Raw genomic sequence first — 72,089 nt, 5'->3', positions numbered from 1 at the left:
TCTCATTGGGTTATTAATTTGGTGTGGGTGCTCACAGTATGCATTTGGATTAATGTCCATCGTAAAATAATTCTAGTCATGAGGGAGACTTTTTTCTGGTTTGACTACCCTCCTGCTTAAACATGCCTGGAATAGTAGCCTTGATGTTTTTCTTTTCTAGTGCCACTAATGCAGAGGCCTTCTTGAGAGCAATAGGTGGTAGGCTCAATGTGCGTCTCAGCTGAGCAGTCACTGTATGTTCTTGCCTTGGTGTTTCAACTTCACTCTGAGTCTTGTTCCACTATGATATTGCTGATGTGGTCTATTCTACTACACTGCTGAGGACAGATCTGACTTGTGTAATGAAAATGTCACTTTTTTCTTCACCTTCATCTTCCACCATGATCGGGTCAGATTCCCTTCTCTCACCACCTTCACCAACAGCACCTCAAGTTTTTTGGCCACTAAGGTGTACCTCCCTGCAGATTGCATGTTGTTTTCTAAAATGGGTTGTTTGGCATCCAGCACCATAGTTTGTAGCAAGCTTACCCCGTCTAACACTCGCCCTCCAATCTGAGCATATGGAAATGTTCGGCTCTTCATCGGTAACTACAAAAAAGTCCCAAACTGGGGAATTCAACTTGCTGACACTAATGCCACTGCCAATGTCAGAAGAAGCGGCAGTAGGTGGGTGTTTTGACATTTACCTCTCAGCATTGCCTACTTCTACTGAGATGGTTGTGGATGTAGGTCGCAGCTGGGGCCTTGCAAATATGGTAGCTGGCGATGGTGGTGGTAGTATCTGTGCCACATCCCTCAGAGCAGGTTGAGATGAGGTAACGTCAGTCTCCACTGGGCTGGGCTCACATCGATGATGACTGGCTTGTCGTCATCCTCCTCTTCTTCATCTATACCTCTAAGGCTTTCAGGAACCTTCCTTTTCACTAGCCTCTCCTAGAGTGTCTCAGACTAAGGTGGCATTGCAAGTGGCGTCTTGATTATTAGAAGGGGGACTTGGAGTACAAGATAGTGGAGTACCCCTCCTTTTTTTTTCAGGTGATCTGGAAGACAATAGATCTTTTGAAAGAGGGGCTTCTTCTACTTCCTCAGCATGAAGCCTGAAGTGCTCTTAGTTTGGGCGCAACTACTACTGCTCACTGCAGTTCTTGTTGTCCACTTTGCTGAGTTTTCGGAAACTTTGCGAGAGAGATAACTTTAATTCAACATCACTGCACGTTGGTGTTGCCGTGATTAGTGTAGCTGTGATTAGTGTGGCTGCCTCTGGACCAGACATGGGTTTGGGCCTAGGTTAGGGTGGGATCACTGATGCAGGAGTGCTGCTCCCAGCTTGCTGCCAGGAGGCCGGTATGTCAGGCATATATTTTTGCCAGAAAATGGTCTCGTGCAACATACCAGTGGTGGTAATCTCCTTCTTATCACTGGCCACTTTCTTGGTAGCACCTTTCTTTGGGGCCACCTTGAAGATGTTAGTTTACAATGGCACTTAGCGCCACAAGCTGAAGAGTTGTCAATGTTGTGTGGTCATGCGTCACATCATGCACAGACCTTCTGTCTGGTAGTACAGAGGGTGATGTGTGTCTCTTCTCTCGACCACCTAAAAGTAAACAAGCAAGAAGAACATTAGTGACACATGACATTGTTACAGTTGAATTAGTAGTACAAACAATATAATTTAGTGTGGTTCCTCAAGTTATAAATAATTAACAACAACACAGTGTACCCATTCACAAAACCACACCAACATAAACTTTCATGCACACTCAGGAAGGATAAGAAAGAGCAACAACCTACAGATGTATTGGTTTGCTTTATGTGCATCAAGTTGGGATGTGGCACTCATGGAGGTGCAGGTGACAATGGAATAATCCTTAGAAAATGAATGCTGTTGTGCGGCTGTACGCCTATGATAGACATAGGAGTGATGGATGTTAAGAAAATGGGTTAAAATGTAATTGCTGATGTGCTAGGGGAAGGGGAATACTATGAGAAACCCACTGGGATTTGGGAGTCACGGAGTGATGCAGATGAAAATGTAAAAACAATATATTAGTATTAGAACTGGGGGTCTCTAGTTGGCAGAGTTAGTTACCAGTGTCCACATAGGAACCCTTGCTTCTAGTCAGGGTAAGGAGGAAACACTCTTAGATAACCTCTGGTCTCCCTCTGGGTAGCATGGCACGAGCAGTCAAAGCTTATCAAAGGCAATGTGTAAATTATTTGTAACAACACTCACAGTAACACTGTGAAAATATTACAATCTGACTTCACAACAGTTTAGAAAAATAAAGGTATTTAAAACTAAACTACACAAGACCAAAACGACAAAAATTGAACATACACAATTCAAGAATATGGTTTCAAAAGAGTTCTTAAGGTTGCCTTAAAATAATCCACAGTTGTGTCACGTTTTAACCAAAAGTACCTTTAGATGCGACAACAGTTCCAAGTGAAAGCTGTAGCAGTGAAAAACAAGCGATGCATAACTCCTGAGTCCCTGGGGAGACGATGCGACAACCCCGCTCGATGTAGCGGGCGTGTTGCGGTGACTCTGGTCTGTACGGGGAGGGATGCGATACCTTGCATGGATTCCAGTGCACAGGTTTCGGTGGAAGCGGCTCGCAAAAGGTATGATGTGATGATCTTTGGGGCAGCAACGATCTCCGGTGCGGCGACGATCTGCGGCTCAGCAGCGATCTTCTCCTCTCGCGGCCCCTCTATGCGATGGCTCTGCGACGACTCTCGCAGCGGCGCGATGCGGACGCAAGCAAGCAGTGTGGCGATCTCACCAGTGACGACAGGCTCTGCGCCGATACTCTCAGCGATGGTATCTTACCGCACCAGAATGGTGTGTCCTGCAAACGAAGGATGGGACGGCTCCGGCAGCGGCAACAGTCGCGGCGACGTTTCTCGGCCTTCGTAACAGCAGGAATTTCCTCGCACTGACAGGGATGCGCTCCGCAAGTGAGCGATGCGATAAACTTTGCAGAAAGTTCCTTAAATCTTGGTTTCCAGCTTCCCAACACAGGTACAACTTCCAGAGGCTCCACCCATGGGCCAAGCACTCCAAGAAGGACAGAACTCTCTCAGCAGAGTTCAGCTGGGGGTGAAGTCCTTTTGTTCCTGGGACTTCTTAACAGGGAGCCAGCTCTTCTCAGGCCCTTGGAGATTCCTACAAGCAAGGGGACACAGCACAAAGCAAAGTCCTTCCCCTCTCCTTGGCAGCATAGCAACAGCAGGTCAGTCCAGCAGAGCAACAGCAGGACCGTCTTCTTTCTTCAGTTTCAGCTTTCTCCTTGGCAGAGGTTCCTTCTTGATTCCAGAATGATCTAATTTTCTGTAGTCTCGGGTCCTGTACTTGAACTTCTAAAAGTCTTTGTTCCCTTTGTGCAGGAGGGCTCTGAGCCCGGTCTGAACCAGTTCTGGGTGTTCCTTGAGCACTTTGTTTTCCTGGTCTCTCCTTTCCTTTCAGAGAGAGGGGCAGGGTCATCAGCCGCCCAGCAGGAGGTGGGGCCAGCATTGTGGAAGGTAGGCACAGTCCTATTCAGGCCCAGGTGCTACCCCCTCTCACCACTCTAGATGCAGATGGAGCTATTCTGCCCAGGGATGGCCCACACAGCCTCTAGGAGCCACCTAGCCCATGCCACTCACAAATCAGACAGTCAATTCACAAACAGGCCAAGGCACACAGAAAGGTCAGACAAGAGAACAGCAACTTTCCAAAAGTACTGTTTTCAAACACTGGATTTAAAAACCACCTTTCCTAAAAGATGTCTTATTAAATTCTGAGTTCAGGGATACCAGACTTGTATGTCCTACCTTGCTCCTATAGGAAGATATGCTGATAGCCACTGTAGCCAGCATTCCCCATGATAGCCTATGGGCAAGGTAGCCCAATAATAGTGAAAAATGAAAATGGCTGTCATTCACTATCAGAGCATGTCGCCTGCACTAGTACATGCTCTACCTTTCACATACACTTCACCCTGCCCAAGGGGGTAATTGGGCCTTCCATAGGGGTGACTAATGTGCACGGAAAGGGAGGGGTTAGGTCTGGTCAGAGGGGACAATGACCAGGAGGACATGGCAGTTCACAGACTGCACACAGGCACTGCGGTGGCAGGCCTGAGACACCATTTTAGGGCTACTCATGTGGGTGGCACAATCAGTGCTGCAGGCCCACTAGTAGCATTTGGATCACTAGCCCTGGCACACTCGGTGCACTTTACTAGGGACTTCTTGGTGATACAAATATGCCAAATATGGATAACCAATTACAATCACGATTTTCACTGGGAGCACTTGCACGTTGACACTGATCAACAGTGGTAAAGTGCCCAAAGCATCTATACCAGCAAAAACGAAATCCAGCACAGCGACAAAAATACAGGAGGCAGAGGCATAAAGAGAGGGGAAACCACGCCAAAGATGCCAGGTCTAACAGGTGTCCCCTCCAGCTGAAAGTGGGGAGAACTACCCACCCTCTTGGGAGTGCTCTTCACTAAGCCGGAAGAATCTGGACAGACCATCAGCGTTGGCGTGTTCGGTACCAGGGCAGTGTTCCACCGTAAAGTCCATTCCCTGTAGGGAGAAGGACCACCTCAACAGTTTTGGGTTCTCACCCCTCATTTGCATCAACCATATGAGGGGCCTGTGGTCTGTCTGAACCCGGAAGTGAATTCCAAACAAGTATGGCCTCAGCTTCTTCAGAGCCCAGACCACAGCTAAAGCTTCCCTTTCAATTGCACTCCACCTCTGTTCCCTGGGTAGTAGCCTCCTACTAATGAAAGCCACAGGTTGGTCCCAGCCCTCATCGTTGATCTGTGAGAGTACTGCTACCACACCATGCTCTGAAGCATCTGTCTGCACTATAAACTCACTGGAGAAGTCAGGTGCCTTGAGCACCGGTGCTGTACACATGGCAGTTTTCAGGGCATCAAAAGCAGTTTGACAGGCTTCGGTCCAATTCACTTTCTTGGGCTGCTTCTTCGAAGTCAGCTCTGTCAAGGGGGCAACGATGGTGCCATACCCCTTGAGAAATCGTCTGTAATACTTGGTGAGACCTAAGAAGGCTCTCACCGCTGTCTGGGTATTGGGGGGCTCCCAAGCCAGAATGGTATCAATCTTTGCCTGTAGGGGCGCACCTGGCCTCTCCCCATCTGGTGTCCCAAATACACCACAGATCCCTGCCCTATCTGGCACTTGCTGGCCTTGATAGTTAGGCCTGCCTTTTGCAGGGCTTTCAACACTTCACAGAGGTGTTGCAAGTGGTCCTCCTATGTGGAGCTGAACACAGCAATGTCATCCAGGTATGCGGCGCTGAATTCCTCCAGCCCGGTCAGTACCTGGTTAACCACTCTCTGGAATGTGGCAGGGGCATTCTTCAACCCAAAGGGCTTGACTCGAAACTGGAAGTGCCCCTCTGGCGTTGAGAATGCAGACCTCTCTTTGGCCCCCTCAATTAAGGCAATCTCCCAGTACCCAGAAGTTAAGTCAAACGTACTGAGGTACTGGGCAGCTCCCAACCGATCCACGAGCTCATCAGCTCTGGGGATGGGGTGTGCGTCAGTCTTCATGACCGCATTGAGCCCACGGTAGTCCACACAAAACCGAAGTTCAGGAGTGGCACCGGGCGCAGCAGATTTTGGCACTAAGACCACTGGGCTAGCCCAGTGGCTGCTGGAGGGCTCAATCACCCCTAGTGCCAACATCTTGGAAACCTCTTACTTGATACTGGCCCTGACCTTGTCAGCTACCCTGTAAAATGTCTTTTTCACAGGCAGACTATCTCCAGTGTCCACATCATGGACGCACCAATTGGTGACACCTGGGGTGTACCTTGCTCTTATGGGAAGATATGCTGGTAGCCACTGTAGCCAGCATTCCCCATGATAGCCTATGGGCAAGGTAGCCCAATAATAGTGATACATGAAAATGGCTGTCATTCACTACCAGAGCATGTCGCCTGCACTAGTACATGCTCTACCTTTCACATACACTCCACCCTGTCCAAGGGGGTAATTGGGCCTTCCATAGGGGTGACTAATGTGCACGGAAAGGGAGGGGTTAGGTCTGGTCAGAGGGGACACTGACCAGGAGGACATGGCAGTTCACAGACTTCACACAGGCACTGCGGTGGCAGGCCTGAGACACCATTTTAGGGCTACTCATGTGGGTGGCACAATCAGTGCTGCAGGCCCACTAGTCGCATTTGGATCACCAGCCCTGGCACACTCAATGCACTTTACTAGGGACTACTTGATGATACAAATATGCCAATCATGGATAACCAATTATAATCACAATTTCCACAGGGAGCACTTGCACGTTGACACTGATCAGCAGTGGCAAAGTGCCCAAAGCATCTATACCAGCAAAAACGAAATCCAGCACAGCGTCAAAAATACAGGAGGCAGAGGCAAATAGACAGGGGAAACCACGCCAAAGTGCCAGGTCTAACAATTAGGATATAAAACACGGTTCATACAGTACATTTAGTATGAGCATTACACTACTAGGACTCAAGCATAACACATAAAATGGCCACCGTCCACAGGGTCAAACAAGCAAAAGGCATGGAATACAGAGAACACATGCAGGCCTATGGCAAAAGCGCACTGGCTGGCTGCACAAAATGGCCACCAGCCACATGGTCAAACAAAAACAACCAGCACGGAGGCATGGCCAGAGCAAAGAACACATACAGGTCTATGGCAAAAGCACACTGGCTTCCTACACAAAAGGCTTCTAGCCACATTGCCAAACAACAACAACCATCAAGGAGGAATGGCACAACAAAGAACACATGCAGGCCTATGGCAAAAGTGCACTTGTTGGCAACACAAAATGGCAATCAGCCACATGGTCAAACAACAAGCAGGAGACATGGAAAGCAAGGAACATATTCAGGCCTATGTCAAAAGTACACTAATTGGCTACACAAAATATCTGCCAGTCACATGGTCAAACAACAACAACCAGCAAGGAGGCTTGGTCACAATAAAGAATATATGCAGCCTGTGAGAAGTTGGCCTGGCATATGCTGTCCACTAGTAATAGTGGGCACCTTGCACCAGTCCAAACAGCCCTTATTGATGATAGGTTTAAAGACAACCTTTATGGAAAGCTATCCTAGTGGTAGCTATGGAGAGCAGCCTTCAGGCTAAGTCTTGAAGGAGTGTAAAGCAGCTTGGTTTACCAGATTATAACCTCTTGAATGTCTAAATGAAAGGAGAACCACACAAGGTATATATAACATATATGTATTTATTACTAAACACTCTCTAGTAATCTCTTTATGAGATTACATAGCAAGATGCACAATTTAAATAAAATAGAACTTCAGTAAATAGCACAATATACAATGGGCCCCAAGGGGAGATCAAACCATATATTAAGAATGTGGTATAAGAACCACGACTTGACTAGACACAGTGCCTAGAGCACGTAGAATCGCTGGGACCTCAAGGAACCACCCAAGGTAGTGACAAAGGGGACCCACGGGGGATGCGTGCAATGTGGGAACACAGCCGCGATTGCCGTTAGCTTCTATGGGGAAAGTAGCGGTTGGAATTTCAAAGTTACAGGGCACTGAGGAGAGGACTTTGAGCAAACCCATTTAGACTTAAGGGGTTCAAGGGCCAACACCCACAGGAGCTCCAGAGTACTCGAGTTACCTCACCCAGGAAAGCCGGGTGCATAGGTGTCAAATGGTGTCGGGTATCGTCATTGATTTCAATGGCAATCTGCTGCAAAATGCTGCGGCAGTTAAGAAGGAAAGAGTCTTGTGTGATCCAAGCCTGGATCAATGGTGTGAAGAACCTGAAAGCAGAGGGGACAGAGTCTGGGGCACTTGCCGGTGACCTGAGGCACGATAGATGAATGCCCACCGATATCGGGTGCCTCAGGTGCGAAGAGGTGAAGCTTGACTTTCCAGCCATGAGGACCAGGAGGCGTCGACAACAACCAGGAGCTGGATTCGAGCTGTCCCATGAAGGATGTCAAGTGCCGCGGCATTGGTGCTCGTATTGAACACAACAAGCCTTGGCAACAGCAACGCATGCAGGAAGAGAAAAGATGCTTCGGTGTGGACCAGCAAGGTCCAGGGGACTCCCTAAGTGATGGAGAGTCAGGGCTCATCTTGAGCAACCAGGAGAGCCCAAGAAAAGTTAAAGTTGCCTTCTCAGGGACCCACAGGTTGACGGACCGGGATCGGGAAGGTACCTCAAGAGAAAACACAAAGGTCCGGCTCACGGAACACTCGTGGAGTGTAGGCCAGCAGTCTTCAGTGGAAATGCTTCTCAGGGTATGGGCTACAAGTAACCCAATGCACAGCCTTGAGGATCGTCAAGAAGAATATGCACTTGCAAATGTGCACCGTGTCCAGGGGTTCTGGTTCCATGGTACCCACGAGGGCTACGGGTCTCAGCTTTGCTGGGGACTTGAGTCAGTCTCTGCGAAGTCTGGGAACCCACCTCCTGTGTTGCAAATTCTTCGGAGTCTAGCAGGAGCTTCGGAGATGCAAACCAGTCAGATGCGTCTTTGGTGCCTGCCACGCAGGGGATTAACTCCTTTACTCCAAGGGAGATTCTTCAGTCATCTAGCACCTTGTGGATCGTCGAAGTTCCAGGATTCAGTATCAGAGTTTCATCCAGGTAAATCTAAAGTCTTGTATTCAGGGGTTCCTACTTTATACCCAAGGAAGGGGTGGGACAAACTCTGGGGGACTCACATATGGGAGGGTTTGGAAAGGTGGGTGGCTACACCCATTTCCTTTGTCCAGTTTTGCACCAGAGCTCGGGCTGCTAGCCCCTGCAACAGGTTTGAACTGGGTTACGCACAGGGAAATTAAATGTGCCCCCAGTGCAGACTTTAAAGCACTCTTGGAGTGCCCACACCCAGCCCCAATACACTAAATCCTGTCTGGGAGGTGGTGACACCTCCCTGTGACAGGAAACCTATTGTCCAGGCTTCCCCTGCCGGAGTTTCATCCAGCAGCAGGAGGCCAGACTCGTGTCTGTGGCTGCAGCATCCATTTTGTGATGCCACGGTTCCGTTAAGCTGGTACCGAGTGTACCGTTGTGGCCATGTGTCTCCCTCTAGGAGGGTGGAATCATACCTCCACTGCCAGTACTGGTGGGACGGTATGATTTCAAGGTGTTTGACACCAAACATGACATGTTACCTTGCAGCCATTCCAAAGTTAGCATTTACCGCCAGGTTGTAATGCACTTAAGAGTATATGTTCTGCCTGGATCACAGAACAACTCAGGAGAAGAGATTCAGAAGGCTGCAGGGGGGCCCTGCTCATGAATGGGCACCCTCTCACAAAAAAAAACAGCACCCTGCCTTCAGGATTGATAAGGCCTGCCATAGGGGTGACTGATAGGTTTATATATGTAGTGATATAAGGTATATATAGGGAACCTATATCTAAGGAAGGGGTGCATACACCACCTTACACAGGCTGCTGTAGCAGACCTGTTGTGCCATTTCGGAAGGCTGCCCAGGTGGCATATTACATGCAGCAGCCCCTGGTAGGCCTGTGGGGTAGCTATACCCTGGGTACATGGTGTGCCATATACTAGTGACTCACAAGGGTACCCCAGTATCCAATCGGGAGTGTACCTAATGTACAGGGAATCATTTTAGAAAGGAAGCAGCTAGGCTGGGGTCCTGGATAGCAGGGCCCCAGCCAGATTAAAGTCGAAAAACAGTGAAACGTCAGCAAAAAGTAGGGGTAACTATAAGAAACAGATCCTACTCTCCTACACAGCCCTATGTCAAAAGCACACTAGCTGGCTACACAAATGGCTGCCAGCACCATGGTCAAACAACAAAGCAAGAGGCACGGAAAACAAAGAACATATGCAGGCCTATGGCAAAAGCACACTGGCTGCCCACACAAAATGGTCACCAGCCACATGTTCAAACAACAAGCAGGAGGCATGGAAAGCAAAGAACACATGCAGACCTATGGCAAAAGCACACTGACTGTCTCCGCAAGATGGCCACCAGCCACATGGTCAAACAACAATAACAACCATCTAGGAGACATGGACACGACAAAGAACACATGTAGGCCTATGGCAAAAGTGCACTGTCTGGCTACGCAAAATGTCCGGTAGCCACATGGTCAAACAACAAAAACAACCAGCAAGGAGGCATGGCCACAATAAAGAGCCCAAGCAGACCTTCCTATGGCAAAAGCACATTCGCTGGTTACACAAAATGGTTGTCAGCCACATGATCAAACATTAAGCAGGAAGCATGGAAAACAAAGAACACATGCTAGCCTATGGCAGTAGCACACTGGCTGTTCACACACAATGGCTTCCAGCCACATGATCAAATAAGAAGCAGGAGGCAAGGAAAGCAAAGAACACATGCAGCTCTATGGCAAAAGCACAGTGACTTTCTACACAAAATGGCCACCAGTCACATGGTCAAACAACAAGCAGGAGGCATGGAAAACAAAGAACACATACATGCCTATGGACACTGGCTATACAAACCAATTGCCCTTGGCCACATGGCATGGGGAACAAATACAAAAGGTGGCCTATGGCAAACACACTTACACACTGGCCAGACAAAGGCGGCATAGTAGCACTGGAGAAAACAGTATTAATTCAGCAATGGCATATACCAAAATTAAGTGCGCTAAAACAATTTACACAACACATATCCTCTAAATGCATCCAATGCATTACCCCACCTATACACTGTTTGCGGAAGAAAAACATGAAATACACCAGAAAAACACATTTTGTAATTTAATCCAATGTCATCCATGGCCTCAATGAGGTTTCATTTCAACAGACACCACCAAATAGGTTTTTTATGAACCCATGACTACTACTGAGCCTACTGGCTGGAAGGCCCATTGGCAGACTAGGTCCCATAGTGAATTAAATCAATATTGCAATTTTTTTTTAAACATGGAGAATAAGTCTTGAACTGTGCAAGATGTTCCTTTATAATAGAATAAAAATGACATGCAAAAAATAACTAGGCCCCTACTGAAACTGCAGGTCACCCACCACAATAAATTTAAAAAATCAATCAAAAGTACAAATACATCATGGTGCATGCCCTCTATCAAACAAACAACACCCTTATTCAACAGTTGTGAACTTACTTGTGATAGCACAAAAACAAAGTCCTCAAAATCTAATGGTAGGTATGCAGAATCCTTCCAGCTCCAAATCCAAATGAGGAGTGACCAGTAGGTGGACAAAGCACTGGGAGGAGCCAGCTGGGAAGGAATAGAAAGTTGGAGTCACTGGGACAAAATAAAAGGGCTCCCCGCACAATAAAACAACGTAAACGGTCCATTTGAGAAGGTTTTTAAAACCAGATTGTCTTTTTTAATGAGATTTAGCTGTTTCTCGAGGAGAGAATCTTTTCAAGGTTGCAACTACGGTCAATCTTTCTCAATTGCGGTTATCTACGACACAAATGAATCCCCGAAAGTTCCTGGTACAGCCTCAAGCCGCACTAGCAGGCAAAAAATCTCACGGGAGCCCTGGTTGGCTAGAAAATCTCGGCGATGCTCGCGAGCTACCAGCAAGTCTCTCATCTGATGATGTTATGAGCATGCCAACCGAAAAAAACACCACTCCATTGCGGAGTTTATCGGAGATGCCAAATTCTACAAAATCCATGAGAGGAGTAGAATTTTACACCCAGGTATACTTTTGAAGCTCTGCAGCTTTGGAATGCCAATCCGCAGGTCATCCTGTGGGCGGGTGCAAAGCACCCCTTGCTCCAGCAGGCTTGTTTTATGGACTCCGGGGAGCAAAAGCCCTCACCGTGGAGGTCAGCAACTCATCTCTGGTGGCAAGCTAGTAAAAACCAGTCATTCAGCACACCAGTGACTGGTAGGGTTTCAGGGGACACCTGTAAGGTGTCCTCTGTGTGCATGTAATACTCAATCTGACACTGGCATCAGTGTGGGTTTATTCATATGAGATGTTTGATACCAGATAGCCAGGAAACTCGTTTCTACCAGTGTCCAGCATATACTTGAAGAATAGCTCACTTGTACTTACAGCAATGGTACTGACCAGCACAGGGGCATACCTGCTCATGCACTGATGCCCTCACATGTCGTATAGTGTACTCTGCCATAGGGCTTTAAGGCCTGCTGTAGGGGTGACATCCCTATACCATATGCAGTATAGGTAGGCACGGCACACATTCTGTTTTCTTTTTTTTGGGCATATTTTTATTTCCCAGAGATTAAGAACCAACAGTCATATTACATATCAATATCATATAAACACAATAAATAGAATATTCCTTTCCTTTTATTTCTGAAATAAAGAACCGTGTCTGGTCCCCCAGACCATCTTTAAGTATGCAGGATTTGTCAGATACGCCTGTGCCCCCTTGTCTTGGAATGGTTTGATTAATTGCCACAAGCGTCATCGCCTTTCAACAGTTATATGACAAAGATCAGACCTGACAAGGAATGAAAAGTCTCCACTGGTCCATTTAGCTTCAAGTCTGGCCTTCTCAAAAATCAATTGTCTCAGGAGAAAATTTCTGAAGTATGCAAGAATAGCTTGCTACTTTGATTCTTCTCTTACAGGCTGTTTTAAGACAAAGGGCACCGTATGAGCATGTTGCACCTCTTGGAGACAGTTCCATACTTCTAATTTTGGAAAGGCTGTGTGTAGCAACTCCACCATATATGCACTGATATCTGATTCCTCCTTGCCTTCTGGCACTCCCAACACCCGCAGGTTTTTACGCCGTCCTGATCCTCAAGCTTCCATTGAATGTCTATAAGCTGTGATCTGTGAGTCTCTATCTGTCCACGAGTGCCAGCCAAATCGAATTCAATGGCAGAGGCTCTTTTTTGAGATCAGTCAGGCATTCACCTATAGTATTACAACCCTTGGCAACCTTTCTAACTGCACCCTGCAGCTCACATATTGCAGCTTGAGCCTGGCGGCTGTCCTGCTGTGTCTCCTCACAATGTGACATAATACATTGCAGGATGGTGTCCAAAATAGGTGGGTTTGAGCTAAAGGTATCTTGGTGGGGTACAGTCAGGCTGCCAACTAACTGCTTTTTTGGTGAGTAATTCCATTTCAGATATTTACCACCCAAACTTTGTCAACCCAGCTTCTTAACCACTTTACATGCTGTTGTGGCAAGGCCACCTCCACTTGTATCTGGAGCACTATCATTATCGCTGGACTCCATAAAAGAGTCAGAGCTATCCACTGACCATTCTGTCCCATCAGAAAGTGAAAAGAAGCAATTGTTAGCCTCCAAATCCTGATCATTGACCCTGATTTCAGATCTGTTAGTTGAACCACCGACTGCTGAAGTGCCTTAGAGCTCTGAGCACTATTAGAGAAAGTATGTTTGCAGGGGCCGGGCTGCAGTCAGAAACACACATATTGCTTATAGCTGCATTCGGGGGGCACTATTTTTTGCAACATCAGACTCTAGCAGGCCTGATTTCAATTCATCACTCAAACCCAGTCAAAACTCAGAATAGTCTCAATATTTTGGGGCTTAGCCTTTACTGCACCTCTCACTTTATCATCACATGAATGCAGACAAGCAGAACCTTTTACCTTATCTTCGGAGAGGTGAGATGCAAATGAAGTTATACCTCTGTTTGTAGTCAGAAGTGTACTTGTTTCTGACAGTAACTTCTCCTTTGGAGGCTGAGCTAGCTTGTCACCAGTCCGATCCACTCCAGCCGCTTCCTGCTGATGTGAGGCATCAGAAATGCAGTTGATGCCTCGTAGGAGCTTCAGCACTGTAGAACTGGTGGACATTGGTTAGAAGCAGCCCCGCCTTTCCCCTTCCTCTCGATGGCAGTCTCTGTCCTGGAAGCCGGCAACAGACATTGCCCGCTCTGCCGTAGTGCCAGGCTGCTCACAGACTCTACTGCGGGATCTACCAAACTATGAGGAGACTCTGCAGCAAGGGGAGTGATTCTCCCCTTCTGGGTGGCACCAGCCACCTTAGGACCCTCCTTGATACCAACACCAGACAGCGTTCGTAGCAGACACAGCAGTTGTATTGATCTTATATAGCTGCCAGCAGTTGTCAGCTTTCCCATATTAGTGCAGCCTTATAGCAGCAATCACCTAGCCAAGGTTGTTGGGGAACCAGGCCCTGGAGTGCAGTCGCAACCTCCAAGAACATTTTCCCAGGGGTAAGTGAATTCACTTCTATATTGGCTGCCATTTGGTCAGAGGGCTGCTGAATGGTCACCTCAAGCAGCCACCATCGTGCTTCCCCTCCCCCATTTCATGTTTTCACTTTTGTCTGAACCAAGACACGCATCATGCAGTGGCAGTTTGTATGCGCTTGGTGAGGGGCCCATTGGGTGGCACAGTTTGTTCTGCTGCCCTAAGGACCTCAGGCCCTGGATACCATTTCCTAGGGACATTTTGAGGGTACTAAAAGGTATTTCCAATTGAGGAAAACAAGTGTACAGTTTTGGGAAAGAGATTTGGCACTAAGGACCTGGTTAGCATCATATACCAGGCTTAGTTATTATTATTACTTTATTGTACATGGTTAATTAAAACCTTTACAATGTTAATAAAACAAAGAAGCCCCAGTTTATAAGATGTTTGTCTGAATTAGACGAGTTAAAAACCAAAATTCTGTACATAAAACAAGTAAACAGGGAAACTGGATAAGAAAATCAACAACACAAATGGAAGGGGCTTAACGTCTTGTTAAAACGATCAAGTATGAGAGTCAAAAAGTCAATGTATGAATTGGGCTTCTGGGGTACCGTTAGGGTCATCCTTTGGGCTGTTTAAGGTATTGCTCGTTTTAGTTGGTTCCTTCAAGATTTTATAGCGGGCCTCAGCTCTTTCAAGAAATGTTACCATTCGACAGCTCGGTTGGACATTATCCCCTTTGAAGCAAGCCAGGACTGCTTGTCTACAAGTCCGAATCTTGTGGAAGTTAAAAAGCGGACGCAGGAAGACTCGTCATTCGTGAGTGAGCTCGGAACAGGTGGTGATCAGGTGGACTATGTTTTCCTTTCCTTCCCCACAAAGTCGACATCTTGTAGGTGAGGGTGGCCGTAACCATGGAGGTAGATGGGGCGCTGAAGGCAGTAGCCCCAGGCGAAATTTCAGGAATTTCTCTTTTATTTTTTGGGTAAAACCAATCTGATAGGATTGGGGCGAAGGCGCGGTGTATGATTGAACTGTAAGCCAACCATGAGCCCGCTCGATTAGGGCGGCTTTGTCCTGCAGTACTGATTCCTTCCGGACTGTCTTGTTGACCACCTTTTTAAAGACTGCTGCGGAGACTGGGAGTGACAAAAGTTGCTGTACTCCTAGATCCTCAATTGCTCCCTCCAAATACCTCCTTGCTGGACATGTTGGTTTGTTTTGAATTTCCTTCCACAGGAGCGTATTTAAGGTATTCGGTTCACCCCTGCTTAATTTATGCCAGGTTTTTATGTAGGCTCCCTTACGTGCCAGCTCTTCTTTTTGTAGCCCGAACTCTACCCTCATTTGAGCCGGCGATGAATACCTTGGTAAGACAAAGATCATACGAAGTGCTTTTGCCACAGTTCTATTTAATAAGGGAGCATCCCTCCCTCTTATAGCTTCACTGCCATAAGTAATTGCTGGAATTAGCTTTGCCTGTATAACCTTTACTTGGGGGAGAAAACTTGGACCGGAAACTGTGTTTTTTAAGGTTCTGAGTGTCACTGCCGCAGATACTCCTCTTCTCTTTGTGGCTTCACATTGCGGAGTGAAGTTGCCCTTATGGTCTATAAAGACCCCCAGATATCGATATTCACTGACCTTTTCTAGCTTGTTAGATGACAAGAGCCAGTTTATAGTTGCTTTCTTTTTGGAAAGGTTGATACACATAACTTTTGATTTTTCCCGGTTGATGGTGAATCTGTTAACAATAGAGTATCTTGAAGTGATATCCAACAGCCGCTGAAGGCCAACCGGGGTCCGGCTGATGAGTAACAAATCATCTGCATAGAAAAGGTTGGAAATCTGTGAGCCCCCTAGCTGAGGAGCGTGTGAGTTGCAGTCATTCAGCAATTTGAAAAATGGTCTCCCATAAAAAGATTAACAAGTGTTGGGGCAAGAACACAGCCCTGTTTTATTCCTGTGTAAGTTGGAATCTTTCTTGAAAGATGGTCACCGGTGCCCAGCCTGACTTGCGCCCATGTGTCGCTGTGAAGGAGAATTAATTGTTTTAAGAGCAGTGGAGGAATGTTCAGTTTGAATAACTTTTACCACAGAAGGTTCCTGTCGACATGATCGAAAGCCGAACTATAATCAATATAGCACAGATAGAGTGGTTGGTTCGCTTCTTGTGCTGCATCAATTAATAAAGATAGTGCTAAGATGTTAGAAGAGGTTCCCATACCTTTGCAGAAGCCTGTTTGGTTGTATGGGATTGCTGAGACAACGGCTGCCCAGGATAACAGTTCCTGCAGAAGGAGGCCCGCAAAATATTTTGCCTCATTATCGAGCAGAGCCACTAACCGGTAATTTTTTGGATCGCTTTGGTCTCCTTTTTTGAGGATCGGTGAAATGATGGCTCCCCTCCACGATGATGGAATTAAAGAAGTTTGCAAGATCTTAACAAACATTGGTTTAAGGGCAGCTGCCCAAAACGCTGGGTCTTGCTTGAATAGTAGGGGTGGGATCCCATTTGGGCCCGGAGCCCCCTCGCGCCTCCCCTTTGAAATTCTGTCACAAATCAGTGCACACTTAATTGCAATATTCTGGTCTAACTGCTGGAACTCGTGGCAATCACAGGTCAGTTTTGAACAGTCCATGGTGCATTTTATTTGTGTGGAGGTACCTTGGATGTTGATATCAGTGCCCCCAAAGTGTGAGCTAAGGAAGGTTATCCAGTCGTCTTCTTGGACAAAAGAATTAGTTCCATAATTCTGGGCCTTGGACAGATTATTAATCTTCCTCCATAATTGCGTACTGTTGTTTGATTTGGCGTCATGTAAAAGTTTGGCCCAGAGGGCCTCTTCTGATTCCCTCTTGAGTCGCCATACCAACCTCCTACGGTCACGCTTTAGCAGCCTCAGTTCATCCTTGGCATCGGGATCTTTCCCTACTCTTCTTAAAGTCTGGCCGATCAGAGTTTTTAGATTTTTTAGGCGAGCATTATTTGTCAAAGCAAGGTTACAGTACTGCATGTGGTTGGCGGTATTACTCCCTCCTTCGAGCTGGTTTCTCCTCTGTGTTTTTCCCATATTTTTTTGCAAAGTTTCTGTAAATGTCTCCCAGCTGGCTATAAGGCCCTTTGTTTCATTTTGGTTTTCGCCATATACTTGCTTAGCGTAAAGCAGAAGGGCCACAGGATCATCTGTTCTGCACTTTATAAGCCTGTCTTTTACTGTGAAAGCTTGTTCATAACAGATAGCTCGTTCCGAAATTTGTATTGTAAAGGCTTCTGGTGTCACTTCTTGTGGTAAGTGATCACTGTAATCAAGTGAGCCAATATGGAAATCAATAGTTGTTTGGAACAAGTTACCCGAGAGGAAGGTGAAGTCAATTGTTGAGCTAGACTTTGTGCTGTTGAATGTGGCTGCTTGGGGTCGATCCCCAGGGAACCTCCCATTAAGTGCTCTCAGGCCCAGATCTTCCAATGCTCCTAGAAGTCGGAGTGATGCGTTTGTAGTTCTACCCCCTGAAGAATTGTCCTGTGAGTATTGTTCCAAAGCAAGAGAGTCATCGATTGTGCAGGCTTCTGTTGCAGGATTGTTGAGCATATTCTGGTTGAAGTCACCGCTGACAATCAAGCTGTTAGTGTGCTCTGCGGTTAATAACTTTTACAGCTCTTCTATCAACTGCCGAGCTCCTTGCTTCTTACCACGGGGGTGTAGATAAACATTTATTAAAATTATCACCTCCCTCTTTCCCTGGTTTCTAATGGTAATTCGTAGTGCTTGCATTGCGTTCAGAGAGTCTAGGTTGTGTGGAAGTGGTTCCACTATACTTGTGCTTTTTAATGAACTATATATGGCTAGGCCTCCTTTTTGTGACCAAATCTTGCGGACTGAGTTGGAGGAACGAAGTTCAAGGAAAAGCCTGGAAGTAGTGGTGGGGAGTCTGACTAAATTTCTTGGAGGGCTACGATATTGAAGCTTTGCATGTAGAGTTTTAGATCTGCGTCCATAAGTTTGTCCCCAATGCCATTGATGTTCCAGGAGCAGATTTTTAAGCTTTTGGACGATTTCCCGGTTGTCTGGTTGTCTTGTCAGTTTTTTTCCGGCTTGTTATTTATGGACCTGCTCAACCATGTCCAGTCTAAGTTAGTTTGCTCATTTACGGGCTTGAGCCTTCTGGCACCCCGTTCTTTTTGTTCTTGGCTGACCGGGGATTTACTACGGGCCCCTCGCAGTACAGATAGCGAATTATGGACATGATTTGGCTGATTTTGGGCGATCTGATGCAGGAAATCGCTTGCCAAGAGATCTGGGTATCTCGGTTTTGCGACCGGGCGAAGTAGTATGCCCCAGCTGTTGAGTTTTGCTTGTTCGTTCAGCACGCTTTCAGTCAAATCAGTTGAGGCCCATACTGTTTTAGTAACTTCCACCCCTGGGTGTTCCGGTAAGACTATAAACTCCACTGAGGCCAGATCCTTGGTAGAGATGTTCTTTAAGCTGTCTATGGAATTTAATAGGCGTAGAATGTTGCCCCTGTTGAGGATGTCAAAGGAGCCCCTTGAAGTATATTCCGGAATCAATAAAATTGCGTGGTTACCTGAATGCACCTTTATCCTGTTTGAGCCACTCGGCGGGGATGTAGAGGTAGTCTCAGCCCTAATGTGGTCCTCTACTGGCGTTCGCTGGACTGGAGCCTTCGGGTCATCTGCTCTAGTTTGTACCTGGTTTGGAGGACTTCCTATTAACGAGACTGCTGGAAAATGGTCTAGTTGTGTCTCATTACAAACATTAGGAGATGTTTTTTTGTCTCTGGAGGCGCTCAGATTAGATGTGGATTTTTCCCCGCCTTCGTTTGGGCCCTCGCTGGTGTTGGTTATTGGAACTTTAGCGCAGCTGCTCAGGGCAGGGCTGACAGCTTTTTTTGGGGAAAGTTGTGTTAGAAGTCTGTTTTTTACTGTTCTTTTTCCTTTGACATGAATGTCTCTGATCCCGATTGGGGGAGGAGCATAAGTCCGATTCTGTGTCTGTGTCAGGGCTCGTTCGAGCGGACTTAACAAGCGTTGAGCCTAAGAGCTGAGTGCTGACTTGGATGTTCCTAGCTTTGCCATCGGTCAATGAGCCTAGCTTTAGCTTGCGGCCCTTCCTCCGTTGTTTTCTACCCCGCTTTGGGGAATGCCCATGTCCCTGCGGGACGTCCTTTTGATTGGATTCCAGAGTAGGCATTACGTCAATATTTGCTGGCTGAGGGGCTTCACCTTCACTGGAGAGTCCTTGGGCTCTTGGTGCCCTTGCACTATCGTATTCACTTGCCATTTTTCCTTTGTGTATTTGAGGGAGGGGCTCCTCTGGATGAAGCAGAGTTTCCCTGCTGTTTGTATGGCAAGAACAGTTTGTCCTTTCAGGTTTGCCCGTTGATGTACTGTTTTTAACTGCCTCCCTGATTCCAGTGAGGAGATTATCCATTGCTCCCGGGAGTGTAGCCAGCTTATCCACGATTGCTATACCGGGGCAGTTTGTTTGTATCAGTGCTGTCTCCTCTTGGGCCCTTTTAACCAGCTTATTCAGTTCGGCTAGCTTGTTGTCAATGTTGGAGACAAAGACTGATAGTGATTGTAGAACTGTTAACTGGAGGTCCATTTTGTCTGATTGATATTGGATGGCATTGACGGACAGTTGCATTGTGTGCAAGAGAGATTCCCAAATGTCTGCCTTTGGTCGCGATGTTGGAATCGTGATGGTAGGTTGCGAGGGATTACATTTTGGGCTTATTGTCGATGTTTTTTGGTCCGCTTGGGGTGGTGAGGTGTAAAGGGCGACCAATTCTTCCCATTCTTCTTGTGTGGGATACATGGCCTCTGGGACCGGAGCATTTGGTGAAGTGGGGGCTTAGTTGTCTTGCACTGGAAGGTGGCCTCGAGGAGGAGTTAGTGGTTGCGCAGACTTTGCCTGATGGTGGACTTGGGCCCTGATCATAATTGACTCCTGTTCCTCAAAGGTGTACCCAGCGCGTGCTTGCCCCTTTGTTTCAATATCATGATCTGCGACCGTCTTGGTACACTTACTAGATTCTAGTTGCGATTGCCTGGGGACTTGTGGTGAGGGTGAGGGTATGTTTTTCTCTGACATAGAGGCTTGTTTGAAGCCTAGGGTACCTTCCCCCTTCGATGTTGCCCGACCTGAGGTCCGGGGGTCCGAGTTGTTTGAAGTGCTGGGTACTGATGCAGGTGTACCGAGGGCTTCTGGAACATCAGGCATTCCGAGGTCCTTTGGGGCCAATTGAGACCCTCGATTATCCTCAGAGGCTCTGATGGAATTGTACAAGTGTTCTAGGGAGCATTTAGCTCCCGGAGGGATGGAGGAGTCCTTCTGGGTCCAGTGTGTTTTTGTGCCCATACCCTGGGCGTTCTGGGAGGGATCTTGTTGCTTGCTCGTGAATGTCTTAATTTTTAGTTCACATACCGGGGCCAGATCGGGGCCCCAGTTCCTGATAGACGACTTATGGAGCTCACTGTGATTTCCGCATCCTGTATCAGTCTGAATGGGGTCTGGGCGGTCCCTGACAACACCACCTTCTTCTTCTTCTCCCCCACCCCCTCCACCAGCTCCATTTTCATCATCGGTACTGACTTCCAACGCCTCTGGGGGGGGCTTTCTCTTCTTCCCTCTTATCGGCTCCTTCAGTTGTTCTGCCTGCATCCCTTGAAACCCTTGATCCGATGCGTGGGAAACCGGAAGTAGTGGAGTTGCCGGAAGTAGTGGAGTTGGTAGGTTGATAAGTTGTAGGGTATTCAAGCAGAAGACTGAGCCAGCGTCCTTTATAAATGAGAATTTCGTGTAGGTTTTAGGTTGATAGCTTGGCCCTTTTGGGTTTCGTGAGAGTTCGGAGCTTGAGTAACCTGGGAGAAAGGGGGTTATGGGGATCAGCCGCTCGTCTCCTCCCCCTTCCCTTGGGCCCTCTGCCTCCCCGATTTCCAGATCGTTTATGATGGTGTTCCCGGAGTCTATATTTAATTTCTTTTTGCCCTTATTAGCTCTCCTAGATCTTTTGGTAGGGTTCGGGGCTGCTTGAGGATCCCTGGATCTCCCGGACCTCATAATGGTCTATTTAGTGTCCTACTTTTATTCCTACTCTTGGATTCTTTTTTCGTTTCCTTTCTCCTTTCTCTCCACGGGGAATTGCCCTTTCCCTTTCTTTGTCCGTATGACGTCGCAATGTTGCGCAGATTCCTTTGGGGTCCTTGGTCCCCTCAGATTCGGTGTTTGAGTCTAGTAGAAACTGGCAAGATGAGTCTAGTGAGTCAGGTAGGCCCGGGCAAATGGGGTGAGGCTAAGCAGATATTGCTGAAAATGGGTGAGTATGATGAAAGAAGAACTGTGCAAGAGGGAGGGCTGATTAGGGAGGTTAGGTATACTGTGGACTAGTTGAGAGTGTCCTGAGCACCTCTGCCGCTTCTACCTCCACTTTTGCCTCCTCTGACACCTCTGCCGCTGCTGTCACACCTCTACGGATTCCTCCCCGCTCCCTTTCTCCTCTTGCCCTGTTTGTGGTTGACTTGAGGTTCAGGGCTCAGGATGCTGAAGTAGCTGGTGGCAAAAAGGGGGCAGTTGCGAATTGTGAGTGCTGGGGCGCGGACGAGAAGGGGGGAGCCTGGAAGCAAGCTAGCAACCGTGCACACCTGAAGGTAACCAGCAGTGCTTGAGACCCCCCCTCCCGATGTAGTTTATAATGTCTGGGATGCTCCCGCCAGCCACAGCCCGCAGCGCTCTCACCAACCTTCGAGCTCCGATATGCTTCGATATTCGAGTGGGTCCCTGCCTCCTGCCTCCTTTGCGAGCCGCCTCTGCAGGCCAGTGCAGGCCTGCCTCAGCCCCTTGCCTCTTGCCACTGCAGCTCCTGCCGCCTCGGATCCATCGCGGGAACCGTCGCAGGACGCAGGACACCAGGCAGGTCTCAAGTGCCGGTCTCCAGTTCTGGGCAGGGCAGGGCACTGGGCGCTGAGCTGCCCCTGCAGGCTTTCTCGCAGACTTTCTCGCAGTCTTTCCGCTTTCCACTGTGCCCCGCCGGGCTTGAGGATTTTTTTTGCCGGCACCGGATGCCCGGTTCCTGGATGCCCGGTTCCTGGATGCTAGGACGGGGATCTCGGTCGTGACTCGCCTCCTCTGCCCTGCAACGTGCAACGTGTGGAATGCCGCTTGGAGACCAGAGCAGCTCGCGATTCTCTGCTTGCAACTTTCTGCTGCTCCCTGCCGGTCCTAGCTGCTCTCCGTTCCTTAACTTGGGCTTGTCCAGATGCAGCCGCTGAAGGCGTCCTCCGGGAGGCACTGCAGCGCCCGCCGCAGTTCAAGGGCCGTGCTCCGGGGGACAAAAACAGCCCGCACCCTGCTCCCCCGTTGGCTGCCCGCCCGCAGCACACCAGCAGCTCACCGGCACCTCCGATGAAAACTCCGCCGGCTGCAGGTCAGCGGGAGCAACCGGAAATCAGGAGGGCAGTTTGAGGGTCTGGGGCCGTGGCGGTGGCCGTGGCTGGAGGGTCTGGAGGGTCCAGGCCCGTGGCGTCTCCCTTGTCTCCCTCGCTTGTCGTTCTGTGTGTCAGCCGCACGTACATCATATACCAGGCAAGAAATGGGGGGGACCAGGTCAAAAATTGCACTTTCCTACATAAGAGTTAAACATTGTTATGCTTCTGACAAGTTTTCAATTCACCACATATACTCTTCAGTTCTTTCTTAAAGATTTCCAGGCCCTGGCAGATCACATGTCTGAGGGGTAGACTGTTCGACCCGTTTGTCTCTCACGGAGCAACGGGCCTGATTTCTTTTGAGTCTGTCATTTTACAATCTGCATACCTCTGTAGCAGTAACTGGAGCTGTTTTTCCTACACAAAGGCGTTTGTGGATAATTTCATCAAAGGTGGCTGAAGCTCAGAAGAGAATTCTCATGAAGCTGCCTTTTGAGGGTTTAAAACTCGTTGGCCAGCGGTTGGAGGAGCTGATTAGGAAGTCAGTGGAAAATAAAAAAAATGAATGGCTCTGGCTGGGCCCTTTTCTAAGGGTAAATCTTTGGCCTAGAAGAGCGCTTTTCCTCCCAGGTCTCGGAGAGGGACATCACAGTCCTTCCTAGGTTGGAGTCGTGGTCTGGGCACCCCAAATCTTGACACATCCCTGTTGCAATCCACCTTCACTGTGCCCAACCCTCATTCTCCCAAGGAATGACAAACTGGGGGTCTTCACCATTCACAGGATGCCTTCCGGAGTTTCAGTCCCATTGGCAACAGGGAGTCTCAGGTGCATGTGTGATTCAAGTAGTTTTTGAGTGGTATCGGTTGGAATTTTCAGACCCCCCAAGCCAGTCTTTTTGCAGCAGTCCCCTGTCAAGGGATACTGTTTGGCTTCAGGTGCTTTCACAAGTCATTCAGAAACTGCTCGACAAACAGACAGTTATTTCTGTCACTAGACAGTTGCAAGTATTTTATTCCATACTATTTCTGGTGCAGGTGTCAGGGACTATCATCCAGTTTTGTACAAAAATCATTGAATCATTACATGGATAACTGCACACTCAAGATGGTCACAGTACAAAGCATCTTTCTTCTGCTCATTAAGGGACAGTACCTACAATCTTTGAACATGTTGGACGTATTTTTGCATGTCCCAATTTTTCATCTCCAGTACAAGATTTTCTGTGACAAATCACCATTTCCATGTTCAGGCTCTTCTGTTTGACCTCACATCGGTGCCCAAAGTCTTCACAAAACTACTGGCTTTGTTTGGGTATTTTGCATTCTCAAGATATTCAGGTATTTCCATACCTTTTGGACTGGTTAATTCTTCTCTCTCTAAGGCAGTGCAGGACATCAAGGATGTCTGTTCCCTCCTGCTTGAGTATGGCTTCCCACCAAACTATGTCAAGTCCTAACTACAGCCTTTCCTGTCTGTGTAGTTTATCAGAACCCTGCTCAAGATGGACTTGGGAGAGGTCTTTCTTGCCCCAAAATGGAGAGACAAACAAATGCTTTACGTATCAGCTCTTCTGGCGCTCCTAAAAGCTCTAGCAAGAATGTGGCCCAGGAGCCAGGGAGAGATGGTGCCTTGGAGTTGCCTACATCTCTACCCCATTGCTCGTCATATTTCACTACACTGGAGCCGGCTTTGCGGGACTATGAGGTAAATATTAGTTCCATCCTACAAATTTCTCAGGACATGCAATGGTGATTAAGCCCAGTCAACCTCAACATGAGCCATCCTGTGAGTCAACTCCCATGATCATCTTAACAAACGCCAGCGAAATAGGGTGGGGGTGTTCCTGGGATGGCTCACTGCTCAGGCAGTTTTGGGCTGGAGAGAGAATCTTCAGTCCTCCATTTGGAAATAGTTGGCTGCAGTGATAGAGGCTTTTTTTATATTCTCTCATTGATCAGATGTCAGGGGTTTACCTCCAGATGGACAATCAGGTGACGAGGTTTTATTTGAGTCATCAAAGAAATAAGGAAAGAAGATCTACTCCATTTCTCTGTTTGTCACAAGATTGGGATGTGGTCAGAGCAGAAAGATCTATATCTACTGGCAGTTTATCTTCTGGAGAGGGAGAACTGAACTGATGACCAACTCAGTTGTAGGATCTCTTACTTGATCTCGATCTGTCCCTTTCCCTGGATTTTTCATGAGGTGATTCTGGGTCCCGTGGTTGCACTTGTTTGCAGCAGAGGAGAATTCCCTGCTTGCCTGCTATTGCTCCCTGGTCCATTCTCCCTGAGCTTGGACAATGGACGCTCTTTCAATGCCGTTGCCAAGGTGCCTGTTGTACTGCTTTCTTCCCATTCCATTGATTACCAGGGTGTTGCAGAAAGTAATGAGTGATCACTGTCTAGTTCTTCTGGTGGTTCTGGGTTGGTGTCAGAGATCGTGGTTCCCTCGTCTTCTTCAGTTGTCCATATGTCCTCGTTGGTTCTTTCCTCTCCTTTCCTCCCCCTTCAATCAACTGATTCAGTCACAGGACACTCTGAGGCACCTAAAGCTGGGGATTTGGCTGCTGAGCGGTTAGCTCTTTTGGCTCTGAGCTGTTTAGTGGCTGTTGGAGTGAAGACAGTTGTCCCATAGATCATTGAGACACAAATCGTATGACCGACACTGGGGTCACTTTGCAAAAATGGTGATAGGCTAAGGGGTTTGATCCATAAACTTGTGTTCCACTGCACATTCTGGATTTCCTGCAGTATGGTTTCATTTTGAGGTTGGCAGTTTCCACTTTGAGGGCCCAGTAGGCCACTATTAGAGCTTCTCGTTGATGGTCTCTCTGAGGTTGCTCCTTCTTCGGAGTTACTTTCTTCAGAGGCTGATTTTCCATTCTATAGGACCACCCCATGATTTAGCCTCAGTGCTGCAAGTTCTGACAGGTCCCCCTTTTGAACGACTGCAGTCTGTCCCTGTTAAACTCCTTACAGAGAAAGTGATATTTTTGATGCAAGTGTGTTCGGTCAGACTGGTTTTGGAAACTGAAACATTGTTGTCAGTTTCCCATTTATTAATTTTTTCCAGTCAATGGGGATTTTTGGCCAAGCCCTAGCTTTTTCCACAAGATTCCTTGGGAGTCCCACTGTTTGGAGGATATTATGCTTACTGTCTTCTTTCCTGATCCCGCTTCAGTGAAAGAGGTGGCTTTGCATTCTCTCAATCTCTGCAGGGCCTTGACTATCGATTTTGAGTATTCCTCTCTGTTTCAGAGAGTTGACTCTGTTTGTCAGTTTTTGTCTCCATAATAGGGGGTCTTATCCCTCTTCTTCTTCTATTTCTTGTTGGATTAAATCAACTATTATGATAGCATATCAGGTTCCTGGTTGGGTCGCTCCTGCACGGGTTCAGGGGGGGGGATCCACGAGGAGCATTTTGACCTCTTTTGTGGCTTTTAAGGGAGCGTAGTTGAGGGATGTATGTCCTGCGGCTACCTAGATTTCTCCTGCCAGCTTTATTTTTCACCATTGCTTGCAGTTCGGTGGGAGTTTTTCTACAAACGTTAGTGACCATGTTCTTTCTGCTGGTGCCTGACCTAGTCTTGTGCTAAGTTATTCTTTGTTTGGATGTTGTAATAAATTCAGTTTTATATTGTATTCCATGGGTCTGGTGTCTTGATATGGTGGCGCAAAATCATCAATCATTGGCTTGGTTATAGTCTCAAGCATCATGACTGCATCCAGGGAGATGTACAAGTAGTTAATGCCCTTACCCGGAATCTTCATTACTCTATGACCTGGTCTTCCTAGATGCAGTACTGAGCCCTGAATCCTGGAGTAAGGGATTGAATATTTTCCGGTTGTCTGGATTTTACCATGATTATTTTGGGTGGTAAATTACAGGATGAGATATACTAAGGGGCAGGTTTATGATAACTGGCGCATCCCCAGGGATGCGCCAGTTATTTTGCGCCGCTGCTCCGCCACCCTTGGTGCGTCGCATTTACAATGCGGCGCACCATGGGGCAAAAACGGCACAGATGCGTGACGCATCTGTGCCATAAAGGTGGCGCATTGCTGGAGTTGCGTCACAAGCGCGACGCAGCTCCAGCAAGGCTCGGGGATGCCCCATCTATACAATGCTGCGTCAAGACCTACGCCTGCTTCAAGCAGGCACAGGGTTTTGACGCAGCATTGGCCTGAAAGTGACTGAGTGAAATCTTATAGATTTCACTCAGCCACTTTTGCGAGGCGCACCTGCCCCGGAATGCCCACCCTGCGCCGGAACGCCCACAAGTGGCACAGGGCTTTACAACGTGACGCATCTGCCTAGATGCGTCACGTTGTAAATGGGTCGTAGGGATGCGCCACGTTTACGCCGCAGTTGCGTGACACAAACGTGGCGCATTCCCATCATAAATCTGCCCCTAAGTGCTTTCCTTTTGTGGTGGTGCCTGGGTGATGGTGGCCATTTTAGGGGAACTTTTTGATTTTCAGCTAGGGAATAAGTTTTGCCAGAGGTATAAGGACTGCATAAAGGAAGACAAGGGCTTGGAGTAGTGAAGATTACAGTTAAGCAACTGGGGCTTTATTCCCCACAGAGAGGGCAACAGAAAAGTAGAGATAGCATGCATTATGGTTTAATGTATGCACACACATATCAACAGTAAAATACACTGAGAGTTATCGTATCAGATTGTGCACATTACAGTGCATTAGTGAGCACAGTGGCAGAAAATTAATTTTTTGTGTTCCTTCGAATATTTGCATTTTCTGAAAAGAAACAGGAGAAAGGAAAACCCACTTTAGCTTTTCACTTCAAGGAGCAGTCCCAAATGATTTGAAGTTGTTAGGAATAGTGGAATAGTCATACTACAATTTGTCTTAGCCAGGGCCACTGAAATTATGTGGCAGGGGAGGGCCAAATTATGCGGTAGGATGGAATAAATTATGCAGCAAGAAAAAGCAAATTATGCGGCTTAATGCTGCAAATTTGTTCATAGTATTACTTCACTGTGTTGTCATTTTTACTCTTGCTCACACTGTCAGGACATAGGCTCCAGCTCATTAGTAGAAGTTTAACACCGAAATGTATCAAAAATCAAGAGAAAGGTGACCAGTCAACCTATGCAAAGGGCCCGCAACATGTGTTGCTACGTTTCAGTAACATTTGGACTGTTTGAGGCTGAAACATAATTTATATGTGCTAAAATCTGAAGATTATGCAGCAGAGGATGGATTATATGGCAAATGCAGCAAATTTATAATCATGCAAAAAATGTTGCAGCACACAATTGCATGATTTTAGTGGTCCTGGTCTTAGTTCACAGCTCTGTTCTGCTGTCTAATTGAAAGAATAGTATCTAAATGAGGAGGGCTTGAGACATCTGAGTCAAAATACCATGGTACTCTTAAAAGACAAAATTTAAGATGTTACTTTTAAAGTGCCAATTTCTTTCTAGAATTCTCATAGTGCTTCTAGTGATTAGTTCAATCAGGTATGCATATATATTTCGAAGTTATATGTTTGTATATGTTAGTATGTATATATTTGCAGCTGCCAAAGAAAATTGTAAAATATAGTCCACAGCATTTCATAAAGTCTGCAGAAAATGCCAGTATTTATTTAATTAGTTTCACATCAATCATCTAAGCCACTAGTTTTGTCTAGTTCACCAATGTTTATTTTACTTTTTGGTAGCATTGTTTCAACAACTTCAATCTTTTGGTGCTATATTATTAATTTAGCAATGTCAAATGTTATTGATTTATAATATCTTCATCTCAGCACTCACCTCTCAGTCGGTTATCCCTTTGCCCACCTAAGAGAATAAAATGACTTAGATCCTTAGGATGGATCACTTTACCCTGTACTTCAGACTGTATAAACCACAGACCCCAAACCCCATCTCCTCGTTTATCTGTCTGTTAAAGACTATCTGTTCCACCTTATTAGAGTCCCCAGCATTTGCTATTTTTATCAAGTTGGGTGCTCAGGGAGACCTGCCTTCAGTTTTTACTTATTGCTGCTGTTTGAACCCTACCTGTTATGGATCCTTGGAAGACCAACCGGGGCAGAAAGACTCGATGAGAGTTCCCATGTTTTTTTTTTAACCATGTGTTCATTATGTAGTGTCACTACAAGCACAGTAATGTTCAAACAGTTTTGAAATGATTGACTGAATTGAGGTTTATATGTTGACGCTACAATCTAAGCTGTGTCCAGTGCATTTACTAGATGACCTTTAGTGAATACTTCTGGTTTGTTCCCACAGTATGGAGAGAAGGGAAAAGTACAAGCAACCAGTTCTTTGAAGGGGGGCTCCCTGTTAAATGAAAAATGTATTTCCTTCATGAACGAAACATGCTGAACGTGTGAAGAAAAGGCTGTGATGAAAGGTACAAGAAATAAAAGCATGTCCATTCGACCAACACTGCCTTGTCTTCTAATTCTCTTCTTCCTCATCCTTATCACCTCTAGGTCTGGGTGGTGAACTTCGCTCCGTTCGCAGAGTTGTCTTCACAACACGGAGCTCGCGCAGTGCAGAAAACTCTGCAACGCGATGTGCAGGAGAGTTTTTCCCTGCTCGCATAGAATTACTACCCAAGCAGCAGGAATACCAGCACAAACTGCAGTTCCCACTGCACTCCGCCACTCGCGGAACTTTGTGGAGATTTTTTGTAACTTTGCGGAATTCCGAATGGCAAAACTCCACGAACTACGCCCAGACCTAGTCATTCCTCTTAAGGTGGCATTGGGGGTTTGAGCACACAATCCCTAATCCTGAAGGCAAGTCAAGAATTTCCTCATTTCTGAAGTTGCTGATTGTGAGTGTCTCATTGTAAATATAAAGGTCCTGGCTAGATTCCTTTCAGCCATCTTTATGATGGGCTGTATTACTCTACTCCATCTGCAGATGTTTTGGTGGTAGCCCATTGTGAGCCCATTGTAAGGCCTTGGTGTGGGATTGGACTTTGAAAAGAGTTAGGAAGGAATACATCATTAAACTCCCTTTCAGGACTCCAAACGCTTCAACCAAGCCCTGTATGACATATTCCATTCCGTGTTCAAGGTGCATAAAAAGATTGTGCCTACCATACCGTGAGAGAAGCTCTTAACTCTAGGATATACCTTGGCAAATTGGTCCTCCACCTACAGATGTTCATCTTCTCATTGTGATTGGTCTGGCAAATGCTGCTTCAGTTTAAAAAAAACACATTTCTCAAATATGGCAATTGGTAAGCAATGCTCTCTGTCCCCTCTAAATACCTGCAGATGTCCGAAATGCTGAAGAGCCATGGTGAACACTCATCGTCAGGCCTTCCTTAATAAATAGTCAGCCTTGGTGTCAGATTGTTTGGGCACTGAGGAGATTTGTCCAACAAACCTGCCTGCTTCCAGTTTTATGATCACACCTTGACCTGGACCTAGAGGACTGCCCTCTTAGACATCTTCGAGGAGCTTTTGCCCAAGGTGATGTACTATCCACTAGCCTTTATGGATAGGTCAGTCTCTGAGACTTGCATGAACTGTCATAATGGCTCCAATTGGATCACTGAAACAATATCGACAGACCGAAGATCGAGTACCTAAAATATCGAAGTAAAATTAATGACTACAAAAATATCGACTCCAAATACTTAAACTAGAAACTACACAAATATCGACTCCACAATATTGCAACGAAAAAAAATCGACAACAACATTATCGAAAGAAAAAAATATCAAAAGACTAAATATCGACTCTCAACACATGTAAAGACCTAAGCCTAAATATCGAATACAAAAATATCGACCACAAAAATATAGAAAAACATTATATCGACTTCTGTAAATCTCATAAAAACACAATAATTAACGAAAACATCATGATAAATAATAACATAACACAATATAAATATATAAAATAATACATGCTATAATCACTGACTTCATAAACATCAAAACATTTTAATAAATTTACATTTCTAAAACACAATACATTCACATCATATAAATACATTAAACATGATATCACTCACAATACAAATGCGTTTTTTATATAAAAATTAAGATAAAAAGGCTCCACGAAAAAATAAAAAGGTACTTAACATCCTCCATTAAAACCACAATACTGCCAAAAAAATTAAAAAACTCACAAACAACCAATACAAAACACCAAACAATTAGGCCAACCAATAAAAACAACCAACACATTACAGCAACACTATAAAAAGAAAGCAAGCAAGAAACTAAATAACACTTTGCGCCACAAAACTTGAAGAAGGGGAAACTCTGCTACTTTTTCAGCAAAACAGAAACCTGCTACATTAAAAAAAAACTACACAAAAGAAAAGTAAGTACCACCACTTTATAATACCTACTCAACTTAGAACTGAAAACTAAAAATATACATTTAAACAACAATAACTTATATATTTTCTTTCCATCTTACCATGTCTTAGAGATACATCAAAGTTACCAAACAACGGCCCACCTAAAACAACTATATCAAATAATAAAAAAGTAAGTATATAAACTAAAATAACAGAGACAACTTTAACTCAAAAAGCAGCAAGAAAACTTCCTTATCGAAAATGATCCAATAATACAAACCTGAACAAATACAATAAATCACATTTTCTTTTCCCAACAGAACCATCAACAAAATAAAGAGAAGCAAAGCATCAAAACAGACAGCAAAGCCCTCCAAAGAACAAAGAAACAGGTAAATATACAGTGAAAATATGATAAATGCAATTAATTAACTTAGAAACAATACTAAACATCTCCATGTACAATTGACTTTCTATAGAAAGAACAAAGAAAAATGACAGAAGGAGCAAAATGTATTACCTCACAGAAGGGCAAAATGCTTTTATGTTATATGGGCTATACATATACCCAGGAAAAACAACATGAACTGAAAGTGTTCTGGAAATGCAGCAAATATTACAGTAACAAATGTTAGGGTCGCGCTATAACTCAGGAAACAACTGTAACCAATACCACAGAACATAACCACCCTCCCAACATGACAGAAATAGAAGTTAGAGAAATGCTGGACTCACTAAAAGAAGCTAGTACTAGCACAGACCACCCTACTACAACTATTCTTAAAGAACACTTAAAAATACTGCCCCAACATTCTTCAAGCCAACTACCTTCCATCGATTCACTAAAAAGGACAATAGCTAGACAAAAAAGATTACCTACAGCTACTCCACCTACCCCAAAAACCTTTGAGGAAGTCCAAATTCCTCCCGAACTAAAAATCACTCACAATGACGAACCTTTCATCCTATACGATAATGTATCTACAGAAAAAAGAATAATAATGTTTGCTACAGCAAACAATATGTTGAAATTACAACAATGCGAAACATGGATGATGGATGGTACATTTTCAGTATGCCCAAAACCTTTCTACCAATTAAACACCATCCATGGACACTATCAAAACTGCAATATTCCTTTCATATATACCCTCCTATCCAACAAACAGCAAACAACCTATATTGAGCTACTAAATAAAATAAAAGAACAAACAAATAATTACTTCCCCCAAAAAATTATCATTGACTTTGAAAAAGCAATGATAAACACAATCCTAAAAACATACCCTAACACAGCAATCCAAGGTTGCTAATACCATTTTAACCAATGTATATGGAAACATATACAAAAAACTAACCTAAGCTCCCAATACTGCAATGACAGCACTTTTGCCTACCAGGTAAAAAAATGAATGGCAATAGCCTACGTTCCTGTTAGAGACATAGCAGAACATTACAACCTATTAATAGACAGCCCCTACTATAAAAAAATGAATCAAAACTAAGCCCTCTCTTAGATTACTACGAAGACACATGGGTAGGAAGGCTACACAGATCAGGACACAGAAGGCAACCCAAATTCCAAATTCCCTGGAGGAACGTCTACCTAAGTTCACTAAATAAACAGGCTAAAAGTAACAACGCAGTCGAAGGATGGCACAATGCTTTCCTAGCAAGTACAGGCAGAAGTACCCCCACACTCCATAAACTACTCCAATCATTACAAAAGGAGCAAAGTTACCAACAACTCCGAATGGAACAATCTGTTACACTAATTGGCCCTAAGCTAACTAAACAAACGAAAAAAATGTACAACACATTACAAGAACAAGTTACCCTATACCCAACAACCAGAGGCCTACAATATCTTTCTATGTCAGCAAAAACAATTCTTTAAACACATCTAAAAATACCTATACAGAACAAACATTAAACATAAAATATATGTATAAAATACATGCTAGAAACTGTAACAAAATTGTCAAATATATTTTATAAAATTTTGTAGAAATATATCTGAACAGTTTTCTTGGAATTTCTAACATATAACCTAAAATACTTTAATAATTACATTAACAATCCCACCCAAAAAGTAAATGAAGAAAACTTACTCACTTTGTTGCTGAAGAGAAACCTTTGGAATGAAAGAAATCCTTCCATAGTGGTAAACGATCCAAATAATCCAAAGAAACCCATAAACATAGCAACAAATGCAAAAAAAAATCTTCTCCAAAACGATCCACTCGAAAACCCTTAAAAACCCGAAAAAAGTTATTAAAAAGTAAAAAAACACTCCAAGTAAACCAAATAGAAAAAAAAAAAAAACACATCCATAACAATATTTCTCCAAATTCGATGCAACAATAAACCATTAAAAACCCGAAAAAAGTAAAAAATGAAAGAAACGCTCATTGAAAACGCGAAAAATTAGGAAAGTGTGTTTAAAAAAGTTTAAATAATAATCTGCACACTTCTTACTATAAAAAAACGCAATCTTCTCCCAAAAACGAGATCCACGCGAAGCACCTAAAAAAGAGAAAAGAAACATACCCACCCACACACAATACACCCAAACATACATTTACAAACATTATTAAACATTACACAATCATTTAATCAACATTTCTAATCCTATTCCTACCTCAATATAGTAAGCCCAAAACTAGAAACCGGAACCAAAACAAAAACCGTAACTACCGCCTAAAACACACACATCCTACAACTACACAACACTAGAAAACCCATACACACTCCACAAACACTCAAACTATGGGGGTCATTAGGATGGCGGGTGGACTTAGTCCGCCCGCCATCCCATCGGTGAATGGGACCGCCCGCCATAAGGTCGGGGGTCCCGTGGGGGGCATTAGGAATTTCCCGCCTGCGTGGCGGGCACATCATGCATCTTTAGCATTGTGGCGGTCGGTGCACTCAGCCCCGCCCGCCACAATGCTAAACATGCTTGTGACGCATTTGCATGAACAAAGCGGCAGGCACCGCGCGGTGCTTGCTGCTTTGTTTATGCAAATGCAGGGGGGTACCACAGATACCCCCCGTGTGCACCCTCCACCCCTCCTTCACTTTGGGGGCCCGCAGGGGGCCCCCAAAGTGAAGACCGCATGCCTTTCCGTGGCGGCATCGTGCAGTCCTGTAATCATTTTTGTGAGTTTGTCCTACAGTGCATATTTGAGTCACATTTGAGAATTCAGTCATTTTCATCCTGGCCTGTACCATGATATTGTTGTATATGCTGCACCAGTGCAGAAGGGGTCGGTGCAGCAGTGGCCCATGCAGGTAAGAGTGATGGGGCCCGGTGGGGGGGGATTTTCCAAGGCCGATGACGAGGGAAAAATAGATAAATAATATATTTTCCCTCGTCATTGTCCATGAACCCCCCCCCCCCCCCCCACTGGGCCCCACCCCTTTTACCTGCACGGGCCACAGCTGCTCCTGTGTGCTTTTTTTTGTCATCTTAAGCACACTCATTAAATCAAAATACCTCTGAGTTAATGCATGTTTTTCTGTCAGCAGAGTTTGGAATCACAGGGCAGTATTTGCCTCTTTGTGATGACGATCTTTTGGAAAATCTGCATGCATGAATGTTATCACTCGAGTAGTCTAAGTATATGTTTATAATACGTAAAGGCAAAGGTCCACTAACCATTTTGAAGGATATCATATTCAGGCAACCCACAAAGGAGTGGAAGACATCGTCATACAATCAGTGCTGAATCAGTAAGAAAAGAGTAACATTATACTAATGTTCCAAAAACAAAAAATGAGGAACAGGTTGGAATATAATACCTAATCCTTTTCCATTTAGCTTGACAATGACCCCTTGCTGCTGAGAAAGGCAATAGCTTAGCATGAAAAATAATTCATCTAGTAGTTGAATGTCAATGATAAATATATACGGTAATGCAGACCCGACATGCATCTGTAATGTGCTGGTTTACAGTAGGCAGTCAAACTTACCTTCGTTGGCCATAGAGAAGCTATGAAGACATTTTTTTAATAACTAGAAGCACACCTAATATTGCTGAAATGTGCACTATGGGATTTAGGAGCTTCACCCTAAATTGACATGCTTATAAATGATTGCCATAACTGCAGAATATTCAGATTTAACAAGTTTAGTACTTTATAAGCAACATTTTACTTACTAAAAGTCATGAATTGCCTATTTAAAATGTGCAACCTAAACAATGATGCTTGATTCATATTAAAAAGCAAGTATTACCTAACAGTGATTTTGCCTTTTAGTCAGTAGTTCCTTGTTATCGCAGTGAAACAAATTGAGATGTAGACGATCAATCTGTGTTTAAAGGCTTATGGGAAACAAGTCTAGTGTTTCAAGAATTTAACTATGCAAGACTGTCTGTAGCTAACGTTGTGAAAAAGTGTACAAACCCCATTGAGAATGGAGGAGCTGAACCTGTTTACCAACAAATGCTGCCATCTTATTGGTCCAATGAAGAAGAATCCAGATACCATTTTAACATGTTTTCCTGACTGTTACATTAGTGCATGTTTCTAGGTAGAGGCAGCACTTTTTCCTCTTTCCCCTTGCCAGACCCCTGACAGTTGTGGCCACTGCTGCCACTATTTTCCCTTTTGTCTAAATTGATTATTCACAGATTGCTACTGCAAATTTATGCATATTTTTAGACTCGACTGAGTTTTATAAACTACTCTATAAGGGAGGTTCTGGTACTCTAATTTGGCTTTGAAGTTTTATGCTTCTCGAATGATGCTTGCTTCTTTGCAATTGAACACTTCATGCGTTCTTGAAATCTAAAACTTTGATCCTGATCTTCAGAATAGGGAATATTTTCCTTTATGGAACGTGCTTAATGCAAAATATATTTGATGCTTTGTTTTTACCATTCTTTTAATGAGATTTGTGAAAACTTACTTAATTTAGGGACTGACTGAAATAATGATGAAATAAATAAAAAAAAACTTGACTATCCTCTTAATGAGAATGAAGGATTTATAAAATTCTCCCAACTCTCATCATTGACTGAACTTAAAAAATGTTGCTGCTATTTAAGTTTAGATGTCTGGTTTGCTCCTTGACAGTTCACTAATAGAACATCAATGGTAAAAATATTGAAAAAAATATATAAATAATAAAAATATTGGCTCCTTATACTTGAACAGGTAATTACAAAACTATCAAATAAAAAATATCGAAGTGAAAAAACAGATGTAAAAAATATCAATTTGAAACTATAAATAATATATATTAAACATATAAAATATTAATATTAACTTGAACTAAATTAATATACTTTACTATACATTTTAACTAAATAAAAAAATGAAACTTAATTTTCAAAAAATATAAACACACAAACATAATAAGTTATGCATATACATATATATGTATTTTTTTGCAAGACCTTTATTTGCAGTAACAGGAATACACAGCGGTACGCCTACAACCCTGAGGCCGGCCGCTTCATTGGAACAGATAAGCACATACAGTATACACAGCCCTTCAGCCGACAACATCATGTCCGGCGGCGTTATAAAAGGATGCCTGTCAGTCGTGTATTCTGTATCAATCAAAATCATCTGACTTCTTGCTTTTGTATTTTATGAAAAACAGAACTAAACCAAGTGACCCATTAGTTAGGAGAGCAGTCGCACCGGAAGTGTAGTGGCGGCAACAACGTTTCATCACTGGCATAGACATAAACATTCAATCATTCCCGACCCCTTGTGCACCAGGATTGGGTATCGGCTTTAACTGACAACCCCACCATCCTGCCGTGCCCTGCAGCACTATTGCCCTCGACAACTATGCACTTCCGCCCTCCTCCCCCTCTTCGTCGGAGTCATCAATGTCGTCTTCCAACAGGGGCTCACAAATATCCCCACGATAACTATTCCAGGGCTACCACACTTTATTCCATTTTCGGGGATTCGCCCTTGACTTGTACACCGCCCTCTCTGTCACCATTAACAGGTCCATGTTCTTACACCACTGCGTTAAAGCGGGGGAATCCACCGTCCCCCACCTCTGAGCTATATCTCTCTTGGCAACCATGATACCCACTATGGCCCACAGCTGCCCCTGGCGCGAGAGGTCATTTGGGACCCATATATTTAATAAGCATGTACAGGGGTCTAGTGGAAGGGAGACCTCCAGTGTTTGGGAGATGGTGCGCATCACTTGCCTCCAGTAGTCCTGTATATTCGGGCATTCCCAGATCGTGTGCAGAAATGTGCCCTCCTCCCCACATCCACGGAGACAGAAAGGGTGGTCTGCCCTATGGAGCTTGTGGAGTGTGGTTCTTGTATAGTATATGCGGTGCAATATTTTAAGCTGCACCAGTCTGAATCGAGCTGAGATGCCCGCTTCTTTTGGGGACGCTAATGCCGCGTTCCAATCCGTTTCGTCCATATCCCCTAATTCAACCACCCATTTCTCGCGCAGTTTGTTCGTGGGGTTAGGTAAGTTATTTGTTAACTTGCGGTATGTAAGCGAAGTGGCGCTTTGGTGCATAAAGTCAGTGAGTAGCCGGTCTTCCATAGGGGAGGACTCGGGGACTTCTGTGCCCACCGGTATTGCTGCTAAAAGTGCATGCCTAATTTGTATGTACCTGTAAGTTTCATTTGGGCCTAAATTGTAGTGTTGTTGCAACTGAAAGAAGGGGATCACCCCGCCATCCGTCCATAGGTCCCCCACCGTTGAAATGCCTATGTTATCCCACTGCGTGAACCCCCTATACTGCCGTAGGAGGGCCAATGCCTTAGTGTCCCATAGAGGGGTGAGTTTCGTGATGACACCCCCCCCAGTTTCGACAGTGCCTTGTGCCACAGTGCCACCGTGTGTTTTGTGGGTCCAATTAGCTTCGCCGCCAGTCCCTTATTGTATAGTGTTGCTAGTAAATTGTGTGTGCCTAACTGCTGTCTATCTGCCAGGTAGGCCGGATCATCCTGGGGTACATGTAGCCAGTGGTTGATAACCTTCAATTGTGATGCCCAGTAGTACATTTGCAGGTTAGGCAGGGCTATCCCCCCTTCATACCAGCTCTTATTGAGCTTCACATGTGCTATTCTTGCCGGGCGGTCACCCCACAGTAGCCCAGACACCACGGCCGTGACTTGCTGTAAGTAGCGCGGTGGCACCATATAGGGGGCATTTTCCAACACGTATAGGAAGCGCGGTAACGCCATCATCTTAAATAATGCGGCCCTCCCCAGCAGTGTCAGGGGCAGGGCCTTCCAATGATGCACGTCGCGTCTCAGTCGTTCCAGCGGTGGTTTTAAATTGCATTCATAGAAGTCCGTAGGTGATTTGAATCCCTAGATATTTGAAGGAGGCATCTGCTATAACCAAGGGACAGTCGGGGGGGAGGACCGGGTCCGGGCCATGCAGCACATAGATGACTGATTTTGTCCTATTAATCATGTAGCCCGACACCTTGCCATGGTTATCACACAGCTCCAGGAGTTCCGGAATACCGCTTTCGGGCTCCAGCAAGTACACCAGCATGTCGTCAGCATAGAGGGAGACTCTGTCTTCCCAGCCTGTCTCCCAGTGTATCCCTTGTGGGCGAGGACTGCGAATAAATATTGCCATTCAACATGTCAAATGCCATTCTCGCATCTAGGGACAGTATCGCCGCTGGTGTTTTCAGCTGCGGTGCACGTGCTAGTGCGCCGTGTACCCGACGAAGGTTTAGCGCAGTGCTCCTATGTGGCATAAAACCTGACTGATCCGGGTGGATCAGGTGGGAAAGGTGGGGCAATAACCTCATGGCCAAAAGCTTAGCCAGGATCTTAGCCTCTGCGTTTAGGAGGGAAATTGGGTGGTACGAAGCGGCTTCTGTGGGTGGTTTGCCCGGTTTCAAGATCGCCACTATCATCGCTGTGCGTTGATCCAAGGGGAGCTCGGCGTTGTGCAAACTGTCCACAAACATGGCCAGTAGCGGTGCACTCAGCACTTCCGACATTGATTTATACCACTCAATTGGGATCCCATTGGGGCCCAACACCTTGCCGGAGCGTACTGCATTGATGGCCAGCTGGAGTACATCAACTGTTAGGTCTGCATCAACACATATACATATATTTACTTTAAAATAGTTTATCTTTATTTAATTTTTAAACTCTTAACTTATATGAAAATAAAAATATACATACATCAATAATTTTAAATTTAAAAAACATTCTATAATTAATTAAAACATGAAACTATTAAAACTAAATTAAAAAGTACATTTTGCAACACAATAAATACAACAGAAGGGAAAATGTTGGATAGTGAAACAATTAAATGTACTATTCCACCTGCAATGAGTGCAACAGTAGGGAAAGTGTAGGATAGCGGAGGGGTAACATTTACTATTCCCACTCCATTTAGTGCAAAAGTAGGGTAAATGTTGGATAGTAGAAGAATTAAATTTACTATTCAAACTCCAGTGATTGCAACAGTAGGGAAAATGTTGACTAGCGGAGGGGTACACATTACTATTCCTACACCAGTGAGTGCAACAGAATGAAAAGTATTGGATAGCTGAGGGGTAACAATTATTATTCCTACTCCAATTAGTGCAACAGTGGGGACATTTTTGGATAGCAGAGGGGTCAGAATCACTATTTCCACTCCAGTGAGTGCAACAGTAGGGACAGTCTTGGATAGCAGAAAAACAAAAATTACTAATAACATTTAAATAATTAAAAAATATTAAATATTCTTAAAAATAAATAAACAATATTTGAAAAATATACTGTTGAATATATTAAACATATAAAAGGAACACATATTATAATGTCAATTACAAGTAACAAAAACCTACAAATATGATATAAAAAATAAATTTATAAACAATATTTCTTTAAAAAGAACAAATATTCACAAACAAAAAATTATTTAAAACATAACTGTATTTATTTTATTTCCTAGCCTATAACACAGCACCAATAAAAAAAGACATCAACATTTTTATTGACATTTAATTCCATAATTAACCTAATTAATAATGAATTTAAAATATATTATTAATACAAAGATATTTAATATTCATTGAGGAAACATACTTTAACACTATAATATACACAACACACGCCTCTTTACATAATTACAATTATTAATGACTAATTAATTAATTTAAATTAATTAACACATAAGTATTAATTCATCAATAAACTGTAAATTACTTCCCACTCTTCCCACCATTTACACCTGTAAGCAGCACAACACACACCTACAATTAATTACACGTGTACCATAATTAATTACTAATTAACGAATTAAAATTAATTAACAAATAATTAACAATTCATTAATAAAAAAATTACTTCCACCATTTACACCTAGAAACACCACAACACACACCTACAATTAACATAATTAATTACTGATTAATTAATTTAAATGATTTAACAAATAGTTATTAATTAATAAATAAATAAACTACTTCCCACCCTTTCAAACTTTCACACCTATAAACACCATAAAACACACCTAAAATTAATTAAACAAATACCATGATTAATTAATAATTAATTAATTTAAATGAATTAACAAGTAATTATTGAACCATTATTAATGAATTAATTTACACATTTAACACTATAACATCACAATTAAAGAAATATTAATAAATATAAATTATTCAGTAAATTTTTTATAATTAAATTACTTTCCACCCTATTCCCCTATAAACCCACAACCCACTACGGAACTAAACGCACAAATGTCAAATAAAAACAAAAACGTATAACTACTATCAAAAATTAATCAAATGTATATAATTAAATTACTTCCCACCTTATTCCCTTATAAACCCACAACCCACTAAGCAACTAAAAATACAAAATACAATGTAACATTTTTTAAGAACTACTAAAACGTTAACACTTATAATAAAAATGCAAACAATTCTTATACAAAAAACAAACATTACACGCATATACAATATGTACTAAAATACATAATATTAATAAAAATTCGATATTTTTTTCTTAAATAATGCTGCCCTCCCCAGCAGTGTCAGGGGCAGGGCCTTCCAATGATGCACGTCGCGTCTCAGTCGTTCCAGCGGTGGTTTTAAATTGCGTTCATAGAAGTCCGTAGGTGATTTGAATCCCTAGATATTTGAAGGAGGCATCTGCTATAACCAACGGACAGTCGGGGGGGAGGACCGGGTCCGGGCCATGCAGCACATAGATGACTGATTTTTTCCTATTAATCATGTAGCCCGACACCTTGCCATGGTTATCACACAGCTCCAGGAGTTCCGGAATACCGCTTTCGGGCTCCAGCAAGTACACCAGCATGTCGTCAGCATAGAGGGAGACTCTGTCTTCCCAGCCTGTCTCCCAGTGTATCCCTTTCAACAGTGGAGTAGTTCTGATCATGGTTGCCAATGGCTCCAACACCAGAGCAAAGAGGAGGGGCGACAGCGGACAACCCTGTCACGTTCCTCTAGCTAGAGGTATTGTTTGTGAGATGTGGCCATTTGCCGCTATATGCGCCATCGGATTCGCATAGAGAAGTTGCACCCATGATATAAATTTGGGGCCGAACCCCATGTGGGCGAGGACTGCGAATAAATATTGCCATTCAACCATGTCAAATGCCATTCTCGCATCTAGGGACAGTATCGCCGCTGGTGTTTTCAGCTGCGGTGCACGTGCTAGTGCGCCGTGTACCCGACGAAGGTTTAGCGCAGTGCTCCTATGTGGCATAAAACCTGACTGATCCGGGTGGATCAGGTGGGAAAGGTGGGGCAATAACCTCATGGCCAAAAGCTTAGCCAGGATCTTAGCCTCTGCGTTTAGGAGGGAAATTGGGTGGTACGAAGCGGCTTCTGTGGGTGGTTTGCCCGGTTTCAAAATCGCCACTATCATCGCTGTGCATTGATCCAAGGGGAGCTCGGCGTTGTGCAAACTGTCCACAAACATGGCCAGTAGCGGTGCACTCAGCACTTCCGACATTGATTTATACCACTCAATTGGGATCCCATTGGGGCCCAACACCTTGCCGGAGCGTACTGCATTGATGGCCAGCTGGAGTACATCAACTGTTAGGTCTGCATCAACACATATACATATATTTACTTTAAAATAGTTTATCTTTATTTAATTTTTAAACTCTTAACTTATATGAAAATAAAAATATACATACATCAATAATTTTAAATTTAAAAACATTCTATAATTAATTAAAACATGAAACTATTAAAACTAAATTAAAAAGTACATTTTGCAACACAATAAATACAACAGAAGGGAAAATGTTGGATAGTGAAACAATTAAATGTACTATTCCACCTGCAATGAGTGCAACAGTAGGGAAAGTGTAGGATAGCGGAGGGGTAACATTTACTATTCCCACTCCATTTAGTGCAAAAGTAGGGTAAATGTTGGATAGTAGAAGAATTAAATTTACTATTCAAACTCCAGTGATTGCAACAGTAGGGAAAATGTTGACTAGCGGAGGGGTACAAATTACTATTCCTACACCAGTGAGTGCAACAGAATGAAAAGTATTGGATAGCTGAGGGGTAACAATTATTATTCCTACTCCAATTAGTGCAACAGTGGGGACATTTTTGGATAGCAGAGGGGTCAGAATCACTATTTCCACTCCAGTGAGTGCAACAGTAGGGAAAGTCTTGGATAGCAGAAAAACAAAAATTACTAATAACATTTAAATAATTAAAAAATATTAAATATTCTTAAAAATAAATAAACAATATTTGAAAAATATACTGTTAAATATATTAAACATATAAAAGGAACACATATTATAATGTCAATTACAAGTAACAAAAACCTACAAATATGATATAAAAATAAATTTATAAACAATATTTCTTTAAAAAGAACAAATATTCACAAACAAAAAATTATTTAAAACATAAATGTATTTATTTTATTTCCTACCCTATAACACAGCACCAATAAAAAAGACATCAACATTTTTATTGACATTTAATTCCATAATTAACCTAATTAATAATGAATTTAAAATATATTATTAATACAAAGATATTTAATATTCATTGAGGAAACATACTTTAACACTATAATATACACAACACACGCCTCTTTACATAATTACAATTATTAATGACTAATTAATTAATTTAAATTAATTAACACATAAGTATTAATTCATCAATAAACTGTAAATTACTTCCCACCCTTCCCACCATTTACACCTGTAAGCAGCACAACACACACCTACAATTAATTACACGTGTACCATAATTAATTACTAATTAACAAATTAAAATTAATTAACAAATAATTAACAATTCATTAATAAAAAATTACTTCCACCATTTACACCTAGAAACACCACAACACACACCTACAATTAACATAATTAATTACTGATTAATTAATTTAAATGATTTAACAAATAGTTATTAATTAATAAATAAATAAACTACTTCCCACCCTTTCAAACTTTCACACCTATAAACACCATAAAACACACCTAAAATTAACTAAACAAATACCATGATTAATTAATAATTAATTAATTTAAATGAATTAACAAGTAATTATTGAACCAGTATTAATGAATTAATTTACACATTTAACACTATAACATCACAATTAAAGAAATATTAATAAATATAAATTATTCAGTAAATTTTTTATAATTAAATTACTTTCCACCCTATTCCCCTATAAACCCACAACCCACTACGGAACTAAACGCACAAATGTCAAATAAAAACAAAAACGTATAACTACTATCAAAAATTAATCAAATGTATATAATTAAATTACTTCCCACCTTATTCCCTTATAAACCCACAATCCACTAAGCAACTAAAAATACAAAATCCAATGTAACATTTTTTAAGAACTACTAAAACGTTAACACTTATAATAAAAATGCAAACAATTCTTATACAAAAAAAACATTACACGCATATACAATATGTACTAAAATACATAATATTAATAAAAATTCGATATTTTTAACAAATATGGAGCCTATTACAATGGTGGGCTGACTTTGTGCGCCCGCTACCGCAACAGAGCATGGGACCGACCCCCGAAGTTGCGGCGGTCCCGCCAAGCAAATTAGGAAGCGCCCGCAACACTGGCGGACACATCCTGGACATTAAAATTGCGGCGGGCGGTGCTTTAAGCAGCACCCGCCGCAATGTTAATGCCCAAGTTCTGCAATGCCATGCACAACGTGACAGGTACGGTGCGGTGCCTGCCACCTTGTTCATGGCAATGGTGAGGGGTACCATGGGTACCGCAAGTGCAGCCACCCACACCCTCCACCTCCCGGTGGCAAACAATGGGCCCTACAGAGATTTCCTGCATGCCTTTCCATGGCAGAGTCTCCACCATGGAAAGGCATGCATCCTAATATGGATGGTGGTGCCCTGGAATACGCTTTATGAGACCAGAGTCTAAGAATATATTGGTTTGCAACTTTATACTGGTGGTTGAACACATCGGCTCCATCGTTTTGATACCAGAAGGGACCTTGGTACACTATCCATCATGGCGAGTTTTATGTTTTACTCACAGACCATTGGGTCCTACGATCCTCTAAGACATATAATAATAGCGAATACTGGGTCCCAAAACATCTTAATTTGCTATTGGGATCTCGCCAACTGCAAATTTTTGCTAGCACTGGATGTTCCTATTCATTGATTATCAAGATAAACAGTCCGATTTTTGCCAAATTCGTTACGTCTTTGGCAAGAACTACAAACTACTGCTTGCTTAACTACATTTCCCATGATTCCGAGCGTGGAACGCTCTGATGCCGTCATACGTAATGGCGATGCCTTTGACAGAACGAACTAAACGGCTGAGTCCTCGCCGCGTCGGTACCTCCCCAACAGACAGCCCAGAGGGACGTCCGGGGTACCGACGGAGAGGTTAGTGCACATTGCTTAGCTTTTCCGCTAGACACTTTGTCTGGGTAACCGAGTGAGTTGCGAGTTTTGACTAAGAGTATACCTGTTGATACGCTCTTCACATTGACATTCACGCTCAATGATAAATACGATCTAGCTACTCGATATGCGAGCTGGCAGATACCATACTTATGATTAACATTTGAAGAGTGTAGAAGCGATAAGCGTTATTTAAGAACAGGATGAACAGCGGTATTCCCGCGACTCATGTCATACTGCAGGTGATGTCAAACTACAGGCACAGCCTTTAACAACAATATTTCCGATCTGATAACACTGTATTTTCTGAGACGGGCTTGTCGCCCGAGGCAGTATTAGTGGCAAGCCTTGATACTTAATTTTGCCATGTTAAAACATCTGAAGAGACACTGCTGTTGTATGGATTCACATTTCCATAGTGTAAATAGTCTTTTTATTTCCCTCTGCTAGAGCGGTGCTCCAAGTACCTGAGCTGAAGCCAGGTGAGGTGGGGCTATGCCTTCCTGCTAATAAGGTGAGTGAGCAGAAGAATGCGATGGCAATTTGTATTGTCTGTTGCGGCTGGCAGTTTATCAGCCAACAATTGAATATGTATCAATTACATGATTCACGCACATGGTAATTGACATACTAATAGTGCCTTGTCTTTTCTTTTGTATGTATTTGGTCTTCCACTTGGGACGATTGCAACATGAAGTCAGGAAGATGGTTACAGATCACGTTTCTGGTGATATTAATTCTTTTTTTTATTAGCAGTAGCATTAATGGTCCTGAAGAAGCAGCAGGAGACGATTTGGCTCCGTTCGTCTGCAGAAACATGTCGACCTAAGATACTTTCTAGTAGTTGTTTGTTTACACTACTATCTGCACTGTTTTTATTGACTTGGGAGTGAAGGGGTACTGAATGAATGTTTTTTACCCCTGTCACTACCCAATCTTAATCTTTCTTTATTGTTCACTGATTCACTTTCACTTTTTTCTTCGCACTGCTATTCAGTCATCCACAGACACTCTGACCTTCCCTCACGATATGTCTGGTATAGATTAGGCTTATAACCACTGCCAATCTACTGTGGAAACTTGATCTTCTAAACGTGAGGGTCCCCAGATGATGAAGGGCGGTCTCGTGAGTTGACTGATGGGAACTCGCACTTTTGGATGAAGTTCCTGTAGGCAAGATCTCACTTTCTACCTTTACACACACCAAGGTTCACATACAGATACATACTTAAGCTAGAGGTTGTGACTGCTATTTGTTGTTGGTATAGTTATGGTATTAGGGGTCATAGCAGTATAGGTCGGTAAACTTTTCCCTAGGACCCTCCACCCCCAGTACTTTTGTTGCCTGCAAGGCATTGCCACCATATTGAGTCCCTTTTCCACCCGGCCGGTAATCAGACCGGTGGAAAAACGGCAGACGGTATTCCCGTCCGCCGCGGTGCCCCTGCCATACTAATATGGCGGGGGGTGAACCAGGGACATTTGGCGGGTGGATCGCCACCGCCGGGGCGGCGGTGTCCACTGCCAGCCCGGCAGTTGTGATCCACCCAATATCCTGGATGTATGACGTTACAACGCATACTTTTACAACGCCTACCATTACAACAAATTTTTTACAACGCAAAAACTTTTACAATGCATACCATTACAACGCAAGATTTTACAACGCAAGTACCTTTACAACGCATACCATTACAACGTAAATATTGGTAAGTATATAATATTTTTTTTTATATAAATTATTTTAAATTATTAAAATATAATTAAATTATTTAATTTTATTTAATTAATTTAATTTAAATATAATTTAAATATAATTTTAATTTATTTTTACAAATTAACCCTGTACCCCAAAAACCCAAAACTGACCCTGAACCCTAAAAATATTTTTTTTAATTTAAATTAATTTAAATTATTAAAATATAATTAATTTATATTTAGTTACATTTAATTAATTTAATTTAAATATAATTTTATTTTATTTTTACAAATTAACCCTGTACCCCAAAAACCCCAAACTGTCCCTGAACCCTAAAAATACCCCTTTACCCAAAAACCCAAAACTGTCCCTGAACCCTAAAAATACCCCTTTACCCAAAAACCCAAAACTGTCCCTGAACCCTAAAAATACCCCTTTACCCAAAAACCCAAAACTGTCCCTGAACCCTAAAAATACCCCTTTACCCAAAAACTGAAAACTGACCCTGAACCCTAAAAATACCCCTTTACCCAAAAACTGAAAACTGACCCTGAACCCTAAAAATACCCCTTTACCCAAAAACTGAAAACTGACCCTAAACCCTAAAAATACCCCTTTACCCAAAAACTGAAAACTGACCCTGAACCCTAAAAATACCCCTTTACCCAAAAACTGAAAACTGACCCTGAACCCTAAAAATACCCCTTTACCCAAAAACTGAAAATTGACCCTGAACCCTAAAAATACCCCTTTACCCAAAAACCCAAACATATAATATTTTAAAAATAATTATATACTTACCAATACTTACGTTGTAATGGTATGCGTTGTAAAAGTACTTGCGTTGTAAAATCCTGCGTTGTAATGGTATGCGTTGTAAAAGTTTTTGCGTTGTAAAAAATTCGTTGTAATGGTAGTTCGTTGTAAAAGTTGCGTTGTAAAGGTTGTTTCCCCAATATCCTATTATGCCCTATGTTTCTACAAACGATACTAAACACTTTGATATTTTTTAAATCGATGATACTTACCTAAAATCGATATTCTTGACTGGGAGGATTTTACTGTGAATATTCCTGACCCACTACATTTTTATCACGTTATTTGTGCAATTCGATATTTTTAACTCAATATTCTTACTCTGCACCCTACTTTCCTCTTAATTCAATATTCCTAGATCCGACACACAAAAAGGGAAAAATATTTAGTGCAGAAAATGGGTCTTAACCCTTCAGGTGTTGGTAGATTTGTGATAGTACTACAAATGAGTTACTATTTTAGGGCCCAGACCACACTATCCCTGTACAGCATGAAAATACGAGGACTCGGACATTAATGCTCTATGGAGAAGATTACCCTAGGCGATAAGCAGCATAGAAGATGTCTAGATTTCTTTGTTAAATCTTGTAAAATAAAAATAAAAATGTAGGCGTCATCTTACAGAAACAAATGTCTGACTTTTCAAAAGTGGGCCTTGTCAGTTCCTAAATGCATTTGTAGATCTGCAAAAGCTAATGTGTGGGTGTGCATATTTTATTTCATGCACACATGTCCCTCAGAAGAAGTCTGCAGTCTATAATACGCACCTCCTGTTCCTTCAGGCAGAGCTGACACAGAAGATAGTGGACAGCAATATCGACTGCCATATTGTAGGTGTTCTATTCCAGTAAGCATGGAATATGTCACAGTTGAACTGAACAATTTCACTTCAAACACAAAAGCAGGGTTAGAAATATGGGGCCATATGTGCTCTTCACTGGTCACAAATCATTTTCCTTACCAACCAATGTACAAATCGGTCAGTTAAAGAAAATTCAGATTTGAACTGGGTCACAGTCTGACCCTAGCTCATTAATATTCAAGAGGAAGGTTTAAATTGTGATTCACTGCAATTGGAGACCATCACATGGACCACTGTGTCTATGATTGCCTTGCAATAAAGCAACATTTGTTTTTAAATGCAGGCCACTTTTATTAAAGGAAGCAGAGCTGTGTTTAAAAATGTGTTTACTTGTCTGGTTAGTTTGAAAGTAGTAGTGGTCCTGTCTATCACTACCTATTCCCCAACAAACCTTTCCTTTACATTTACAAAGGGGAAGGACTCCTTATGGAACCCCTTTCCATTTTACAAATGGGTTACGGCACCAACTTGGTGCTCGGTGAAATATTGATGGTTCACAGATGCATTTAGGTACTAAGGGGCAGATTTATGTTAACTGGCGCATCCCCAGGGATGCGCCAGTTAATGTGCGCCACAGTGCGCCACAGCTCCGCCACCCATGGTGCGCCGCATTTACAATGCGGCGCACCATGGGGCAAAAACGGCACAGATGCGTGACGCATCTGTGCCGTAAAGGTGGCGCATTGCTGGAGTTGCGTCGCAAGCGCGACGCAGCTCCAGCAAGGCTCGGGGGGTGCCCTATCTGACCAATGCTGCATCAAGACCTACGCCTGCTTCAAGCAGGCGCAGGCTTTTGACGCAGCATTGGCCTGAAAGTGACTGAGTGAAATCTTATAGATTTCACTCAGCCACTTTTGCGAGGCGCACCTGCCCCGGAACGCCCACCCTGCGCCGGAACGCCCACAAGCGACGCAGGGCTTCACAACGTGACGCATCTGCCTAGATGCGTCACGTTGTAAATCGTTCGTAGGGATGCGCCACGTTTACGCCACCTTGCGTGACGCAACAGCGGCGTAAACGTGGCGCAAATCCCTCATAAATCTGCCCCTAAGACATTGATAGATCAATATTTGGAAGGGAAGCCTACTAAACTCTCATTTCAAAGCCTTTATCAAGTAGTACACCCATTTTAGGAGTTACAAACTTTTTTCAACTCTTAAAATAGGCATATTACATTGCAGAACGCATCTTTGCAGTTGCAAACTCAGAATCAAAGACTTTATAAAAATAAAAAATGTTTTCCAAGTCTGGCACCAAGCTCACTGCATTTCCATAAACCGGTACTTTATGACTTGAAATAGGATACAATGGGCCATGTGAGTGGCATGAGTCTCAGGACATAAGCAGGTTCCCATCAATAAATGTACATGTTGGATTGGAACCAGTACATATTAGTACAGTGAATGTTCACCAACTGTTCTGATAAACAAGAGTGACAGCCATGAAATACAGTAGAAGATTCTCATTTGGCATTCCTCTTCAATCAATCAATCAATTAGCGTTTGTTAAGCATGACTACTCACCCGTAAGGGTCTCAAGGCTCTGGGGCGGTGCAGGATGCAATCCATCAAGGAGGGGGTCTGTTGAAGAGCCAGGTTTTGAGGTTTCTCGTGAATATGGGGAGCAAGGTTGTCAGTCTGAGGTGGAGCGGAAGGGCATTCCAGGTAAGCCTGGGCGTAGTGGGCGTAGTGGGGCTCCGCGGAGCTACGCGGAGTGGGCGAGAAGCTATGCCCACTCCCGCACTCCGCGTAGCCCCACTACGCACCTCCCTCCCGCTCTCCTCTACTTACAATATTTAAGGAAAATACCCTTAATAAAACAATTTTAAAGCACTTACACTGTCCGGGGCACGTCCGGGGCTCCCTTTTAGAATTGCGTCGCCATAGATACCAATGCGCATGCGCGGGCGGCCGCGCATGCGCATTTCTCCCGAGAAATGCGCATGCGCGGCCGCCCGCGCATGCGCATTGGTATCTATGATGGGACGCTATTCCAAGAGGGAGCCCCGGACGAGCCCCGGACACGGTAAGTGCTTTAAAATTGTTTTATTAAGGGTATTTTCCTTAAATAATCTATGTAGGGGAGGGCGGGAGGGAGGCGGGTGGCGGCGTTGCCGGCTGCGCTGTCTACGCAAAATGCGTAGGAGGCAACACTACGCCTACTCCTTGGGCGTAGCCGATTCGGACACCCAGGGTTAATTCCAGGCTCTGGCTGCGAGGAAGGAGAAGGAGTGGCCTCCTGAGCTGGCCTTTCTGGTGCGGGGTACCAAGTCGAAGGAGAGCTGGGCTGATCGTAGGGTCCTTCGAGGTGCGTGGAATTTGAGTCTGTTGATCAGGTATGCTGGTCCGGTGTCGTGGAGGGCCTTGTGGGGGTGGGGGAGTATCTTGATGGTGATTCTGGCCTCGATGGGGATCCAGTTGAGTGTGCACAGATGCTGGGAGATGTGGCAGTGTCTTGGCAGGTTGAGGACCGGCCTTGCGGCGGCATTCTGGATGTTTTGTAGCTTGCGGTGAGGTTTTTGTTTATTCCGGCGTAGAGTGTGTTGCCGTAGTCGAGTCTGCTGGTGATGAGGGCATGAGTGACTGTCTTTCTGTGCTCGAGGGGGATCCATTTGAAGGTCTTACGTAGGAGGCGGAGGGTATGGAAGCAGGAGGGTGCAACAGAGTAGATTGGGTGGTCCATTTTGAGCTCCGAGTCCAGGATGATTCCAAGGGTGCGTGCATGGGACATGGGGGTGGGTGGGCTTCCGAGGGCCAGGGGACACCAGGTATTGTTCCAGGCATCAGGGTTTGAGCCCATGATGAGTACTTCTGTTTTGTCCGCATTGAGTTGTAGGCAGCTTCTTTTCATCCATTTGGCGACAGCTTCCATTCCTACTTGAAAGTAAGTATGGGTGAAATTTGCACATTCATGATCCGCTAATTAGTCCGAAATTGCAAAAAAAGTCAGCGAGTTCGCAAATTTTCCCGTGAACTCGCGGATTTTTGTGCCATTTGCACAAATATGTGACCACGTGTGCCTGTAACTTTGCCAGCGCGCCAAAAGGTGCCGAGGTCCCTTGAGTGAGCTGGCCATTATAGTGGGGACGGGCGAGAAGACGTTTCATACCGCTAGTGTGTGGTGGATGGGGCCAAACGGGCAGGGTTTCTATGCAAGTTCACATGCATTTTGTTTATAAAGGGTCAGAGACTAAGCAGAGCATCAGATGAGGAGAAAGCAGCCTCCTGGTCACAGGAGCTACACGGGGATTGCGCTCGGGAAACTCATGGATGCAAAAATACGTTTGGCACAGGACCCCAGAATCCTTCAGATGTCCAAGATAGCTCTGCTGCACGTGTTGGTACAAAGCCATTCTGATCCTGCTCAGTGGGTTCAGGCGCAGCTGCTGCTGCTGGACAATGTCCCATTTCATAATAAACTGCCCGTACAGGCATATGCTGGCGCTAGGCAGTACGGTGCAGTGGCATGCGGGTGCTCCCCGCCTGGTACATGCGCTTACCGGTGCCAGGGGGGACACATGTTTATTGGTGCTGTGTAGCAAGTTATGACTTTACATTTTGACTGTACCAGACGGTGGTACCACCTACACGGATCAGGAGCATCCAGGCACCAGACTTCATGAGTCAAGAGCATAATGGTGCTGTGCGGTACGGGTATATATGTACTGGGGGCAGGGGGACACTTAGCACAATGTGTGCTCACACCCAGAGGGCTCCCAGGCAATTGAGCACGAATGATTTTCACACTGAGAGGGCTCCGGGGCAGTTCAGCAGCACGGGGGCTCACACCCACTGGGCCCCAGGGCAGTTCAGTAGCGTGTGGGCTCACAACCCCTAGGCAGCTCAGCAGCGCAGGGGCTCACACCCACAGTTATCCCGGGCAGTTTAGCAGCGCCACCCTCTGGTTCATCACTGCCACCCTCTGGTTCATCGCTGCCACCTTCCGGTTCACCACTGCCACCCTCTGGTTCATCACTGCCACCCTCTGGTTCACCACTGCCACCCTCTGGTTCATCACTGTCACCCTCTGGTTCATCACTGCCACCCTCTGGTTCATCACAGCGCCCTCTGGTTCACCACTGCCACCCTCTGGTTCATCACTGTCACCTCTGGTTCATCACTGCCACCCTCTGGTTCATCACAGCACCCTCTGGTTCACCACTGCCACCCTCTGGTTCATCACTGCCACCCTCTGGTTCATCACTGTCACCCTCTGGTTCACCACTACCACCCTCTGGTTCATCACTGCCACCCTCTGGTTCACTACTGCCACCCTCTGGTTGATCACAGCACCCTCTGGTTCACCACTGCCACCCTCTGGTTCATCACTGTCACCCTCTGGTTCATCACTGCCACCCTCTGGTTCATCACAGCACCCTCTGTTTCACCACTGCCACCCTCTGGTCCATCACTGCCACCCTCTGGTTCATCACTGTCACCCTCTGGTTCACCACTGCCACCCTCTGGTTCATCACTGCCACCCTCTGGTTCCCTACTGCCACCCTCTGGTTCATCACTGTCACCCTCTGGTTCATCACTGCCACCCTCTGGTTCATCACTGCCACCCTCTGGTTCATCACTGCCACCCTCTGGTTCATTACTGCCACCCTCTGGTTCGCCACTGCCATCCTCTGGATCATCACTGCCACCCTCTGGTTCATCACTGCCACCCTATGGTTTGCCACTTACACCCTCTGGATCATCACTGTCACCCTCTGGTTCACCACTGCCACCCTCTGGTTCATCACTGCCACCCTCTGGTTCATCGCTGCCACCCTCTGGTTCATGGCTGCCACCCTCTGGTTCATCACTGCCACCCTCTGGTTCATTCATCACAGCACCCTCTTGTTCACCACTTCCACCCTCTGGTTCATCACTGCCACCCTCTGGTTCATCACAGCTCCCTCTGGTTCACCACTGCCACCCTCTGGTTCGTCACTGCCACCCACTGGTTCATCACAGCACCCTCTGGTTCACCACTGCCACCCTCTGGTTCATCACTGCCACCCTCTGGTTCACGACTGCCACCCTCTGGATCTTCACTGTCACCCTCTGGTTCACCACTGCCACCCTCTGGTTCACCACTGCCACCCTCTGGTTCACCACTGCCGCCCTCTGGTTCATCACTGCCACCCTCTGGTTCATCACTGCCACCTTCCGGTTCACCACTGCCACCCTCTGGTTCATCACTGCCACCCTCTGGTTCACCACTGCCACCCTCTGGTTCACCACTGTCACCCTCTGGTTTATCACTGTCACCCTCTGGTTCATCACTGCCACCCTCTGGTTCATCACAGCGCCCTCTGGTTCACCACTGCCACCCTCTGGTTCATCACTGTCACCCTCTGGTTCATCACTGCCACCCTCTGGTTCATCACAGCACCCTCTGGTTCACCACTGCCACCCTCTGGTTCATCACTGCCACCCTCTGGTTCATCACTGTCACCCTGTGGTTCACCACTGCCACCCTCTGGTTCATCACTGCCACCCTCTGGTTCACTACTGCCACCCTCTGGTTCATCACAGCACCCTCTGGTACACACTGCCACCCTCTGGTTCATCACTGTCACCCTCTGGTTCATCACTGCCACCCTCTGGTTCATCACAGCACCCTCTGTTTCACCACTGCCACCCTCTGGTCCATCACTGCCACCCTCCGGTTCATCACTGTCACCCTCTGGTTCACCACTGCCACCCTCTGGTTCATCACTGCCACCCTCTGGTTCCCTACTGCCACCCTCTGGTTCATCACTGTCACCCTCTGGTTCATCACTGCCACCCTCTGGTTCACCACTGCCACTCTCTCGTTCATCACTGCCACCCTCTGGTTCATCACTGCCACCCTCTGGTTCATCACTGCCACCCTCTGGTTCATTACTGCCACCCTCTGGTTCGCCACTGCCACCCTCTGGATCATCACTGCCACCCTCTGGTTCATCACTGCCACCCGATGGTTTGCCACTTACACCCTCTGGATCATCACTGTCACCCTCTGGTTCACCACTGCCACCCTCTGGTTCATCACTGCCACCCTCTGGTTCATCGCTGCCACCCTCTGGTTCATGGCTGCCACCCTCTGGTTCATCACTGCCACCCTCTGGTTCATCACAGCACCCTCTTGTTCACCACTTCCACCCTCTGGTTCATCACTGCCACCCTCTGGTTCATCACAGCTCCCTCTGGTTCACCACTGCCACCCTCTGGTTCATCACTGCCACCCACTGGTTCATCACAGCACCCTCTGGTTCACCAATGCCACCCTCTGGTTCATCACTGCCACCCTCTGGTTCACGACTGCCACCCTCTGGATCTTCACTGTCACCCTCTGGTTCACCACTGCCACCCTCTGGTTCACCACTGCCACCCTCTGGTTCACCACTGCCACCCTCTGATTCATCACTGCCACCCTCTGGTTCATCCCTGCCATCCTCTGGTTCACCACTACCACCCTCTGGTTCACCGCTGCCACCCTCTGGTTCACCACTGCCACCCTCTGGTTCAGCCCTGCCACCATCTGGTTCATCACTGCCACCCTCTGGTTCATCACTGCCACCCTCTGGTTCACCACTCCCACCCTCTGGTTCATTACTGCCACCCTCAGGTTCACCACTGCCACCCTCTGGTTCATCACTGTCACCCCCTGGTTCACCACTGTCACCCTCTGGTTCATCACTGTCACCCTCTGGTTCATCACTTCCACCCTCTGGTTCATCACAGAACCCTCTGGTTCACCACTGTCACCCTCTGGTTCACCACTGACACCCTCTGGTTCACCACTGCCACCATCTGGTTCATCACTTCCACCCTCTGGTTCATCACTGCCACCCACTGGATCACCACTGCCACCCTCTGGTTCATCACTGTCACCCTCCGGTTCATCACTGCCACCCTCTGGTTCATCTGCTTCGAGGGTCAGAGCAGGGTCAGAGAATAGTTGCAAGTAGGCAACAACTCTGGAGGCGCCGCTCAGAAGGCACTTACAGGGTTACAGCAGATGCTCAAGTAGAAGTTAATTTCTTTGTAACCGTTTTGTAAAGGGTTACAAAGAAATTAGCTTCAACTCGGGCACCTGCTGTAACCCTGTAAGTGCTTCATGTACTTCAGTTTTTGAAAATCCGTCTCAAACGCGATTTCGTGGATCTTTCTGCAATTTCGCGAGATTCGTGGACCACGAAATTGCCGAAAATCCGCAAATTCCGCGAACGGAACGGATTTTACGCCCATGCTTACTTGAAAGTTCTGTCTGGAGGTGTTGGGTTCGTTGGATAAGGAGAGAATAAGTTGGGCGTCGTCTACGTTTGACACAATGTTGAGTCCGTAGGATCTGACAATGGGGGGGAGGTCCCATGTAGACGTTGAAGAGCGTGGGGCTGAGGGAGGAACCCTGGGGGACTCCACAGGTGGTTGGTGTAGAGGCCGAGAGGAAAGGGGGATTCTGCCAGAGAGGAAGGAGTGGATCCATTCGATGGCCTTGTCCCGGATCCCTGCAACGTGGAGTCTGCGTATTAGGGTGCTGTGAGAGACTGTGTTGAACGCCACTGAGAGGTCGAGGAGGATGAGGGCTACTGTTTCTCCCCTGTCCAGTAGGGAGCACATTTTGTCTGTTGCGGCAAGGAGGGCGGTTTCTGTGCTGTGGTTTTTTCTGTAGCCGGATTGGGAGGAGTCGAGGATGTTTTGCTTTTCGATGAAGGTGGCGAGTTGGCTGTTGATGACTTTCTCAATGACTTTCGCTGAGAATGGGAACAGGGAGATGGGTCTGTAGTTCTTGAGGTCGGTGAGGTCTGCTGAGGAATTCTTCAGGAGGGGGTTGATCTTGGTGTTTTTCCGGTCATCGGGGAATGAGGCATTCGTCACAGAGTGGTTGATGGTGTGGAGAGCATGGGTGCGATGGTGTCGGTGGTTCTGTTGAAGATGTGGTTGGGGCAGGGGTCCGTGGGCCATGGAGTGGATTGACTTCATTGTCTTCAGTGTGCCTTCGGTGGTGAGGGCTGTGCAGTTGTCAATCGTTGGCTTCAGGTTGTTGGGGTGGCTGGTGAGGGTTCAGTGTGTTGGTTGTCTTCATCGAAGTTGTCATAGATTTTCTTGATTTTGAGGTGGGAGAAGATGCTGAGTTTTTTGCAGAGGTCCTATTAGGGTGGGATGTCCGTAGACTCGCTGGTGGGTTGGGCGAACTCCTTGATGATGTTGAAGAGATCTTTGCTGTTGTGTGTGTGTGTGGAGATCCTGTCTTCAATTGCTTTTTTTCTCGTTTTTCTGATGAGTTGGTGGTGGTCTTTGGTGGCGGCTCTGAAGTTGATGTGGGCCTGTGTAGATTTGGAGTACCTCCAGGCATTTTCAAGGTGGTGGCCCGTGCGTCTGGATTCTCGAAGTTCTGTGGTGAACCATCTGGCTTTCTTGGTGTGAGTGTTGTGTTTCTTGAGGGGGGCTATGGTGTTGGCGCTGTTGGAGATCCATCTGTGCAGGGTTTGGGCTGCAGTGTTGGGGTCATCGTCTTCCGCGATGGTTGGCGTGGAGTTGCTGAGTGTGAGGTGAGCAGGTAGTCAGTGATTTTTGACCCGTTTCTTTGTGGAAGCAGGTGCTGGTGCCTGTGGATGATGGGTGTTCTGAAGGTGAAGTGGCTGCATCGGTGGTCTGTCCATGGGAGTTCAGTGGTGTGGCAGAAAGTGATGGAGTTTCCTGTTGTGAAGAGGGGGTTGAGGGTGGGTCCTGCTGAGTGCATGAGTCTGCGATGGAGTTGACAAATGGTCCGTGGGGTCCAGGGGGATGGTAGATGAGGGTTCCTGGGAGGGTGGTGGTAGGGCTGGCCAGTATCTTGAAGTAAAGGTGTTCCATCAGGTCTTTGGGCTTGTTGGGGAGTGTGCTCAGGCGGAGGGTGGATTTATGGACGATGGCGATTCCTCCTCCCGGGCAGGATGGGTGGTCCTTCCTGGAGATCTTGTGTCCTTGGGGAATGGCAATGTCTGGTCCCGAGGTGGTGTTGGTCCAGGTTTCAATGAAGAATGCTATGTCCTGGTTTGTGCTGTTGAGGAGGTCCCAGATTTCGGTGGCACGTTTGTGGATTGATCTGACGTTGCGGAGAATGCATTGAAGGGTCTACGCTTTGGGTGTGTTCTTGCAAGCGGGTTGTGTTGGGTCCGTGTTCCTGGTGGTGCTGCAGGTGTGTTGGCAGCAGTAATAATCATAAATTGACCCAGTCCTCAAGGCAAACAAAAATGTAGAACTGTAAACAGCTATAGGTTGTCAAATGATCATTCTAATTATATCTCTAATTATAGAGATTATTGCTCTGTTTCAGTCCAATGCCAAAAGTAAAAGATAGCCCGTCTCTGATAAACAAATAACCAAACAACACAGTACAAACATCCACTAGAAGGACAACATTAGAAAAAAGTGTGAATAGCTAGATGACACCTCACGGGCGCACCACCAATGGGACCCCTGGTTGGTACTCACCAGGTTGGCCCTGTTCTCATCATCGGTGTCAAATAGCTTAACGTAAACGTGTCCGACAACCCAAAGTAAAGAGAAAGACAGTGAATGGTGCAGTGTACGCAAAACGTATATGTGACACGGACTAACAACGTTCAACATATAACACACAAAATACTGCGCAACAAGATGCAACTATATCTTTATTTATATTTTCTTGTTGCTTACAGTAAACATGTAACATAAAAAGGGGGGTACGAATACTACCTATCGATTCATACTCAGCCCACAGCCGACATGTTTCATTGCCTTAGGTATTGTATCAGGCAATTTCTTCAGGGCAAACAAAAATTTAAGGTGCCACTGCCAGTGATACTGTGCTTTAAAATGCTGTAAATCAAAAAATAGAACACATATATGTATATATATGTAGACACCTGCCGGTAGCATTGCTGCGTATTTAACACTACATTGCACCCAGTAATAGACAAAAATGCTCGTTACCTGGGGGGCACCTTTAGCTTTCATACCATTACCAATATGGCTCTGTAAAACTCTTGGACCCACTTCCAACCGGTAAGTGTGGTCTTGCCTCCCTTCTATGTTCATCTGACGGAAAAAATGAAGAGAGGGGAAGACGCCATACGGGCGTACGTTAAAATCAGCCAATCTAGTCTCAACGTATCAGCATTATGTTGTCCTGGGTCAGCGCGTTTACCAGTGGAGGGACTTCAAACGGCGTCTTCTCGGCACCGGAGCGCCGAGGCTAAGACGCGCGGTTTATTTACCTCGTCCGGCTTCCGCGTTGTTTGTCTCTGATTGGGCCGTGCTGTCACGTGGATAGCCCGCCGCTGATTGGACTTACAGTTCACGTGACGATTCCACTTAGTGCGTTCCACCGATGTCTACACCTCATATTTCATTTATACACTGGCAATGATCGCATTTTTTGTTCTGTGGGGCAAAGATAAGATCAGATCAAAACGTGCTCGGCGGGGCATAGATAGGATCAAAACGTGCTCCCGATCCCAATGCACATGCACCACGTGATAGGCATCAGAAAAAACGGGCGCCATCTTGGAACGGAGTTACTTCACATAATGAAGCTATAGATGTATACAGGGAGGTGCACCCATATGCCTGTTAATTATCACCCACCAGGCTTTTTTCTCCATGAGCCACTATTTCCTTGAGGAAAACCTCATTGAAAAGGGATATACCCATTCTGGTCAGATTTACAATGAGTATCTAATGTGATGTACCCTCTGTGTCAGGCGAATAGATAATTTCCATATTTACAATTAAAAACGTTTCATGTGCTGAACCTCGTCAGTCAGGACTATACACCATAGGTATCTGGTGTAATAGTTTATGAAGACACCTTATGGCAAAAAGAATAAGGAAAATGAATGGTTTCAATATTTACAATGTGATAAGTATGTCATCGGATTTTAGATTGTTGAGCCAAAGAACAACTATATCATCGTAATTTATTCCATTCCAATAATTCGTTTAATCCTTGCTGTTCGCTAGATTCCTGGTATATCCAGCGTGCTTCTTTAGTTGCCAGGCGCTTTTCCATAGACTGTGCCTCGCCCACCACTCTTTCCAGCACTACCCACGTGAAGGAGTGTTTGTTGCGATGACAATGCTGCACTAACTTTGTAGTCAGTTGGCCCTGTCGTATCGTACTCAAATGCTCTTGGATCCGAAGCTTGATTTTGCGTGTCGTAAGGCCGATGTATTCAAGGTCGCACTCACAACTCAATCTGTAGACTACATTCGTAGTGTTGCAATTGCTAAAATGATTTAACGTCCAGATTTTTCCGGATTTTAGCTGAATGGTATTGCATTTTCTCGTGATCTTGCGTGCTGAGGAGCGGCCAGTGTTTTCTGATAGCTTGTCGGATCTTCGAGGCCAGCGGGTCGAAGGTCATGACCACTGGTTGACACTCAGATTTTTCTTTTTTATGTGATTCTAAGAGTGCTGTCCTTGGTGTATTCAACGCCCTTTTATTAGCTTGACGGATTATTTTACGTGGGTAGTCCCGAGCTTGTAACCTGCTACTTAGGTCTTTAGCTTGTTCCTTATAGACCTCAGTCGTAGAACAATTCCTCCTATACCTCATAAATTGGCCCACCGGGAGATTGTCCCTGAGTGCTCTAGGGTGGTAAGATTGGTAAGTCAGGAGGGAGTTTCTATCTGTCGGTTTTTGGTGTACACTAGTAGCAAACTTTCCTTCTGAGGCCTCAAGATGCCGCCACCCCGTTTTGCTTTTCGAAGGGCCCCCAATCTAAAGGACAAATTGGTTCACACCAGGATGATAGAGAAAAAACTGCCAGAAGCCTCGACGGTGCCTAATGGCCACTATCCCTGTGGAAATTGCTCTGTGTGCCATATCACGAGAAAATGCAATACCATTCAGCTAAAATCCGGAAAAATCTGGACGTTAAATCATTTTAGCAATTGCAACACTACGAATGTAGTCTACAGATTGAGTTGTGAGTGCGGCCTTGAATACATCGGCCTTACGACACGCAAAATCAAGCTTCGGATCCAAGAGCATTTGAGTACGATACGACAGGGCAAACTGACTACAAAGTTAGTGCAGCATTGTCATCGCAACAAACACTCCTTCACGTGGGTAGTGCTGGAAAGAGTGGTGGGCGAGGCACAGTCTATGGAAAAGCGCCTGGCAACTAAAGAAGCACGCTGGATATACCAGGAATCTAGCAAACAGCAAGGATTAAACGAATTATTGGAATGGAATAAATTACGATGATATAGTTGTTCTTTGGCTCAACAATCTAAAATCCGATGACATACTTATCACATTGTAAATATTGAAACCATTCATTTTCCTTATTCTTTTTGCCATAAGGTGTCTTCATAAACTATTACACCAGATACCTATGGTGTATAGTCCTGACTGACGAGGTTCAGCACATGAAACGTTTTTAATTGTAAATATGGAAATTATCTATTCGCCTGACACAGAGGGTACATCACATTAGATACTCATTGTAAATCTGACCAGAATGGGTATATCCCTTTTCAATGAGGTTTTCCTCAAGGAAATAGTGGCTCATGGAGAAAAAAGCCTGGTGGGTGATAATTAACAGGCATATGGGTGCACCTCCCTGTATACATCTATAGCTTCATTATGTGAAGTAACTCCGTTCCAAGATGGCGCCCGTTTTTTCTGATGCCTATCACGTGGTGCATGTGCCTTGGGATCGGGAGCACGTTTTGATCCTATCTATGCCCCGCCGAGCACGTTTTGATCTGATCTTATCTTTGCCCCACAGAACAAAAAATGCGATCATTGCCAGTGTATAAATGAAATATGAGGTGTAGACATCGGTGGAACGCATTAAGTGGAATCGTCACGTGAACTGTAAGTCCAATCAGCGGCGGGCTATCCACGTGACAGCACGGCCCAATCAGAGACAAACAACGCGGAAGCCGGACGAGGTAAATAAACCGCGCGTCTTAGCCTTGGCGCTCCGGTGCCGAGAAGACGCCGTTTGAAGTCCCTCCACTGGTAAACGCGCTGACCCAGGACAACATAATGCTGATACGGTGAGACTAGATTGGCTGATTTTAACGTACGCCCGTATGGCGTCTTCCCCTCTCTTCATTTTTTCCGTCAGATGAACATAGAAGGGAGGCAAGACCACACTTACCGGTTGGAAGTGGGTCCAAGAGTTTTACAGAGCCATATTGGTAATGGTATGAAAGCTAAAGGTGCCCCCCAGGTAACGAGCATTTTTGTCTATTACTGGGTGCAATGTAGTGTTAAATACGCAGCAATGCTACCGGCAGGTGTCTACATATATATACATATATGTGTTCTATTTTTTGATTTACAGCATTTTAAAGCACAGTATCGCTGGCAGTGGCACCTTAAATTTTCGTTTGCCCTGAAGAAATTGCCTGATACAATACCTAAGGCAATGAAACATGTCGGCTGTGGGCTGAGTATGAATCGATAGGTAGTATTCGTACCCCCCTTTTTATGTTACATGTTTACTGTAAGCAACAAGAAAATATAAATAAAGATATAGTTGCATCTTGTTGCGCAGTATTTTGTGTGTTATATGTTGAACGTTGTTAGTCCGTGTCACATATACGTTTTGCGTACACTGCACCATTCACTGTTTTTCTCTTTACTTTGGGTTGGCGGACACGTTTACGTTAAGCTATTTGACACCGATGATGAGAACAGGGCCAACCTGGTGAGTACCAACCAGGGGTCCCATTGGTGGTGCGCCCGTGAGGTGTCATCTAGCTATTCACACTTTTTTCTAATGTTGTCCTTCTAGTGGATGTTTGTACTGTGTTGTTTGGTTATTTGTTTATCAGAGACGGGCTATCTTTTACTTTTGGCATTGGACTGAAACAGAGCAATAATCTCTATAATTAGAGATATAATTAGAATGATCATTTGACAACCTATAGCTGTTTACAGTTCTACATTTTTGTTTGCCTTGAGGACTGGGTCAATTTATGATTATTGCTTGACTGAGTGGAGGGCGACCTAGTCCTTTATGTCCCTCTTGACTCCTATTATCTGGATGTGTTGGCAGCAGTGACAACTGCAGGGTCCCCGGGTGTCGGCTGGTGATGCTAGCTTGCAGTAGTTGTTGCGGCCTGGGTTGAGTGCGTAGAGTGCCATTGGGTGGTAGCATTGGCGGTGCGAAGGTCCAAGGTTCCTGCTGCTGGTTGGGGTCGGGTTGCAGACGGGCGCAGATGGGAGTGGTGCCAGTGGCACACCCACTGCACTCGTCTGCTGCGTGGCCACACAGCAGCCGCCATTAAGTAGGGGTCAGGAAGGGCTGGGCAGATGGGAGGTGAGAGCGGGGTGGGGAACTGGCTCAGGTTGGTTGCGCTAGGGGCCGCGGGGGCAGCAGTAGCAGGAAAAACGGGGGAAGCAAGCAAAAGAAGGGCAAAAATAAAGAGGAACGAGGGTGAAAAAAGTAAAGAAAAAGATATAAAGAGTAAGAGGGTGATAAGAGTAAGGGGCGAAACGGAGCAGAACATAGAAGAGAACTGCTATAAAGAGTGACGGGGTGAAAAGCTAAAAGGGTGAAAACTGAGCAGAAAGCAGAAGAGAACTGCTGTAAGGAGATGATAGAGCGAGCAGAGACCTACTAGCTCAATTTTACCATACTCTCAAGGGCCCATATAACATTCACACTTTGAACTAGCAGTCCTGCCTAACCAATTATTAATTAATCAGCCTATCAGTGCCTTGCGTCCTTTCAGGACTTATACCTGTAAACCATGACTTACCAATCCTTGTCACCTCTGCTATAAGTCCTGGGGATCGAAGAGGGAGTTAGTTTAAACAGGCAGTATTAGAACACATTTACGCTTCCTGTAATAACCACAGACTCAGGGAAAGTTTTAAAACCTTTATCTATGAAAGATTTTCTGAGCCAAAATGGAAAGGCCACAATCTTGTGACCATAAATTTTACAAGCAAGAAAATAACCAGTAGGACATAAATCTTGTAAGAAATCACAGTAACACCTTTAGACATTGGTACCTGGGAAGGGTGAGAAAGGGAAGCAGCACAAGGACATACCACTGAGGTACAGGGTTTTTAAGAACCGGTAACCCAGCGGTGTCAGGGAATCAACACCCAGAGACCTCGGGTTCTTCCTGATTCAGACCTACAGAAACTCAGAGTCTTCCAGGTGAAGTCAAAGATTAGTTTATTGGCTGCAACCAAGGTAACAGGGTCCTAGAAGTACAATACGGGTATATTCTCAGGAGACTGCACACTTTCACGAAGTCAGGCTTCTCTCTTTATACATGATATTCGGCCTTGGGCAAACATTCCTTGAATTCGTGGTATTTCATTTATAGTTACTGGTTTACAAAAGAAAAGCAGAGTCATGATGACATGTACATATTTCACGTCGTGCTGCCCATAACAAATCATCCGGCAAGGCCCAACATTTCATCAGATATCGCTGGACCCCCAATAAAAACGGTCACCTCCCCATCATAAAGTAAGTGAAGCAAAGGAATGGAGAAAAGATGTGAGCGAGATATGGCAGGTGTGCGCGCTGAAATGGTTTTATGGCTGGTTGAGCCTAGATGCTATCTTGCTCGGCCACTGGGAGGGAACTGACATAACGAGTTCGGCCTGGGGCAATGGTTCTAACTTGTACTGAGGTCAGGGAGAAGTCGATTAAGGAGTATGTGTCCTTGTGGAATCAAATTCAACTGGATTAAGGCCTATGTAAAGGGCAACATATAAATGGGAGCCAAGGGTTCAGAATGTAAATGACGATTTCGAGGTGAAATCGTCACTCGAACACGCCGAAAATACATGTACATGATGTACTCGTCATTCTCGGTCTTTTGATACCAAATTCGTCATATTTCGACAAAGTTTTATTTCTCGAGTCCCGAACTTATTATATGTATCCAGATTTTCAGAACCACAAACCCTCCTTTTGCCCTTACATAGGCAATTAATCTATCCTTATGTTAGTCTGAGTCCAGATCTATATTCCTAAAGTCATTGAGATGTTGCTGTAACATCATTCTAGTGCTTAGTTCATTTCTTGACACAGGCTTCCTTACACATGATGTGACGCAGGCCACATATTGCAGAAGCACACTGTATGCACAGACAGAACAGGAAAAGAATGGCTAGGACCATCCCAATGACCATCAGAATTTTCCATCCCCAGGCAGATATCAGTTCCCAGAACCATCCCATTAACGACCAATCTCCTTTATCCACATGGATAGATTCAGAAATCTTATGTAATTTGGAGATGGCCCTGTACACGGTTGGAGCATTATCTGGGATGAAAATGCAACAACTAGACTGGATCAATTTGCATACTCCACCTCGGTCCGCAAGTATTACATCCAAAGCGACCCGGTTCTGAAGGGTCATAAGTCGATCCGACTGGAGCTCAGCAGTCAGGTTACTAAGGGCACCAGCAGTTTCAGTCACGGTGGATTCAACTACCCTTGTCAATTGCCTTATGTTCCTGCTGTTAGCCATGGCTCCCCAGAACGGCAGAAAACCCATTGCAAAGTCACCAAATTCTTGACCTGCAGTGTCTTCTTTACTCAAAACACCTCTAACTACCCTTGTCCGATGGTAATCCGCCGCTGCTGTGTAGGTGGGAGGTAACAGGAATGAAACAAAACATGAGCCCGAGAAGTCAGGGGGCAAATATGTATAGGCTCTATCATGGCAGATGAAATAAGTACCCTTAGCGGCTAAAAACGAAGGGGAAGTCTGAGATCCAAAAACATACGTTTCTGTACAGACACTCTTCCCTAGCTGAGCTCTGGGATTCTTGCCAATACCTTGCAGACACAGGTGACCTTGATGGGGTACGATCCAGATAGGGGACGATCTCTTGGCTTGCTGTTTCTCACTTAGGGGCCGATTAGGATGGCGGACGGACTTGCGTCCGTCCGCCATCCCAGAGGTGGAGGGACCGTCCGCATGGACTTCGGAGGTCCCTCCGTGCAAATCAGGATGTGACCGCCACCCTGGCGGTCACATCCTGGATATTTAACATTGCGGCGGGTGCTGCTTCAAGCAGCACCCGCCGCAATGTTAAAAGTGCATGTGTAACATTTACATGCACAAAGCGGCAGGCACCGCGCGGTGCCTGCCGCTTTGTGCATGTAAATGCTGGGGGGTACCATAGGTACCCCCCATGTGCACCCCCCACCCGCCTATGCCCTGGGGGCCCGCAACGGGCCCCCAAAAGCAAAAGTACACATGCTTTTCCACGGCGGAAAAACCGCCGCGGAAAAGCATGTTTACTAATGCTTCCTAATTTGGCTGGCGGTGTCTGATAGACACTGCCAGCCAAATGAGAGCTTTTCCGCCGCGGTTGTAATCCGACCGCGGCGGAAAAGCAGCGGACAGAATCCAAGACCCACCAGCCATCGTAATGCGGCGGTGGGTCTTTGGTGACTCCGCAGAGGATTTTCCGCCTCCTCCGGGCCGGCGGTGGCTTCCGCCGGCCCAGAGGAGGCGGAAAATCCTCTATCATAATCGGCCCCATAATGTAGTGCCATATCCGGTCACATTCCAACCTACATATGCAAGTATCTCATCATCAGGGGTATCTTCGTAAGAAATGACTTCCTTGATCATGTCAACTATACCTTTGACTAGGGCGCTAGTCTTGAGGTTGTCTTTTACAGAACGTAGGGGTTGGATTTCTCGTGCATATATGAACATTGTCCTATATGCCCAGACTGAACCATTGTAACTAAATGGCAGGACCAAATAGGGGATACCTTAATTCGTGGTGTGGGGCATGAGACCACACACCCAACAGTTAGTTGTGTTCATTACAAGTTGGTGTTGGTGTAATAACTGAACGAAGGAGTTATTAATGAACTCTAATCTCCTATTTGATTCGTGGTCAGGCAGAGGGTGGAAAGAATGAGAGGAAACAGTAGGAGGAGGTATGGGTGATGTAGTGGGCGCAAATGTCACATGAAAAGAGAATAAAACATAGCTTATCAAAAAGACCATTACGCTGGATAGCATAAAAATACACACTATTATAAAACTTTTCTTCGTCATCGTGTTAAAAAGTCTCTGCTTAAAGTTCATTTGTTTGGCAGGCCTCTCCACATCAGGAAACTCCATCCTCTCTAAGGTGCTGCCCGCGGTGGTAGGTTGCCTCTGCTAAAGGATGCTTCCGTCAGTCTAGGGCAACTCCCTTGGACCAACCAGAACTACCGACCTAACGTCGTCAGCTGCACCCAAAAGTCTTTAATCAACCGCGACCCTAGCAGCGGAACCCGGATGGCGGTTCGAAAAAACAAAAATAAGCAAGTTACCTAGATGGGAGATCTGCACTTTCAAAAATAGGATTTGGGGAAAAGACACATTTTATTAGTCCATAGGGTTTTCTCTCGGATCACAAAAGGAATCACTTTTAATTAGTCTGTTTTTCTTGGTCTCAAATTGTAGCGTCTTTTCCCGGGTACTGTCTGGTCCAGAAATAGTAGTTCAGGCTCCACAGAGTTCAATTGTTCTGGTGGTGGCACAGTTTCTTGAAGAATGTTCTCGCTTTCACAGTCAGGGTTAGTTTCTTTTACACGTTCATCAGTTGTGCGCTCTGAGTCAGTGCCTCCTTTCTGGACCCATTGGTCATGTGGCAGAGGGAAGGGTATCTTCTTACAATGTGGACCCAATTGGCCTTCCCCTCCACCCTAACAGCCGACCTTGTAGACAGGAGGACGAGGTGAGGCCCGGTCCATCTGGGCTGGTCGTTTCTTGTTCTTTGAAAGTTGCGGACGAGAACCCATGAACCGGGGTCAATGGAGTGACCCGGAGTCTCAGAGACCGGAGGCAAGGTGTTGTGGACCTGTTGATATAAAACACGCAATTTAGCCGTCAATTCATACAAGTAATCAAGCAAAATAGGGTGTTGCAGCTCGCTGAATTTCGTGGGCCTAGGCACTCCCCATATGTTGGCTGGCCGACCAAAGATGATTTCATAGGGGCTGAGTTTCACTCGCGAATGCACAGTCATTCTGGTGGATAGGAGTGCTAAGGGTAGAGCGTCAGGCCATTTAAGACCTGTGCTCGCTTGGATTTTGGCCAATTTAAGTTTAAGCGTGCCATTGTAACATTCCACTAATCCAGCTGATTGGGGGTGATTTGCAGCGTGGAACTTCTGCCTAATGCCTAGCCCTTTACACACTCTTTTCATCACACGACCCACAAATTCACTTTCGTTGTCAGACCAGACCATTCTAGGCATTCCAAACCTGGGGAAGAACTCTTTTACAAGGGCTTTCGCTGTGGACAAGGCAGTATTGTCTTTTAGGGGATAGGCTTCTACCCATCTTGAGAAGGCACAAACAACCACGAGCACGTATTTTAAGTTGTTGCACCTCTCCATGTGTATGAAATCTAGCTGCAAAACCTCGAACGGATACGTAGGAGGTGCAAAATGACCAGCTGGAGTTGGGGTTCCCCTACCAGGATTGTGTTTCAGACATACCATGCAATTCTTGACAACGTTCTCTGCACACTTGGGAATCCCTGAATTCTTCCACACTGGGGCCAACAACTCGCAAATCCCTTTCGCGTTGATATGGGCCATTCCATGAGCCATTGTAACCACTGCAGGCACATATGCATCGGGTAACAACCATCTCTGATGCTCTGTCAATTCAATCCAACAACCATTTGCATCCATTCTCCCTGTACTTTCTCTCCACGTGCTTAACTCTTTCTCCGTGGCCTCAGCTTGGATGGACTTCACACTTTCTATCGTGTCCTCACATATTCCAACCTCACCAGTCCATTTTTCAGGGCTCGCAACATACATTCGGCTCATCACATTCTTTGCAGTTTCCTTAGCGGTTTCATCAGCAAATGCATTTCCACGACCAACATCATCAGTCACCTTCTTGTGAGCACTACATTTCACAATCGCTATTTGCAGGGGCAACGTCAATGATTCAAGAAGCTCATTCACCAACTGACCATGCTGAATCTTAGTTCCATGCGAAGTCAGGAACCCATGTTCTCTCCACAATAGTCCAAAATTGTGAGCCACTCCAAACGCATACTGACTGTCAGTGTAGACAGTCACTCTCATTCCTCTAGACAATACACATGCTCTCGTAAGTGCAACGAGTTCTGCGGCTTGAGCTGAACCATGTGGTATTCGCGCAGTTTCAACGACTGTGTGCAAAGTTGTGACAGCATATGCTGTAGTCACGTTCCCATTTGGGAGCTTAAAGCATGAACCATCTACCCATAATGTGCCCTCACATTCAGCAAGAGGAGTGTCGAACAAATCAACTCTCCCTTTTGTCTCTTCCTCTGTTGTGAGAAAACAATCGTGCTGTTCTGAAGCATCTGACTCCTCTGCAATTGGTAACAATGTGGCTAGGTTCAAGGTACTGCACCTTTTTATGTGCACATGGCTCGCCAGTAGCGTCAATTCGTAACTGGACAGTCGAGCACTCGTTAAGTGCTGTGTCTTGGTCCTATTTAGCAATGTGTCTACTACATGCGGGACCATCACGATTAGTGTATTATTCATTACTAGACCAGCAGACTGTCGAATGGAAACAGCTGCTGCTGCTGTGGCCCTTAAATAACTTGGCAATGCTCATGCTACCGGATCCAAAGTTGACGAAAAATAGGCGCATGTCTATCTCCGAATAACTGAGTCAGCACAGACAATGCACAGCCCTCCTTCTCGTGGACATACAATGTGAAAGGCTTACTGTAGTTGGGGGTACCTAACACAGGGGCCGAACATAATGCTGTGCGTAATTCGAGAAAACTTTTCTGACACTCTTCAGACCAAGGAATGGGATTGGGTGTATTTTTACACGTTAATGCCACCAAGGGTTTGGCCAATAACGAAAAATTTGGAATCCACTGTCTACAGTACGATGTAATGCCCAAGAAAGCACGTACTTCTCTCTGTGTTCTTGGCACACTCAATTTCGCTATTGCCTGAATTCTTTCTGGGGTCAGTTTCCTTCCCTCCTTCGATAAGAGATGACCTAAGTAGGTCACTTCTTGTCGGCAATATTGAAGCTTGGAAAGTGACACCTTGTGATGCAGATCACACAGATGACGCAACAATGTCAACGTGGCCTTTTTACAAATTTTCTCATTATCTGCAGCAATGAGCAAATCGTCCACATACTGTACAAGAGTGGCACCTTTTGGCAAAACAATCGTGTCAAGCTGATTTTTCAGAGCCTGACTGTATATTGAGGGGCTTTCACAGTAGCCTTGAGGAGCGCGTTTAAAGCGGAAGCTTCGACCTCCTAAACTAAAGGAAAAAATATCCCTGCTCTCCTCGGGAATTGGGATGCTGAAGAAAGCATTCTTCAGGTCAATCACCGAAAACCAGGAGGCAGAGGCTGGAATCATAGTCAATAATGTGGTAATGTCGGGGACAACTGGGAATTGGGGCACAACAATTTTATTCACCTCTCTAAGGTCAATCACGAATCTGTACACAGGTGGCTGAGAAGGGTCAGTTCGTTTTAAAACAGGCAGAACAGGACTATTGCAAACATTGCCTCGTGTTTCCTCAATCACATCCTTTTCAATCAATTCGTAAACGATCGCTAGCAAAGCTTTTTCACCCTCATTAGAAATTCTGTATTGGGGAATTCGTGGCATTTTAACATTCGACTTCAATGTTACAACATATGGTGGAATTTCTAAAAGACCTACATCATTCGGACCAGTAGCCCAAAGAATATCTGGGAGAATCGACAATTCTGCTGGAAGTGCATCTCTCGACAAATAAATGGGAGAAACCACTTTCTTACCTAAAGTAAGTTGTACTCCTGAAGGAGAACAGTACAAAGTCGCATATAATCTTTTTAGCAAATCTAATCCTAGCAAATTTTCACCACAACCTGTTGTCAAAATAAGGGGTGCTTCGAATTCACAAGGACCAACAGAAAGAAATAAAGGGTCAGAAATCGGATTTCTAACTGGGGCGCCAGAAAAACCTACAGAAACGTTCATTTCGCCAGACAAAGGTGCGCCAGGGAGTTTGGAGTGCATAATAGAACTCTTTGTAGCACCAGTATCCAACAGAAAAGGTTCTGACACACCTGATGTAATCACCTCAACGTAAGGTCCACTCTGATCTACTGGAACTGAAACAACTCCCTCTCTTTGTCTATGGCTGTCCTAGCAATCCTCATTCTCCCACTGCTCATTTTCTGTGTAATACTCATCAACGTAGTATTGAGCTGTCCTGTCAGATACGTTATTTTGCTGATCAAACCTGTTCATAGAGTTTTGTGGTGGAAGGGGACGTGTGTCCTGTGGGGCGTTTCCACGCCCTCTACCTCTAGGCGCTTGCTGACTGCCACGACCTCTTACACCAGAAATTCAATTTGCACGTTGTGATAGGGCAGGACAGTTATACTTGTAATGACCCTCCTGTTTGCAATATAAACACTGGTTGGGACCTACACGGGGTTGAGTGTAATCGAATCTTTGCAAGTTTCTCTGATATTGTTGAGGCTGCTGAAAAGTATTCTGGTAGTGATTCTGGCCATTATTATGCTGATTACCACCACCACGTGGCGGATAGGCTTGCTGTAGCAAAACCTTCGTTTTGAGTTCTCTAGTCTTCTTTTCTACTTTATCTTTCTCATCTTTGTCTCTATTCTCGTAGTACTGTGCAGTAGCTAATATCTGGGCTGAAGATGAGACTGCCCAAGAACTTTCTGAATCTTTTAATTTTCTACACAATTCTGGAAGCAGATTGTGCACAAATTTATCGACAAACAATCTCTGACCACCTTCTGTGGTCATATCTTGACCGCTGTGGTCAATGAATGTTTCTTCAAATCTGGTGAAGAAATCTGAAACAGTTTCTTCTTTCTTTTGCTTGCATGCAGACAACTTATCCCAATTTACGCGTATTGCAGGCATTATCGTTTTCATGTAATCTACTATTCTACCAGGTAGTTCCGCTATCAAAGGTTCGGGTTTGGCACCACCAACTTGGCGGGCATCTGCAGCAGTAATATTAGCCCATGTGTCACCTAATTCCTGGTCATGATCTACATGACGAATTTTACCCCATAAAGGCTGTGGAACAACGTTCCCAAATAGCATATCGATATCGGCTAAATTCATTATACATGACCCAGCAGTTTGTGACAACTCTTTATAGTACCCTGCAGGATTTTTACGTGGATCTGGTAATGTTTGTTTGAGTGCTAAAACTTCAGCTCGCTTCCATGGGACATGTACCCATACACGTTGGAAATGTGGCAGAATAGGTGGGTTAGCGGCTGTGTCACCCTCTCTCCATTGTGGGGGAACTTCTCTCATAGGGTATTGGCGTGCCCTTTTCCTACTGGATGTATTACATTCAGATGGTGACCCGGAACTGTTTCCCTTACTCCGATATGATAATAACATTTCAACTGCCTTTTCCACATCTGGACCTACAATCATACCCTCTCCGAACTTAAACCGTACACGACACATTTCTTGTGGGATACATTCTTGATCATTGTCTTCCAAATCCTCGCCAAGAAAGACACACATCTGTTCGAAAACATATCTCTGTGTCGCTGCTTCCCATTGATGGAAGACTTCCATGACAGACTGTACATCATATTTTGCAGTGTCCATGACCCATTTCCGAGCTAAACTATTCAGGGAATCTCTCTCTTGTTAATCAGGCAGTTGACTTCGCAACTGTCTTCTTCCTATGTTAGGGGTCGTAGTAGGCGACCCGAAAAGCGGTAAAAGAAAGTTAGTAACAGTGCTGGCCATTTTCTGCCCAATAGAAGGTGAAACTGAAGGAAAAATAGGTGGAAGAACGGGGTGTGATAAGGTGGGGGTAGGGATAGCAGAAGAGGTATCAGGGGAAATAGAGGGGGCACTAGGCAAAGTTGTAGAGGGAGCATTAGGAGACGTAAAAAGTACAGTAGG

This window comes from Lissotriton helveticus, chromosome 8, assembly GCF_964261635.1.
Source record: "Lissotriton helveticus chromosome 8, aLisHel1.1, whole genome shotgun sequence".
Taxonomy (NCBI): domain Eukaryota; kingdom Metazoa; phylum Chordata; class Amphibia; order Caudata; family Salamandridae; genus Lissotriton; species Lissotriton helveticus.
The sequence above is the reverse complement of the archived record's forward strand: the minus strand, read 5'-3'. Positions refer to the sequence as shown.